We start from the raw sequence: 72,089 nt of genomic DNA, 5'->3' as shown, positions 1-72,089 counted from the left end.
ATGATAAGATGATTCGTAGGAAGATTTTTGTTGTGGGACAGAAAGTTCTTTTATTCCATTCTCGTCTTAAACTCTTTCCAGGTAAACTTCGTTCTCGTTGGATTGGACCTTTTGTTATTACTCATGTGTTTCCTCATGGAGCTGTGCAGATAAAGAGTGAACAAACAGGTAACGAGTTCAAAGTGAATGGCCATCGCCTCAAGCCATACTATGAGACGTTTGTGGAGGATGAAGTGGAGGATGTACCCCTCCAAAACGCTCCACAACATGAGGATTAATTGGAGGTACAAGTCTAGGCTGAAAGACTATAAACATTAAGCGCTGCTTGGGAGGCAACCCAATTCAGAAGTAGCTGTGAAGGAGTCTACACACGCAGATTTGATTTCTCCTTCCCTATTTCTCTTTCTTTTCATGTTTTCTTTTTGAACTTAGTAGAAATTTTCGTAAATCTCTATCCTTTATGTTTATTTGTTCATTGCATGCTTATGATTGATTACATTGAGGACAATGCAATATTTAAGTGTGGGGGAAGGGATTTACACTTTTGTCTTGAGTCATATATATTGAAAAATACAAAAAAATCGAAAAATGTCAAAAATCAACAAAAATCAACAAAATTTCGTTGCTTTATTGAGTCATTGAGTCATGTTTTGGGTGAAACAATTTCTTCATCGTAGGCGCATCTATTAAGGTGTGATGTCTAGGTTTGGTTTGGATACGAGAAGTGCTAGCAAAGGGTCTCGTCCCCTGCTAAACAAGTGAGCTGAGCTCCGCCAAAATCGTTCCCTTCCTTACCTGGTCACATCCCAAAGGAGTTACCGAAAGGAGAAAGGAAATAACCCTAGTCCTTAGTTAACGTCTATTGAGTCTTTATCTTGTGTTATTTTGTTTTGAGTCTTAGGATGCCCTTTCAACTGTCTAGGATGATTCTATATCTCTGAAATTACGACTAAAAGAAAATCACACAATTGAGATGACTTTAAACATGGTATTCTTTGGTTAATTGAGATATATGAAAAATATATGCCTTGTAGTGGATATGGATTTCGTGACTTTGGTAAAGAATATGAGCATGTTAAGATGAGTTTTGATTCATAAAAACCCATGTGAGATAGTGAGCCATGTCCCTTTTTCTTGGAGTGATAAATGAAATATATATTCTTATTTTCTTGGCGATGTTTTGATGATCTCATTATTCTTTCATTTGATTGATTGCTTGCCATAGATTAAGTTTGATGGACTAGAGAATGCTAGAATTCACTCTTGTGCTTGTTGAGACGTTATATCAATACATGGCCCTGATTCTGGAAAGGATAGAGGCAACCTAGGAACTACCACCATTGCCATATAAACCTGTGTCCCTAATTGTGCCCGTCGTGGGACTCCCCTAGATAAACCCCTTTGAGCCTACGTTAAGCCTTTTCTTTCATCACCCTTAAAATCTTTAACCTAAACCTTAGTATAGCTATAACCCTACCCTTTGTTCTAAGAACTTAGTGGAGCTAAATTGAGACTTTACTTGAAGATTTTTGGCGTCCATAATAAAGAATGAGAAGAGGTGAAAGCTCAAGTGTGGGGGTAGACTTGTCCATAAGAGAAAAATACATGAAAAAAGCCGAGAAAAGAAAGTGAAAAAGAAAAAGATACGGCTAGAAAACAAAAAGAAAGAAAAAGATGAAATATCTATGGATTTTAGTCCCCCATACTTGGTGAGTTTGGAGTTTACTTTGATTTGAAGGCCCATTACAGAAAAATTTGGCCTTTGTCCAACTCATTAGTAACCAAAGGAAGTTTAGAGTGAAGTTTGGGCCCAACATGAAGACATTAGGCCCCTTTATAACACCCCCATGGGAAAGTGACGTTTTTGCATACTTGGTGGATTTCTAGGAGTCTCTCTACATTTACATGAGCTCTACTAGGTTTTTAGGACACTTTGTTAAATTCCTTACCCTTCGTTTCTTTAAACCTTGAGCCATGGCCCCATTACAACCTTTGATAAGACCTTCTTGATCCTTAAGATGGGACAGTCCTTGATGTGGAGATGAGTTACAAGAGTTGAACCTATGGCTTGGGTCCATCTGTGCAAGTAGTTGATATCCTTCATGAGATCTTTAAAAGAAAATTATACATGTGCTTTCGTTTCTTGCATTATGTGATACACTTGCTATCTTTCACATATACTTGAGTGTATAAGCTTTTAAGCATTGCCATGATCTGAGAGAAGAAAGAGTGGATATACTTTGTGAGGATTTGAATCATACTTGTTTGAAGCATGCTTAACAGAAACCATCACCATTGTTCCAACCAAGTCCTACTTGTGTATATGTAAATTATGTGTTTTAATTAACTCTCGAATGCCTAAACATTGATTCTTGGTGAAGTGCTAATCTTGGTGTTGTGAAAGTAAGAGATTGCTGAGACAAATAGTTAAAGGGCAATAGAGTCTTTTATGTGTCGAGTCTTTAATTTTTGTTGAGTCGTAGTCGTGTCTGTGTTGTGATTTTGCTAAGGGACTAGCAAAAGCTAAGTGTGGGGGAATCTGATAGGAGCATTTTAATGCGACGTTTTAACTGCATTTCCCTACATTTTTCTGCGCCATTTCCTTGAAAAATCCCTGTTTGGGAAAGTTTCCATTCTTTGATTGGGGAAAGTTCCTTATTGTAGAAAGTTTCCATTTTTGTCTTCATTTCTCATTTCTCATTTCTCATTTCTCATTTCTCATTTCTCATTTCTGGAAAGTTTCTATTTTTCATTTTTAGTAAAGTTTCTATTTTTCATTTTTAGAAACTTTCCATTTCTCAATTTTAGAAAGTTTCTATTTTTTTTAAATTAGGTAAGTTTCCATTTTTCATATTAGTTTCTATTTTCAGGACCTCCGAGCTAAAAAGTGGAAATGAACGCACGAATGGAAAGAGGAGCTTGCGAACGTCAAGACGAACAAATATGAGAAGAATTGGGCCACACATTTGAGCAGAAATGAAGAAATAAGCTTTCCTAATCCAACTAGGAAACCCTGCGAAATGGAGGAAGGCTTCCCGAGCAAGTTTCCAACGCAACCATGAAAAAGAAATGGAAAAATAATGAGTTTTGCGTTGGAAGATGAGAAGACTTGAAGTTGAAGCAACGAGGCCCAAGAACTCTATGGATTTTCGGCAAAATGGATCAAGGCCCATCAAAAGCCCATGGAATTAGGGTTTGTGACGCATGGAGGAAACCCTAGGGTTGCATTGCCGTGAAAATCAAAAGGAGGAGGCAAAAGTGGCGTGAAAAATCAAGGGAAGAATCAAAGATTACGCAAGAGATTTTCTAGGGTGGAGTTTAAGGAAAGAAATCAAGGAAGAGACCAAATTGCGTCTAGGTTCATTCCTAGAAACCCTAAGCATGTTTTGGCCGAAATATCAAGAAGAAAATCAGAAAATATTCAAGGAATTTCGGCAAGAATATATTAGGGTATCTCCTTGGAGTTTTATGATTGGTTGGATGACACACTAGGGCTTACTTGGCAATTTCTCATTGGTGGAAGGCATGTGGAATTATTAATTTAATTCCTTGGTAAATAAATCAGAAAACTCACGGCTTGGAAGCCAAGACATGCCGTTCCCTATATATACACTCACCCTAGACGTCTCCAAACACCACTTGACAATTCAGAAAATTCTCTCTACGCGCGGAAGCTCTCTCCATTCTCTAGTGCAACTTTTGGCGTTTTCAAGCAAGGAAGGAAGAAGCAAGCTTAGGCCGTGAGCATCATCATCCATTCCACCTTGAAGCCGTGTACTTTGAAGCTTGCTTTCGAGTTTCATTAGTTCATCATTCGAGTTATTCATCCATCTCTCCATTCACGGTGTAATTCAACCTTCTTTCTTGTAATCACTTTTGATTCTCCTTGTTTGATTTCGTTGGATGTTGTTCTAGTTAACGTTTATGTTTGAACAAGGTTTATATTCTGAAAATTTATGATTGATTAAGGATTTTCGATTTCTATGTTGTGATTCCAAAGTTGCTTATGTGTGATTGTTCGATTGAGTTTGCTTTATAGATAACTTTTGTATTTTAATCTTATGTGGTTCGAAACACTTAGGGTTTTGATATGAATGGTGCTAGATTTAAGAACATGAAATCGACTTTTCGTTTTGTGTAAACTTGAATCAAAGTAGTAAAGGTTTTGGACAAAAATCGAATTCAATTGAAGAGGATTGCAATTAGGTGAACTTATTCATACTAAGTTGTGCACTTGAGTTGATAGCCTTTCCTTGAACTTCTTGCGTTGAACATGTATGATTGACTAGCTTTCTAGGGTTTGATTACATGCTTGATAGGATTAGTCTATGTGCTTTCACTTAGATTAATTAGCAATGAAAAGTAAAATATGGGAAATCGTTTGCTTTCGAATGTTTCACATGATCAACTCCTTTCACATGACTTGGAAGAACAATATAGGGATGAATTCGAATTTAATCATGAACTTGGTTTTAATCTTTGTTTCTTACATATCATTCTTGTATTTGTGTTTTTGTTTATACTTAGTTTTATTCTTTCTTTTAATTTTCGAAAACCAAAACCTAAAACCTCCCCTAAATCGTAAATTGTGTTTATATTATGTAAATATTATACTTTGTTTTATTTTAATTGTTTATATTGTCCTACATTGACAGGTGTACCCTCAATCCCCGGAATAGAACGATCCCTACTTGCTTATACTACTAATGATATTTCTAGGGTTAAATTATATGCTTGCTTTGAGCGTATCAGTGTTCAGGAACTTCCATGATCTTAAAGAACCTGTCCACCTGAAGCTGCCAATCTAGATAATCTTCTACACCCAAGTTGCCCGAAAAGAAAGGAATTTCGGCCTTGACTTTGTAATCTTGGTCAGCTTGTCCTTGTGGTTCATATTGCACCATCTCTTCTTCAGACTTATTAGATTCTGAAGTATGAACAACAACCTCTCTACGTGGAGCCCTAACTTGCTGGCCTCCTTCCCTGCCTCTATTCCGATCGTTGTTGTTGTGGTTGTTTCTCTCTCCCAACAACCCACGAATTTCTCCAATCTGCTGGTCCATCCGATTGTTCATGGTGTTGATGGCAGCAGTAAACGCTGCCGTGAGAGCTTCGATATCCGATTTTGTAACTTCACCCATTGCTACTAAGGTAAATAGGAGAGACAGAGAAGACCTGCTCTGATACCACCTGACGCAGACGGATTGATAACTAGGTTTACCAGCAATAAACCTAAGCAAAGGATTCTGGAGTCCACCAGGGATAAAAGAGAATAATCTCAATTTTATTGATAAAAGATGAAAGATGCGTTCTGCAGCGGCTTGCGGCTGCATAAATAAGAGAAAAGTACCCTAGGGCGACTAACAACAAAACCCTAAGGCCCATGGATAAAAACGAAAACAACCCAAAAATAACTAGGAAAACCAAAAATGGGTACAATAGAAAAATGCAGTTTTGAGGCCCTAAACGACCCCGAAAGCCCGAAAAATGCTACAGCTGATGGCAAAGCGATGTGTCTTGTTTCTGGCACGATTCCCTTTCTGGAAAGGTAAGGTGCGTCCCAATCAGACACCGAACTGCTGTTTCCTGTCTACTAGTCACTTTTCGTTTTCCTCCTTTAGCACAATCTAACTGTTCCTCAAATTGGGCTGCCATCCGCTCTGCATCAACTTGTCAACTGTGAAGCCATCCCACCACTTTTGTTTGAATCTTCTGACCAGTATCATTGAATTGTCTTGATTTGGTGGAGATACAATTATATCCCTCGAGAGGATCCATGCAATATTTTGAAAGGCATAAAAAGTAAAAATTGCATCAAAGGGTTTGATTATACAGAGTTCACAATTCTCTTGGAAAAATTTGAATAAACTTTTCATTTGTGAGGGCAAGATGATTTCGGTTGCGCCGAAAAACTGCCACCATGATTTGAACCATGAAGGGAATTTTGGACGAAACTTTTTGCAAAAAAAAAAAACAAACCAGAAATGTTGCCTGCTTTTATTTTGAAGATAAAAAACATTTGACCAGGCATCCACATAATCCCAGTAAGTATAGTGTTGAGGAATAAAATCTTTAGAAAACCGTTTGGGAGTCATTGGGTGTTGATTCCAATCATTGAATGTTAAAATTTGCTGAATTTGAATTTTGGAATGAGAAATTTGGCCACTTTCCTTGTCTTGGTTGTGGGTTATTGTAATTGAGTTTGTATCAACCAAGATAAATTCATAAAATCTTTGGCCTTTGTTTGGATCATTGGTAACAAAATAATGGGGGTAGGTTGTTTTCCTGAGAATTTGATAGGGCTCAGTATCATAAATTTCTGGATCAATAACAAGAATGGTTTTGTTTTCAGGTTTGATAAAATATGGGCTTTTAAAAGATTTTTGCAGGTTTGAAGATTTTGTCTGACTTGAAGATGGTAAAGCAGGAGATTTTGGCTGAGTAAATTTTTGAGCAAAAGTTTGAGATAGCTCAACTAAGGGAGTGAAAGAGTTCCTGATAGGAACTAATTGTCCTAGAACATTCATAGTATTTGGACTGGAAACCAGTCTGCTTTGCTGTGGCTTTGCGGGAGTCATTGCATAGGATTCTTTTGAAGTTGGATGGGTTTTTTTCACTCATCTTCCCTGTAAAAATTCTCTTGTAAGAAAATCTGGAAGGGAATTGCACTCTCCTTTGATGAATGCAATGTCAAAATCAAATAATGAAAGTATTGCTTGCCATCTTGCAAAAATCTTTTTAGAGGCAAGGTTTTGAACATCTTTATCTAAAACTGATTTTGCTGCTTTACAATCAATGCGAAGTAAAAACCTTTTGTTTAAAAGATCATCTTGAAAATTTGTGATACGTAGCACTATAGCTAAAATTTCTTTTTTGATAATGCTATAATTTTGCTGAGCTTGGTTCCATAAACCCGAGGTAAATCTAACCAATTATTCAGGTTGGTCGTCTGCTAATTTTTGTTTTAAGATTCCACCATACCCAATGTTGGACGCATCTGTCTCGACAATCTTAAAGGATTATGGGTCTGGTAGCCCTAGACATGGTAGGGTTTTGACATAAGCTTTGACTTCTCTAACTATTTGAGTATGAGCATCTGTCCATGCTGGAGGGGTTTTCTTTAGTCTTTGATAAAGGGGTTTGCACACAATTGTTAGTTTTTCATAGAAGTCAGAGATATAATTGAGACATCCTAAAAATCTTTGTAATTGAGTTTTATCCTTAATTTCATCAGGAAAGTTATTAGCAAACTCAATTGCTCTAGAAATTGGGACTATAGTACCTTGTTTGATATTGTGTCCTAAGAATCTAATTTCTGTTTGAAATAATTTGATTTTTGGTGCTGACAACACTAATCCTTTGGTTTTAATAATTTGAAAGAATTTGTGGAGATGTTCCCAATGTTGATCAATATTTTCTGAAAAGACTAAGACATCATCTATATAAACAATTGAAAATTTTGAATAAGGATTAAAAATATGATTCATCATATTTTGAAATTCTGAAGAGGCATTTTTGAGTCCAAAGGGCATAACATTCCATTCATAGTGTCCGAAAGGAACATTAAATGCTGTCTTGTACTTGTCTTTTTCTGCGATTTGGATTTGCCAAAAACCAGATTTCATATCAAATTTTGAGAAAACATTTGCTTGAACTAGTCTTTTGAGTAAATCTCTTTTGTTTGGAATTGGGTATCTTATCCACTGAAGTACTTTGTTTAAAGGTTTGTAATTAATTACAAGTCTTGGAGCTCCTCTTTCTAGTTCAGAAGCTTTCTGAACATAAAAAGCTGAACAACTCCATGGAGATTTGCTAGGTCTTATCAACCTTTTGTCTAAGAGGTCCTAAATTTCTTTTTTGCAATATTCTAATAATTCATTGTTCATTTGAATGGGTCTTGCCTTTGTAGGGATTTTTCTTTCGTCAAAGTCTTTTTCATATGGTAATTCAACCATGTGAGTTTTCCTATTCCAAAAAGCATTTGGGATGTTTGAGCTTATTTCCTTTTCTAATTTTTCCTTAAATTCTTTAATTCTATTATGCAAATAAGGCTGTTGAAGTTGATGTTCAATTCTTTTAATTTGTAGATCTTCTTTGAGATGGTTTATGTGGTTTTGTTTATTTTGAATTAAATTGACTTTTTTAGTAATTGCAGCATTTCGAATTAGGTTTAGATTTCTAGTTTTTGCCTTTTCAATAAAAGGAAAACGAATTGTTTGACCTAAAATTGTTGTTTCTAGACCTTCATCAGTTGTTAGGAATGGATGGATTAAACTGATAAAAGGAGTTCCTAGAATTAATTCAGTGTCTAGGTTATCGACAACTGTAAGAAATGTTTGTGTGCAGACATTATCCACACATACATGAACTTTTGGTACTTTGTAGCGTATTTTTAATTTTTATCCACCTGCTCAAGTTAGTTTTTCTTTTGATTTTTCGCAGTATTTGGTGAGGATTATGCCTTGTTGAATACAGTTCATATCTGCTCCTATATCAATCAAGGCAACTATTTGGATAGTATAAGAATATGAAATTGCAAGAGTTATTAATGTTTTCCGTTTTTGGTAGGTTACTCTAGTAATAAATCCAATAAATTGTTCATTAATCACATTTTCTTGAACATTTTGATCGTTTTGACTGTTTTCTCCTTTTTCTTCTAGTTTGGGTGGTTCTTCATTTGTAGGTTTACTCTTGAGTTATGTAATTTCTGTCTTTAAAAGAATTATATATTTCTTAACTTGGTTTATTTCTTGTTGTAAATCTGAAACTGTTACTTCAGATTTTTTTTTGTTATCGAATCTTTGAAAAATATCTTTTATGTTATACAGGTCATTTGACTGATTTTCTTTCCCTATATCTTCTTTAATTAAATCTTTGAAGATAGTAAGAAATTGAGCTTGTAGTTCTGTGTCTTCCATTTTTGCAGCTATTTCTAAAAACTCATTTTTTGTTTTTCGAGAAATCATTTGAATTTTTAATTTGTTTTTGCAATTACAAATTTTTATAACTTCTTTTGAGATTTTACATTCTGTTTCTTCTTCATCAGAACTTGAAGTTTCTGAGAAGTCAATTTCATCTATTTGTAAAGTTTCTTCTGAATCAGAATCATCATAGTCTGAGCTATCTGATTCGGAGTCTAGCATAATTTTAAGAAGTTTATTTTTTGTTTCTTCATCAAGATTTAAAGCATTAATTTTTTGTTTAACTCGACAATCTTTTTTTTAATGTCCTGCTTTGCTACATTTGTAGCAAATAGAAAGTTTTGAGTTTTGACCTTAGTCTTTCTCGACAAATTTTCTTTTGTATTTTTTATAAGGTTTAGAGCTTGTATAGGGTTTAGATGTGACTTTTCTTTCTGGGTTTGATTTATGTTTTTTATAATGTTTTGAATATTTCTTATGATGCTTTGGTTTTTTCCGAGAAGGGGATTTGAGATATTGGTATCCAAATTGTTCACAAAAAGATCCTAGTTCTTTCTTTGTTGTGATTTGATTCTTTTTCATTTGGGCTTTTAACCTAATATCATTACAGAGTTCTAAACCTGTGGTGTTAATCGTACTAATTAACTGCCCATAGGTTAAATCTCCATAAGGAATTTCATTACCATAAGTTTGTTTTAACTTTTGTCTAATTTTTTCAGCAAAAAGATTTGGTAAACCTGAAATGAATTTTTCTTTCCATACAGGTTGGTTTGAGTCAGTTCTAAGCATGACTTTTGAGAGGAAAACATCTTTGTACCTTCGAAAATCTTGAAGCTTTTTACATCTTAGATTTGTAAGGCTTTTGGCCAATCTATCTTTGATTGCCTTGTGATCACCTATAAAGTGAGTCATGATGCAGTAACAAAGTGTTGCTACTACATCAGTTACGGGCAAATTTTGCTGGTCAACAATCATTGCACCAGTTGTTTGTTCTATTTTGACACTGCTTAAAATTTGATTGCGTTGGTCAGATGTGAGATAATTATCCCACCATCCTTTCAATTGGCCAGTAAATCCTGCTATGAGGATATTACCGATTTCTCTATCTGTTTTTGTATTTTTGTAAACATTGCTAACCATCAACATTTCATTGATGTGTTGTATGATTCTATATTCACTCATACCATCTATATTCCACTCATACAAAGTACCAGCAGAATATCCAACATGTTTTTCAAGTTTTGCTTCTTCAAATTGTAAATCTATTGGAGTTGGTCTTGGATAATAATTTCTTGGAGAGGGAAATTTTAGTTTTTCTATTTTGAAGTTTTCTTCAATTTGATTAGTCAGAGTCACTATCCGAATCTTCTCTAAGGTCAGAAAGGGTATTGATTCTTAAGGATTGAAAGATTTGAACTGGTTGGTTCACTTAAGTTTAATCGTTTTAAATGTTGTTCATTGTTCTTCAAGCAGTTGACTATAATTTTTTAAAGAAAGGTTTTCATCTGGTTGAAAGGGTTTGAGTATAGGCTCATTGATTTCTTTATTTTTTCCTTTTGAGTTTGGTCTAGGTTCAGACCTACTAATGTTTCTATACGGTCTAATTGGGTTCCTACCGTATCTAAATACTGGTTTGTAAAATTGTCTTGTTCCATGAGTTTTTGAATATCTTCTTTTGATGCTTCTTTTTGTCTATCTAGCGCATTTTGCATTTTGTACAGAGAAGCAATAATTGTTTCTTTTTTTACTGGAATTTTTATTTCTTCCATTGGTGGTCTCTTAGCTTCTACTGTTTTCCTATCTGCTAGAGTCCAAGTTTTTGTGACTTTATTTGTTACATTAATTTTCTTGTCAGAATCATGTTCAGCTTTGGACAAGTCAAAGTACCAATCAAAGAAATAAATATTTAATATGTGTTTGTTCATAAAAGCATAGTATTCTTCTTGAATTTGATCTCTTTCTTGTTTGTCAAACATTATGAAGAAGAATAAAATTATGTCCTTAGGTATTCTTTGTCTATTTCAAAGGGTTTTAATATTGTAAAAATTTGAGGATCTCTAATTTCTTCTGCAACCATTGAGGATTGGGTTGGAGAAGCTTGTCTAGTTTCTCGTTCTTCTACTGTATAAAAAGGTCTTGGAATAGTAGAAGATTCATCTAAATTTCTTAGATTAAGGTTTCTAAGATTTCTTTCATTTTCATGTGAGATTGGGATTGATTGGGTAGATCTCCTTGAACTTGAAATTTGTCTGCAGAGCAGATTGTTTCCTGTACTACTTGTTGCAAAACGTATGTTTACGCTTCCATCAGAATTTTGGGAAATATAATCTACTTGATGGCGTTCTATGGGTTTTGGAGGAACTGCCTCATCAAGTTTCCACTCAGAGGGTAACTCGATATCAATCCACTTTATTATTTTGGGTATGACAATATTTGACTTTCTCATATCTGTTTCTAATAAAAGAGTTTGACCTTTGGGATCTGTAGACTTTGCTTTTGCACTTAACAGAGTATTCATTACTCTGTAGTGAATTCGGTAAATGACAGCCAAGGGTTGTTCACCTGGAGACATGTCATAACCATGTGTTTTGACATTTAAGGTTAAAGCTTTTAAAAGTCCTGGATCATTAAGTGACACAGGAAAGTTTGGAAAACATTCAAAGTGAATGGGTCCATTGCATAGACTTGATTCAACTAGTCCTAAAATTGAGTCTTCAAAGTTTCTGTGTCTACAATCACGTAGAGCAACAAAAACAGAGGCTTTGAGACCATTTTTGGTCAAGGGTTGAATTCCTACTTGTATTGCACCTATATGTAAATACTTGTAGTCTTTGTTTTTGTGTTCTGCTAAAGCTTTTTTAGTAAACATTTGAATAATTTGATGGTCAGAACCTACTTCAATGGTTTGTTCTTGTGTCTTAATTGAATATAAAGTTTTGAAGTCAAAGGTTCCTATTTTGTATATTTCATTGTAGCTTTTCTTGGGTAATTTCCAGTTTCCTACAATTTCAGTTAAGCTATGAGAAGACCAATCCTCACAGTTTAGCATAGTATCTTAAATACTACTTGATTCAGAAGTCATCGGGATTTAAGAGATTTTAGAGGGAGATGGACTTAATTCTTAGGTTGAGGTCTCTGATGGGGCACCCAAGCTTACCAACGGTTTCACTGCACCTCTCTGAGACTAACTACCGGGAACACAAGTTGCTACTTCCTCAAAGGGCAACTTCCTAAGGTTTGGGTCTCACTCTCACTAACTTCCCTCTCGGCCTTTTGGCTCTGATACCAGAGACGTATCCCAGGGTACAGGTGCTAAGCTGGATTTGGGGCTTAAGTTAAGCTAAACTGGAATTGAGGGGCTTAACTAGATGGAAAGCAATAAAATCAGGTACCAGGAATGTTGCCTGCTTTTATTTTGAAGATAAAAAACATTTAACCAGGCATCCACATAATCCCAGTAAGTATAGTGTTGAGGAATAAAATCTTAAGTAAACCGTTTGGGAGTCATTGGGTGTTGATTCCAATCATCGAATATTAAAATTTGGCGAATTTGAATTTTGGAATGAGAAATTTGGCCACTTTCCTTGTCTTGGTTGTGGGTTATTGTAATTGAGTTTGTTTCAACCAAGATAAAATTGATAAAATCTTTGGCCTTTGTTTGGATCATTGGTAACAAAATAATGGGGGTAGGTTGTTTTCCTAAGAATTTGATAGGGCTCAGTATCATAAATTTTTGGATCAATAACAAGAATGGTTTTGGTTTCAGGTTTGATAAAATATGGGCTTTTAAAAGGTTTTTGCAGGTTTGAAGATTTTGTCTGACTTGAAGATGGTAAAGCAGGAGATTTTGGCTGAGTAAATTTTTGAGCAAAAGTTTGAGATTGCTCCACTAAGGGAGTGAAAGAGTTCCTGATAGGAACTAATTGTCCTAGAACGTTCATAGTATTTGGACTGGAAACCAGTCTGCTTTGCTGTGGCTTTGCGGGAGTCAATGCATAGGATTCTTTTGAAGTTGGATGGGTTTTTTCACTCATCTTCCCTGTAAAAATTCTCTTGTAAGAAAATCTGGAAGGGAATTGCTCTCTCCTTTAATGAATGCAATGTCAAAATCAAATACTGAAAGTATTGCTTGCCATCTTGCAAAAATCTGTTTAGAGGCAAGGTTTTGAACATCTTTTTCTAAAACTGATTTTGCTGCTTTGCAATCAATGCGAAGTAAAACCCTTTTGTTTAAAAGATCATCTTGAAACTTTGTGATACATAGCACTATAGCTAAAATTTCTTTTTTGATAATGTTATAATTTTGCTGAGCTTGGTTCCATAAACCCGAGGTAAATCTAACCAATTGTTCAGGTTGGTCGTCTGCTAATTTTTGTTTTAAGATTCCACCATACCCAATGTCGGACGCATCTGTCTAGACAATCTTAAAGGATTCTGGGTCTGGTAGCCCTAGACATGGTAGGGTTGACATAAGCTTTGACTTCTCTAACTATTTGAGTATGAGCGTCCGTCCATGCTGGAGGGGTTTTCTTTAGTCTTTGATAAAGGGGTTTGCACACAACTGTTAGTTTTTCATAGAAATCAGAGATATAATTGAGACATCCTAAAAATCTTTGTAATTGAGTTTTATCCTTAATTTCATCAGGAAATTTATTAGCAAACTTAATTGCTCTAGAAATTGGGACTATAGTACCTTGTTTGATATTGTGTCCTAAGAATCTAGTTTCTGTTTGAAATAATTTGATTTTTGGTGCTGACAACACTAATCCATTGGTTTTAATAATTTGAAAGAATTTGTAGAGATGTTTCCAATGTTGATCAATATTTTCTGAAAAGACTAAGACATCATCTATATAACCAATTGAAAATTTTGAATAAGGATTAAAAATAGTTTTGAGACAATACCCAAATCAGGTCTGCAAACGGACAAGACCCAATTTTTACAGGTGTCCTAATCCTGATAATTAGGACATGTGTGAATAGTGCCACCTCCCTCAAAATTTCACCCTTTGATGACACGTTCCTTGCTAGGAACACTCAGAAGCAAAAGCAAAGATTTCAAACAAGAATTTCTTTTCAAAAGCAAGTGATGGTGACATGACCACGATTTTCAATGATGGTGACTTTACTCTACAGTATGAATAAATTCATGCATTGCAAGAAACACGTCAAAAATTGATGCACCAAAGTCTTCAAAGCCTGTCAAGTTCGGCAAAATCACAACAAAAGTCTTCAAAGCCTGACAAGTTCGGCAAGATCTTATCTTGACGAATCTCTTCAAATCCAAAAAAGATCAATTTACTTTCCCCCAATAGTATCAAAATACTACTTGATTAAGAAGTCATCGGGATTTAAGAGATTTTAGAGGGAGATGGACTTAATTCATAGGTTGAGGTCTCTGATGGGGCACCCAAGCTTACCAACGGTTTCATTGCACCTCTCTGCGACTTTCTACTGGGAACACAAGTTGCTACTTCCTCAAAGGACAACTTCCTAAGGTTTGGGTCTCACTCTCACTAACTTCCCTCTCGGCCTTTCAGCTTTGATACCAGAGACGTATCCCAGGGTACAGGTGCTAAGCTGTATTTGGGGCTTAAGCTAAGGTAAACTGGAATTGAAGGGCTTAACTAGATTTGGAATGGCTTCACAATATTTGAAAATAAGTTGACAGGATTTTGAATTCTTAGACTGCTAATAATTCAAGAACTTGTTTGCACCTATTTAGTCTTTTCTTAATCATTGAAATAATAATTTGAAAATTTTCAAAAGGAATATTATATAAGTTATAACAATCATAATCAAAAGATTCTGGATCTGCATGAAGAAGGACAACAAGATATTTTCCTTCAACAAATTTTTGTTGTAACCGTATCTTTCTAAGTTGAAATTGATATTCAGCAATATCTAATTTTAATTGTAATTATAAAGACAAGATTGTATAAAATAATGTCAGAATAAAATAAAGATACCTTGAAATAGTTGAAACTTGAAGAACTTTGATTGATGAAAGTATTTGAATACAAGATCTTGATGAGAGAAAGTATGCAGGTTACTATGCAACTCTCAGACTAACTCTCTTTTTGAAACTCTTCTAAACTCTTTTTTCACTCTGAGAAAAACTCACTTTTCAGGTCTCTAAAAGGCTCTACCTACATTGGCACATTTGATGGCCTTTTATAGCCGTTTACAATACTGTTACAATATTACAGCTGGAAAGTAAATTGATCTTTTTTGGATTTGAAGAGATTCGTCAAGATAAGATCTTGCCGAACTTATCAGGTTTTGAAGACTTTTGTCGTGATTCTGCCGAACTTGACAGGCTTTGAAGACTTTGGTGCATCAACTTTTGACGTGTTTCTTGCCATGCATGAATTTATTCATACTGGAGAGTAAAGTCACCATCATTGAAAATCTTGGTCATGTCACCATCACTTGCTTTTGAAAAGAAAGTCTTGTTTGAAATCTTTGCTTTTGCTTCTGAGTGTTCCTAGCAAGGAACGTGTCATCAAAGGGTGAAATTTTGAGGGAGGTGGCTCTATTCACACATGTCCCAATTATCAGGATTAGGACACCTGTAAAAATTGGGTCTTGTCCGTTTGTAGATCTGATTTGGGTTTTGTCTGATTTGAGATCTTTTGAGAGATTCTTACTATTTTGAGAGACAGCTGTGCGATTAAAACTCACCGAGCATAAAAGCGTCTGGATCATTATTTGCTAAATGAGATTGGACCTCATCCGTGATGTCATTGTCATCATCTCCATTGTCACTTTGTGATATTTAAGATAACACTTCTTTGAGCTTTAGGGCATACTCGTGAGGAGAAGAGATGCCTACTAGCTGACTTTGAATCTTGGACTTTTGTAACAAGAATTGGCTTTGCTCTTGACTTTGGACTATTAATCCTTGCTTCCAATATTGAGGATGGGTTTTGAACCATCAGAGGAGGGACTCTTCAGAGAACTTGTCAACTGTGAAGCCATCCCACCACTTTTTTTTGAATCTTCTGACCAGTGTCATTGAATTGTCTTGATTTGGTGGAGATACAATTATATCCCACGAGAGGATTCATGCAATATTTTGAAAGGCATAAAAAGTAAAAATTGCATCAAAGGGTTTGATGATAGAGTGTTCACAATTCTCTTGGAAAAATTTGAATAAACTTTTCATTTGTGGGGGCAAAATGATTTCGGTTGCGCCGAAAAACTGCCACCATGATTTGAACCATGAAGGGAATTTTGGACGAAAGTTTTTGCAAAAGAAAACAAACCAGGAATGTTGCCTGCTTTTATTTTGAAGATAAAAAACATTTGACCAGGCATCCACATATTCCCAGTAAGTATAGTGTTGAGGAATAAAATCTTGAGAAAACCATTTGGGAGTCATTGGGTGTTGATTCCAATCATCGAATGTTAAAATTTGGCGAATTTGAATTTTGGAATGAGAAATTTGGCCACTTTCCTTGTCTTGGTTGTGGGTTATTGTAATTGAGTTTGTATCAACTAAGATAAATTCATAAAATCTTTGGCCTTTGTTTGGATCATTGGTAACAAAATAATGGGGCCATCAAATGTACCAATGTAGTAGAGTTTTCCTAAGAGTGAAAAAAGAGTTTAAAAAAAGTTTTAAAAGAGAGTTAGTCTGAGAGTTGCATAGTAACCTGCATACTTCCTCTCATCAAGATCTTGTATTCAAATACTTTCATTAATCAAAGTTAATTGTTCTTCAAGTTTCAATTATTTCAAGGTATCTTTATTTTATTCTGACATTATTTTATACAATCTTGTCTTTATATTTTCTAAGGTTACTATGCAATATTTTGAAAGGCATAAAAAGTAAAAATTGCATCAAAGGGTTTGATGATAGAGAGTTCACAATTCTGTCACGCCCCTGATTTTTAACACAAACAAAAATCGATATACAATCCCATAATTATATATGCGTGAATGTTCAGCCATCAATACAAAATACCTAGAATTTTTTTTTTCTTTTAACTCAAGTACATATTGATGTCCTGAACCCACTATGTCAATATTGACCCGCTCCATGGAGTAATATATTACAAAAGCTTACGAATTAAATTGTCAACAACAAGATAAACCGTAAATACTCCTCAGAGTTTACTACAACTGAAGTCCTTATCAACGGTAAAGTCACAAAAATGGCTTCCTACCGTAAAGCTGCAAGGACGCTATCTTCGCTTCAACCCCGATTATCCTAACCTGCAGGATTAACCCCTACACCGTTTGAATAGTGTACCGGGTTGTCACACAACAAACCCGGTAAGCTTTTGCAAGTCCGTATGAGTAACTCAAAACAGTTAACACAACTTACACCAGAAATAAGGAAAACAACTCACGCTTTGATTCCTTAAAACACGAAATAAGGGAGAATAACTCACACTTTGTTTCCTTTTAAAACGAAACATAGAAAACAACTCACACCTTGATTTCTATCAATAAAACATAGAAAACAACTCACACCTTGAATTCTATCAAATGTACCATAATCGTACCATAGAAAGCAACTCACACCTTGATTTCTATCAATAAAACAAAGAAAACAACTCACACCTTGAATTCTATCAAATGTACCATAATCGTACCATAGAAAGCAACTCACACCTTGATTTCTATCAAATCGTTAATTAGGAAAACAACTTGCACCTTGTTACCTTAAAAACCAGGTAATGTCATGAGTTATCAATAACCAGTTCCTGTTATCCCATGAATTACCTATATGGCAGACAGATTAGAGCTCTAACTGAAAACGTAACCACTCGTCCGGCCAAAGACGTGATTACCTGATATTCTGCCCAAGGTCATAGACTTTCGATCCTCGGACCGCACAGTCCCTTGGAGCAAAACATTAAAGGAGTCACACTGGACCCAAAATGTTACACAAATCGCAACGCTTTTGAAAACAATCGAAATCAACATTTCCATAATCATTGTTTTCCGAAAAGCCATAACACAAAACAATAAAAAGTATCAATTCATGCATATTGTTTTCGTACACAAATCTCAACGCTTTTTCCCAAATCTCAACTCTTTTCAAAATAAATCGAAATCAATCATTTGTTTTCCAAAAGCCACAACCCAAACCAATAAAAAGCATCATTTCATGCATATTGTTTTCATAAATCCACAAACCACCAAAATATATATATTTCACATAAATATATATATATATATATATGTAGTCATTTGCTCAGGAATGCCTACTAATACCAACTATAATTTGCAGTCAAATCAATAACTCTCAAAACGATAAAGGTAAGCACGTTCGTGAATGAACTTCGTGAGATTACTCACCTCGAAACTCCCGTTGAGTCTTCAATACAGAACAAAGCAGCCAAACCACCCAAAATAGCTGTCCAAAGAATACCTCGTCACGTACCTAAGGAATTACAGCTCTGATTCAGTCAACGAATCACAAGGAATAACGTTTGAAACCCTAAATCGAACCAAAATTCCCAAGGTGATGCCAAATGAGGCGAAACCACATCCGAGACCACCCAATGTCTCCGGAATACTTATACGATCGATATGCCAAAATCACAAGTCGATCGGACGCTCAAATCCTCACGGATCGAATCATCAAACGGTCCGAAACCGTAAAAATCATAACTTAATCATACGATCTCCAAAAATTGCATATTATATATCAAAACGCTCGTATCGATGAGTAGAAGATATACAATACCAGAAACTATCCCTTACATGGCCGGAAGGCCGCCAAAACACCGCCACAGTCGGTGGTGCAACCACCATCGGCCAAAACTCAAAACTACAACAATCAAGCCATCCAGAAATGTTCATCATGAAGAGTAGAGCAACTTTCATACTTGGAGCTAAGTCTGGTTCGCCCTAGATCGTCCTAGATCAAGCTTACAAGATCGACTAATCGTTGTCGTCTAATCAAGCTCCAGATTCACTGTGCACCGGTGATCTTCAACCCTTGATCTTCCACTCCACACACAAAATCGTCCTTCAAGGTGGGTATGAGGATGATCAGGAGGAGGAGGAGATTCCGAAGCCGAGAAGGATCTGCCGAAACGTCTTCCAAAAAGTGAACTTCTGACCGGGTCCCGATCGCGTCGACTGTAGCTGCTCCGATCTCCACGTTCCGGTAAACCACTGTGCAAACCAACACCACGGGTTGAAGATCACCGGTTAATAATAATAATAATAATAATAATGATAATAATAATAATAATAATAATAATAATAATAATAATAATAATAATAATAATAATAATAATAATAATAATAATATTATTATTATTAATATTATTATATCACGGGTGGGTATAATAATAATAATAATAATAATAATAATAATAATAATATTATTATTATTATTATTATTATTATTATAATAATAATTATTATTATTATTCTTATTATTATTGTTATTATTGTTATTATTATTATTATTATTATTGTTATTATTATTATAATTGTTATTATTGTTATTATTGTTATTTACTCAGCCAAAATCTTCTGTTTTACCTTCTTCCAGTCAAACAAAATTTTCAAACCTGCAAAAACCTTTTAAGAGCCCGTATTTTATCAAACCTGAAACCAAAACCATTCTGTTTATTGATCCAGAAATTTATGATACTGAACCATATCAAATTCTCAGAAAAACAACTTATCCTCATTATTTTGTTACCAATGACCCAAACAAAAGCCAAAGGTTTTATGAATTTATCTTGGTTGATACCAATTCAATCACAATCACCCACAACCAAGACAAAGAAAGTGGTCAAATTTCTCATTCCAAAATTCAAATTCGCCAAATTTTAACTTTCGATGATTGGAATCAACACCCAATGACTCCCAAACGGTTTTCTCAAGATTTTATCCCTCAACACTATACTTACTGGGATTATGTTGATGCCTGGTCAAATGTTTTTTATCTTCAAAATAAAAACAGGCAACATTCCTGGTTGGTACAGGTGCTAAGCTGGATTTGGGGCTTAAGCTAAGCTAAACTGCAATTGAGGGGCTTAACTAGATTTGGAATGGCTTCACAGTATTTGAAAATAAGTTGACAGGATTTGGAATTCTTAGACTGCTAATAATTCAAAAACTTGTTTGCACCTATCTAGTCTTTTCTTAATCATTGAAATAATAATTTGAAACTTTTCAAAAGGAATATTATATAAGTTATAACAATCATAATCAAAAGATTCTGGATCTGCATAAAGAAGAACAACAGGATATTTTCCTTCAACAAATCTTTGTTGTAAACGCACTTTTCGAAGTTGAAATTGATATTCAACAATATCTAATTTTAATTGCAAATTAATTGCAAATATAAAGACATGATTGTATAAAATAATGTTAGAATAAAATAAAGAGAATAAAGATACCTTGAAATAGTTGAAACTTTGATTGATGAAAGTATTTGAATACAAGTTCTTGATGAGAGGAAGTATGCAGGTTACTATGCAACTCTCAGACTAACTCTCTTTTGAACTCTTTTCAGGTCTCTAAAAGACTCTTAAAACCAACTCTGAAATTCACTCTAAAACCAACTCTGCCTACATTGGTACATTGGATGGCCTTTTATAGCCGATTACAATACTGTTACAAGATTACAGCTGGAAAGTAAAATGATCTTCTTTGGATTTGTAGAGATTTGTCAAGATAAGATCTTGCCGAACTTGTCAGGCTTCGAAGACTTTTGTCGTGATTGTGTCAGGCTTTGAAGATTTTGGTTCATCAACTTTTGACGTGTTTCTTGCCATGCATGAATTTGGTCATGCTGGAGAGTAAAGGCACCATCATTGAAAATCTTGGTCATGTCACCATCACTTGCTTTTGGAAAGAAAGTCTTGCTTGAAATCTTTGCTTTTGCTTTTGAGTGTTCCTAGCATGGAACGTGTCATCAAAGGGTGAATTTTGAGGGAGGTGACACTATTCACATATGTCCCAATTATCAGGATTAGGACACCTGTAAACTTTGGGTCTTGTCCGTTTGCATATCTGATTGGGGTTTTGTCTGATTTGAGATCTTTTGAGGGACAGCTGTGCGATTAAAACTCGCCGAATATAAAAGCGTTTGGATCATGATTTGCGAAATGAGATTGAACCTCATCCGTGATGTCATTGTCATCATCTCCATTGTCATTTTGTGATATTTGAGATAACACTTCTTTGAGCTTTAGGGCATACTCGTGAGGAGAAGAGATGCCTGCTAGCTGACTTTGAATCTTGGACTTTTGTAACAAGAATTGGCTTTGCTCTTGACTTTGGACTATTGATCCTTGCTTCCAATATTGAGGATGGGTTTTGAACCATTGGAGGAGGGATTCTTCAGAGAACTTGTCAACTGTGAAGCCATCCCACCACTTTTGTTTGAACCGTCTGACCAGTGTCATTGAATTGTCTTGATTTGGTGGAGATACGACTATAACCCACGAGAGGATCCATGCAATATTTTGAAAGGCATAAAAAGTAAAAATTGCATCAATGTGTTTGATGATAGAGAGTTCACAATTCTCTTGGAAAAATTTGAATAAACTTTTCATTTGTGGGGGCAAGATGATTTCGGTTGCGCCGAAAAACTGCCACCATGATTTGAACCATGAAGGGAATTTTGGACGAAAGTTTTTGCAAAAGAAAACAAACTAGGAATGTTGCCTGTTTTTATTTTGAAGATAAAAAACATTTGACCAGGCATCAACATAATCCCAGTAAGTATAGTGTTGAGGGATAAAATCTTGAGAAAACCGTTTGGGAGTCATTGGGTGTTGATTCCAATCATCGAAAGTTAAAATTTGGCGAATTTGAATTTTGGAATGAGAAATTTGACCACTTTCTTTGTCTTGGTTGTGGGTGATTGTGATTGAATTGGTATCAACCAAGATAAATTCATAAAACCTTTGGCTTTTGTTTGGGTCATTGGTAACAAAATAATGAGGATAAGTTGTTTTTCTGAGAATTTGATATGGTTCAGTATCATAAATTTTTGGATCAATAACCAGAATGGTTTTGGTTTCAGGTTTGATAAAATACGGCTCTTAAAAGGTTTTTGCAGGTTTGATGATTTTGTTTGACTGGAAGAAGGTAAAACAGAAGATTTTGGCTAAGTAAATTTTTGAGCAAATGTTTGAGATTGCCCCACTAAGGGAGTGAAAGAGTTCCTGATAGGAACTAATTGTCCAGCAACATTTAAAGTATTTGGACTGGAAACCAGTCTGCTTTGCTGTGGTCTTGTGGGAGTCATTGCATAGGATTCTTTTGAAGTTGGATGAGTTTTTTCACTCATCTTCCCTGTAAAAATTCTCTTGTAAGAAAATCTGGAAGGGAATTGCTCTCTCCTTTGATGAATGCAATGTCAAAATCAAATACTGAAAGTATTGCTTGCCATCTTGCAAAAATTTGTTTAGAGGCAAGGTTTTGAACATCTTTTTCTGAAACTGATTTCGCTGCTTTGCAATCAATGCGAAGTAAAAATCTTTTGTTTAAAAGATCATCTTAAAACTTTGTGATACATAGCACTATAGCTAAAATTTCTTTTTTGATAATGCTATAATTTTGCTGAGCTTGGTTCCATAAACCTGAGGTAAATCTAACCAATTGTTCAGGTTGGTCGTCTGCTAATCTTTGTTTTAAGATTCCACCATATCCGATGTCGGACGCATCTGTTTCGACAATCTTAAAGGACTCTGGGTCTGGTAGCCCTAGACATGGTAGGGTTTTGACATAAGCTTTGACTTCTCTAACTATTTGAGTATCGGCATCTATCCATGCTGGAGGGGTTTTCTTTCATCTTTGATAAAGGGGTTTGCACACAACTGTTAGTTTTTCATAGAAGTCAGAGATATAATTGAGACATCCTAAAAATCTTTGTAGTTGAGTTTTATCCTTAATTTCATCAGGAAATTTATTAGCAAACTCAATTGCTCTAGAAATTGGGATTATAGTACCTTGTTTGATATTGTGTCCTAAGAATCTAATTTCTGTTTGAAAAAATTTGATTTTTGGTGCTGACAACACTAATCCATTGGTTTTAATAATTTGAAAGAATTTGTAGAGATGTTTCCAATGTTGCTCAATATTTTCTGAAAAGACTAAAACATCATCTATGTAAACAATTGAAAAATTTGAATAAGGATTTAAAATATCATTCATCATATTTTGAAATTCTGAAGGGGCATTTTTGAGTCCAAAGGGCATAACATTCCATTCGTAGTGCCCGAAGGGAACATTAAATGCTGTTTTGTACTTGTCTTTTTCTGCGATTTGGATTTGCCAAAAACCAGATTTCATATCAAATTTTGAGAAAACATTTGCTTGAACTAGACTTTTGACTAAATCTCTTTTGTTTGGAATTGGGTATCTTATCCACTGAAGGACTTTGTTTAAAGGTTTGTAATTAATTACAAGTCTTGGAGCTCCTCTTTCTAGTTCAGAAGCCTTCTGAACATAAAAAGCTGAACAACTCCATGGAGATTTGCTAGGTCTTACCAACCTTTTGTCTAAAAGATCTTGAATTTCTTTTTTGCAATATTCTAATAATTCATTGTTAATCTGAATTGGTCTTGCCTTTGTAGGGATTTTTCTTTCATCAAAGTCTTTTTCATATGGTAATTCAACCATGTGAGTTTTCCTATTCCAAAAAGCATTTGGGATATTTGAGCTTACTTCCTTTTCTAATTTTTCTTTAAATTCTTTAATTCTATTTTGTAAATAAGGCTGTTGAAGTTGATGTTCAATTCTTTTAATTTGTAGATCTTCTTTGAGGTAGTTTATGTGATTTTCTTTGTTTTGAATTAAATTGACCCTTTTGGTGATTGCAGCATTTCGAATTAGGTTTAAGTTTCTAGTTTTTGCCTTTTCAATAAAAGGAAAACGAATTGTTTGACCTAAAATTGTTGTTTCTAGACCTTCATCAGTTGTTAAAAATGGATGGATTAAACTGATAAAAGGGGTTCCTAGAATCAATTCAGTGTCTAAGTTGGTGACAACTGTGAGAAATGTTTGGATGCAGATATTATCTACACACACATGAACTTTTGGTAATTTGTATCGTATTTTCAATTTTGATCCTTCTGCTCCAGTAAGTTTCTCTTTTGATTTTTCGCAATATTTGGTAGGTATTATTCCTTGTTGAATACAGTTCATGTCTGCTCCTGTATGAACCAAGGCAACTATTTGGATAGTATAAGAATCTGAAATTGCTAGAGTTATTAATGTTTTCCATTTTTGGTAGGTTACTCTAGTAATAAGTCCAATAAATTGTTCATTAATCACATTTTCTTGAATATTTTGATCGTTTTAGCTGTTTTCTCCTTTTTCTTCAATTTTGGGTGGTTCCTCATTTGTAGGTTTGCTCTTGAGTTCTGCAATTTCTGTCTTTAGGAGAATTATATCTTTCTTAACTTGGTTTATTTCTTGTTGTAAATCTGCAATTGTTACTTCAGATTTTTGTCTTTTATCGAATCTTTGAAAAATATCTTTTATGTTATAAAGGTCATTTGACTGATTATCTTTTCCTATATCTTCTTTAATTAAATCTTTGAAGATAGTAAGAAATTGAGCTTGAAGTTCTGTGTCTTCCATTTTTGCAGCTACTTCTAAAAATTCATTTTTTGTTTTTCGGGAAATCATTTGAATCTTTAATTTGTTTTTGCAGTTACAAATTTTTATACCTTCTTTTGAGATTTTACATTCTGTTTCTTCTTCATCAGAACTTGAAGTTTCTGAGAAGTCAATTTCGTCTATTTGCAAAGCTTCTTCTGAATCAGAGTCGTCATAGTCTGAGCTATCTGATTCTGAATCAAGCATGATTTTGAGAAGTTTGTTTTTTGTTTCTTCATCAAGATTTAAAGCATTGATTTTTTGTTTGACTCGACAATCTTTTTTGTAATGTCCTGCTTTGCCACACTTGTAGCAAATAGGAAGTTTTGAGTTTTGACCTGAGTCTTTCTTGACAAATTTTCTTTTGTATTTTTGATAAGGTTTTGAGCTTGTATAGGGTTTAGAGGTGACTTTTCTTTCTGGGTTTGGTCTACGTTTTTTATAATATTCTGAATATTTTTTATGATGCTTTGGCTTTTTCCCAGAAGGAGATTTGAGAGATTGGTATCCAAATTGTTCACAAAAAGATCCTAGTTCTTTCTTTGTTGTGATTTGATTCTTTTTCATTTGGGCTTTTAACCTAATATCATTACAGAGTTCTAAACCTGTGGTGTTAATCGTACTAATTAACTGTCCATAGGTTAAATCTCCATAAGGAATTTCATTGCCATAAGTTTGTTTTAACTTTTGTCTTATTTTTTCAGCAAAAAGATTTGGTAATCCTGATATGAATTTTTCTTTCCATACAGGTTGGTTTGAGTCAGTTCTAAGCATGACTTTTGAGAGGAAAACATCTTTGTACCAACGAAAGTCTTGAAGCTTTTTACATCTTAGATTTGTAAGGGTTTCGGCCATTCTATCTTTGATTGCTTTGTGATCACCTATAAAGTGAGTCATGATGGAGTAACAAAGCGTTGCTACTACATCGGTTACAGGCAGATTTTGCTGGTCAACAATCATTGCACCAGTTGTTTGTTCTATTTTGACACTGCTTAAAATTTGATTGCGTTGATCAGATGTGAGATAATTATCCCACCATCCTTTCAACTAGCCAGTAAATCCTGCTACAAGGATGTTACCGATTTCTCTATCTGTTTTTGTATTTTTGTAAACATTGCTAACCATTAACATTTCATTGATGTGTTGTATGATTATGTATTCACTCATGCCATCTATGTTCCACTCGTACAAAGTACCAGCAGAATATCCAGCATGTTTTTCAAGTTTTGCTTCTTCAAATTGTAAATCTATTGGAGTTGGTCTTGGATAATAATTTCTTGAAGGGGGAAATTTTAGTTTTTCTATTTTGAAGTTTTCTTCAATTTGACTGACGTCAGAGTCACTATCCGAATCTTCTCTAAGGTCAGAAAGGGTATTAATTCTTAAAGAGTTTGAAGGATTTGAACTAGTGGGTTCACTTAAATTTAATCTTTTTAAGTGTTGTTCAATTTCTTCTAGTAGTTGACTATCATTTTTTAGAGAAAGGTTTTCATCTGGTTGAAAGGGTTTGAGTATAGGCTCATTGATTTCTTTATTTTTTCCATTTGAGTCTGGTCTAGGTTCAGAGCTAACTAATGTTTCTATACGATCCAATTGGGTTCCTACTGTATCTAAATATTGGTTTGTAAAATTGTTTTGTTCCATGAGTTTTTGAATATCTTCTTTTGATGCTTCTTTTTGTCTATCTAGCGCATTTTGCATTTTGTATGGAGAAGCAATAATTGTTTCTTTTCTTACTGGAATTTTTATTTCTTCCATTGGTGGTCTCTTAGCTTCTAGGGTTTTCCTATCTGCTAGAGTCCAAGTTTTTGTGACTTTGTTTGTTACATTAATTTTCTTGTTAGAATTATGTTCAGTTTTGGACAAGTCAAAGTACCAATCAAAGAAATAAATATTTAATTCGTGTTTGTTCATAAAAGCATAGTATTCTTCTTGAATTTGGTCTCTTTCTTGTTTGTCAAAGATTGCAAAAGGCCTCATGGAACAGAGTATTTTGGTCAGAATTTGGAACAGAGTATGCTTTTAAAAGAGTATTCATTTGGGATCTGTAGATTTTGCCTTTGCACTTAACAGAGTATTCATTACTCTGTAGTGAATTCGGTAAATGACAGCCAAGGGTTGTTCACCTGGAGACATGTCATAACCATGTGTTTTGACATTTAAGGTTAATGCTTTTAAAAGTCCTGGATCATTAAGTGACACAGGAAAGTTTGGAAAACATTCAAAGTGAATAGGTCCATCGTATAGACTTGATTCAACTAGTCCTAAAATTGAGTCTTCAAAGTTTCTGTGTCTACAATCACGTAGAGCAACAAAAACAAAGGCTTTGAGACCATTTCTGGTCAAGGGTTGAATTCCTACTTGTACTGCACCTATATGCAAATACTTGTAGTCTTTCTTTTTGTGTTCTGCTAAAGCTTTTTGAGTGAACATTTGAATAATTTGATGGTCAGAACCTACTTCAATGGTTTGTTCTTGTGTCTTAATTGAATATAATGTTTTGAAGTCAAAGGTTCCTATTTTGTATATTTCATTGTAGCTTTTCTTGGGTAATTTCCAGTTTCCTACAATTTCAGTTAAGCTATGAGAAGACCACTCCTCACAGTTCAGCATAGTATCTGAAATACTACTCGATTCAGAAGTCATCGGGATTTAAGAGATTTTAGAGGGAGATTGACTTAATTCTTAGGTTGAGGTCTCTGATGGGGCACCCAAGCTTACCAACGGTTTCACTGCGCCTCTCTGCGACTTACTACTGGGAACACAAGTTGCTACTTCCTCAAAGGACAACCTCCTAAGGTTTGGGTCTCTCTCTCACTAACTTCCCTCTCGGCCTTTTGGCTCTGATACCAGAGACGTATCCCAGGGTACAAGTGCTAAGCTGGATTTGGGGCTTAAGCTAAGCTAAACTATAATTGAGGGGCTTAACTAGATTTGGAATGGCTTCACAGTATTTGAAAATAAGTTGACAGGATTTGGAATTCTTAGGCTGCTAATAATTCAAGAACTTGTTTGCACCTATCTAGTCTTTTCTTAATCATTGAAATAATAATTTGAAAATTTTCAAAAGGATTATTATATAAGTTATAACAATCATAATCAAAAGATTCTGGATCTGCATGAAGAAGAACAACAGGATATTTTCCTTCAACAAATCTTTGTTGTAAACGCACTTTTCGAAGTTGAAATATTATTATTGTTATTATTATATTATTGTTATTATTATTATTATTGTTATTATTGTTATTATTGTATTCTTATTATTATATTATTGTTATTCTTATTATTATTATTGTTATTCTTATTATTATTGTTATTATTCTTATTATTATTGTTCTTATTCTTATTGTTATTGTTATTCTTATTATTATTGTTCTTATTCTTATTGTTATTGTTATTCTTATTATTATTGTTATTCTTATTATTATTGTTATTATTATTATTATTATTATTAGGAAGGGGAAGAACAAGAAGATGTGGTTCTAGCTGCAGCACCTCCGATATTCTGCGGCTGATGGATGGGCTCCTAGAGAGCGCAGCATTATAATAAGGAAAAGAGAGCTCATGCCTTTCGGAGGTAGAGTGGAGGAGGACTTGGCTGGTTCTTTGTTATCGGTTCTCTTCTACTTCTCTATATCCAGTTGGTTTCAGAGATGAGAGAAGAGAGCGGAGCGAGTTCGAATGCCTCACCCTTTTCCCTTATTTATAGCTAAATTACTCCACACCTATGTGCTCCAACCCTAAAGCCTCCTCCTCGTCGCCAACACCGGCGGTGTTTTCTATCCGCTGCTCGGGCAATTCTTCATAAGCCACAAACACTTTTCTTCATAAACCCACAAATCTATTCTCAGAAAATAACCAATTGTGATAAAAAGGAGAGAGAATCAGATTGGGAACGGAAGAGAGAGAGAGAGAGAGAGAGAGAGAGAGAGAGAGAGCCCGATTTGTTATTTATTTATTTATTTTATAAATTAATTAGTATAGAAAGACAATTTTAGCCTTGATAAAAATATCACATGGGACCCACGTGGTTGCCACGTCAACAAACTAACGGATCCGTTAAAGATTTTTGACGGAAATATCACATTGATGGCAAAATACGTCTTTGGATATCACATTGATATTTTTGAGAGTTCGGGTATCAAATTGGCCTTGGCAGCATAGTTTGGGGACGGTAGCTAAATTTTTCTCAAGTTTTCTATCCTTATGTTAGTATACATTCAAGCTGATGTCAGTAGGTTTTTAGTTTTAGTCAGTATCTCTCTATAGTTGCTATAGTAGCTTTTCAACATAGTTATAGTAACTTTCTATCCCTATATTAATATCTTTTCAATCTGATGTCAGTAATTTCTTTGTTTTCATTTTGATTGATTTCAAGTGGTTTTTTTCTTAATAGCTTATTAAATTGGAAAAACATGATTATGAATGAAATTCATTTTTCTTCTTGCTGTGATTTCATAACCATAGCATTTCTTGTTTGGGATTTGTGTCACACTATCAACATGTATAATGAGCTAGTTTTGTATAATCAGTATCTATGTTAGTAGGTTTTTATTACTGGTTCAGTAGCTTTGTACATGTGTTATAGTAGTTTTATGTACCTATGTTAGTAGCTTTTTGTTACTGGTCTAGTAGCTTTGTAACTGTTTTATAGTAGCTTTCTGTACAGCTGTACCTATGTCAGTAACTTTTTATTACTGGTCCAGTAGCTTTGTACGTGTGTTATAGTAGTTTTCTGTACCTATGTCAGTAGCTTTGTACGTGTCTGGTAGCATACGTGTGTTATAGTATTTTTATTTCAAATACTAATATTTTATTGTATCTTTGTTCTTGCAGATTTCTGCCTTTTGCATTTGTAGTAATAGATTTCGAAAATCATGTGAATTTGGATATTGAAGTCTCCATTGGCCAAGAGATTATTCGGCTAACCAAGAAGTGTTGAAATGAAGTCTTGTGCTGAAAGGTGGCAATATTATGCCTATGGGATTAGGACGTCACTATTGAAAAATGACAGTAGCATTACAACATTGACAGCAGCTTTATACAACTATTATAATTGATTTTCACAACTATATTAGTGACTTTTTACAACTATGGAATTAGCTTTTTACATAGTTATATAATTATTGAACCCTGGATACTTTTTGTATCATTGAATATGATTTTTTTTACTTGATTGTAGTAGCATGTTTATTTTTGTTGTATCCTTTACATTTCTATAGCTTTGTTAGTATCTGAGAATAACTTTCTCAGTTTCTAGGAGTAGCTTTTATTATGCTTGACAGTAGCTTTTGTTGGTGGGGATAATAGCTTTTGGTTTTGGGGAGTGTTAGTGACAGTAGCTTTTGTGATCATGTTGGAAATCTCACCAGCATAGCTTTTGTTTGTGACAGTAAATTTTGTTGCTGGCGATAGTAGCTTTTGTGAGCTCACCGAAGGTTACCAGAAATCTCATTATAGTAGCTTTTGTTGCTAGCAACAAACAAAAGCTTTTGGTGTTGATAATAGTAGCTTTTGTGGTCTTCGGAGTTCACCGAAAGTTGGCTGAAGACCCACCGAAAGTTGGGCGGAGGTAGGCCGGAGACCCACCAGAGTTGAATAGAGAGGAGAGAGAGAATAATTGTTGACTTTTTACTCTAGTGGCATTTATGTAAATATGTTGGTTTTTATATCCAAAATATAACACCCTTTTTAATCTAGTGGTCTTATGAGAGAGAAAAATTAGTTTGTGGCCTTATGACTAAAAAAATTCAATGATGCACTTATATGTAATTAACCCTTAAGAGTGTGTTTGGATGAGGGAAAAAATGATGGAATTTAATTGAAAGTGAGGATTTCATAATTCCTATGTGATACCCCGGAAATTCGTAATTATTTTCCAAGGAATTTCCGGAATCTAATTTATGGTTGTTGGACCGTTTCGTGGCTCGTGGACGGAGCGGAAGTGTTTCGGACGAATTAATTATTTGAAAAGTATGACTTTAGGGGGGGGTTCAAGGTTGACTTTTGATACGTTGGGATTCTCCAAAAACTTTCTCCATGAAAGTTGTAGAGCGCGTCAATACGAGTTCGTGGACTTGTGGAACACGAAAATCGGAGTTTGTATGAAGAAGTTATGGCCATTGGAAGAAGTTTCCATTTTGATATAAATAGGGAATTTCCGAAAATAATTTCATAATTTCATATTTCCTTTTTCGGAAACCCTTTTCTCTCCATTCTCTCTCCTCCGCGCAACCCAGACCCGACGGAAACCTGCTGACCCGACCCTACTAGTTGTCTCACCTCCAGCAATGGGACAAGGCGAAAACTACTTAGACTAGCGTTGTGCTTTGCTCTGTGGTGTTGGTTTGCACGGTGGTTCACTGGAAAGTGGAGATCGGAGTAGCTTCAGTCGACGCGATCGGGACCCAGTTGGAAGTTCACTTTTCAGGTGACGTCTTTGCCGATCCTTCTCGGTTTTGAAATTTCCTCCTTCTCGGTGGTGGTTGTGGTGGTTGCACCACCGACTGTGGCGGCGTTATGGTGGCCTTCCGGCCTTAGAATGGCTAGTTTCTGGTATTGAATATCATCTACTCGTTGATACCAGCATTTTGATATATAATACGCAATTTTTGGAGATCGTATGAATATATTGTGATTTTTACGGTTTCGGACCGTTTGATGCTTCGATCCGTGAGGATCCGAGCGTCCGATCGACTTGTGGTTTGGACATATCGATCGTAGAAGTATTCCGGAGATATTGGGTGGTCTTGGATGTGGTTTCGCCTCGATTGGCGTTACTTTGGTTATTTTAGTTCAAAACAGGGGTTTCGGACTTAAATTGTTTGTGAATTGTTACTAAGTGGAAACCGATTGTGATTAGGTACTTGACGAAGTATTCTTGGACTGTCGTTTTGTGGGTTGGGTGCTTTGTTCTGTATTGAAGATGCAGCGGGAGTTTCGAGGTGAGTAATCTCATGAAGTTCATTCACGAATGAGTTGACCTTATTGTCTTGAGAGTTATTTAGTTAACTGCAAACTATAGTTGGTATTAGTGGCCTTCCTGAGTGAATGGCCATATATATATATATATATATATATATATAGATATTTACGTGGAATATGTATATTCTTGTGGGTTGATGAGTGAATTGAAGCAATAGGTATTGATGGGTTTCATTTCTATTGTTTTGGGGCTTGACTTTTCGGGAAACATTGTGTGGGAATTGGGAATTTCTATTTTTTTGAAAAGTGTCAAGGTTTGGTGTGAGTTGCTTTGATGTGATTTGAATGTTTTGATCTAACGACCGGGGGTCGGAAGATCTGAGAGTCACAGGTTGTGATTTCTCATTTCGGTTTGATTTAACGTTTTGATCCGACGACCTGTGGTCTGAGGATGTGAGAGTCACAAGTTGTGATTTCTCCTTTTGGTTTGAGTTAAGGTTTTGATTTGACGACCGGGGAGGTCTGATGATTGGAGGTCACGGGGTGACATCTCCTTTTGTGTGAGTTGAGTAATTTTTGGGTCCTGAATGACCGTTTTGAAATGTGTTGATCTGATGACCGGGGAGGTCTGAGGATTCGGGGTTGCTGGGAGTGACCTCAGGCAAATATATCGGGACTTCACGCCTTTGGTCGGGTTTGTGGATACGATCAGTTAGAGCTCTAGTCTGTTGCCATGGTACATCATAGGGGTTAGCGGGGAGCTATCTGATACTCATGAGTACGTGTTTTTAAAAGGAAGTTTCGGGGATTCTTTCTTTTAAATGTCCTGGAAGGACTTGTGTATCATATTTAATTGTCAGAGTTTCAATTATTATGATTTTGTCACGGGGTGACTTATGTTGATTTGAGAATGTGTTTTAAAAGGGAGTTTCGGGGATTCTTTCTTTTAAATGTCCTGGGAGGACTTGTGTATCATATTTAATTGTCAGAGTTTCAATTTATATGATTTGGTCACTATGTGACCTTTGTCACGGGGTGACTTGTATTGTTTCTTTTGGGAAAAGAATGTGTTGTTTTGGGAAAACAGGGTGTGCGTCCCTTTTTACGAGTTGATGGGTTTCCTCGTTGGGCGAGTTGTGCATGTGTGGTTTTGAGTTACTCATACGGGCTTGCAAAAGCTTACTGGGTTTGTTGTGTGGCAACCCGGTACACCATTCAAATGGTGTAGGGGTTAATCTTGCAGGTCAAGGTAATCATGGCTAAAGCTGAGGTAGCGTGCTTACAGCTTTACAGTAGGAAGCCAATTTTGTGACTTTACCGTTATTAAGACTTCCGCTTGTAGTGAGCTCTGAGGAGCATTTACGTTTTATCTTGTTGTTGGCAATTTAATTCGTAAGCTTGTGTAATATATAACACTGTGGAGAGCGAGTGTATATTAATTTTGAGGGTTCAGGGCATCAGTCTGTACTTGGTTTTAAGGGAAAAAGTTTTCAGGTATTTGTTATTGATGACTGAACGTTCACGCATGTATAATTATGGGATTATATATCGATTTTTATTTATGTTAAAAATCAGGGGCGTGACATCCTAAAAGCCAATTCTCTCGTTTGGCATTATCATATTGGAAATTTTAAATTTCTCTGTGGAACAAAACGAAAGAATTCGTTATTTAAATTCCTCACTTCAATTTCCACCAAAATAGGTGTCATTAACGAATTCCTTTGCAGTATTCAATTTTTATTTCCAAAATAAGACTTTTTTCTATTTTATCTTTTTATTTGTTTTAAACTTTCTTAATTTATTAGAAATTTCAAATCCTAAATAGATGCAACCAAACAATAGAAATTGCAATTACTGGAATTTTAGATTGATGGAGTTAAAGATTCCATCATTTATAAATTCATATGGATTTTATAATTTTCTCATCCAAACGCATTAGAAATTGCCCCCTCATCCAAACGCATTAGAAATTGCCCCTTGCAGCTATCTAGGTCCCTTGGCGCCACGCAGTGCTGTCGTGTCTTTCGTTCTTAACTCCACATAAACAGACGGAGAGAGAAGATGAAAGAGTATTGAGATAGAGAGAGCGAGAGGGAGAGAGAGAGATTGTTATCAGCTGTGTTCCTCTGATTAGCCACTGTTTTTCCTGTTGAGATTTGCTAAACCGCTGTTGTAACCGAGAATCTTTGTTTGGATTGGATTGGGTTGGGCTTGCGGTGCTTGATGGTTGTGAGTATCAGTCTCATCAGATTTCATTATGGTTTGTTGATTGTCCGATTGTTTTCTTAATGATTTGCATGTTCTTCTTTGGCTAGTATTTCGGCTGGATACCTGCATCTAAGGATTCTAGGCAACAGCAGCTCTGCAGGTTCGTTTTGTTGTTATGGGCAACATCAAAGACGGAGACTTTGCTTTCAGCTGGAAAGCAACCATTCTCATCAAGATTTTTCTATCCTCACCATTTGGATTATTACTTCAATTCTTTTCGGTGACACATTTTATTTTGTTTTGCATGGTTACTGAGAGAAATCAATGCTTTATTGCTTCCTGTGTTGTGGTACGGCTGAAATAGCCTCACAATTTAACCCTGCAAAATGTAGTTGTCAGTATAGGAGAAGCAGGGATCATTCAGTCCGGAGATTGTAAGGTACACCTACACAAAAATGTTAATCAACAAATAAAAATATAAAATGGGGGTTTTGAAATTTGGTTCCTATTCTACTTAAAATAAAAACAAAACAAATAAAATTATATACAATGATTGACTTCCCTAACCTAGACCAATACCACTCGGAAATTACTAAGTGTAAAAACAGAAAATTCATTTCAACATGCTACAAAAACGTGCCCATCTTAAATGCCTAGATAAGAGCTCAAATGAAAAGCCTCAGCGGATCAATCCATTTATCTGATTCGTTCTAATGTAGGCTTGGATCGGAAAAGTCCTTACCAAGCCTAATACTACTAATTTTCGAAAACACTCAGCGTAATTCTCTTAACTAGTAGTATTATCTAACCCTCGAATCAACTCACACGTGCAAATTAACCATTACACATAGAATTTAACACCTAATTTCTAGAATCGTTTAATCATTAAAGCATGATTTTTACGACTCATTAGGACTAATTACTACTTGTTTAACTCAGCATCTTAACAAATAACAATTACTGTTGGCAAATTAAGCAAACACACAAGAACACTCAGCGTGATTCTAGCATGCAAACTTATTAACCTAACTCTAAAAATTACCTAAACACTTAAAAGGGCACAAGATTGTAACATGCATCATAAAAGAATTCTCGAAATTAACTTAATAATAAACTGAAAATCTCAAAAATATCAATAAAAATATTCTGAAAATTTCATCTCTCCAATTACACAACTCGCAAATCCAAACACACAAAACCGAAACAAAAATTATAAGTAGAGTCATAGTTACACTTTGAAGCTTTCCTCAGCGGCTTGGCAACAAGGTGATGAACTCGTCTCTACTATGGTGGTGGAGCGTCCTTGACTCAGCGCCTTAGAGCTTTGTAGATTGATGGATGGATGGTGTCACGGTCTTGTAGGTGATGGAAGTTTAAGAAGTGAATTGGGCAGAGTCTCGGAAAATTTTTTGGCCAGGAAGTGATGCAAATTCTGTTCTGGACGTTGCCTATTTATAGGAGAGCATTGGTTGGCTTTTGTCGATCATACCCTTCATCATTGGACGGATGAGATTGCATCATAATTCCTTTAATTTTCCAACTGAAACATCTCCTTTAAGGCCTTAACTCCTCTCATAATGGGGCAATTCCTTTAATTTCCAAGCTGAAACATCTTTCTCCTTTATTCTCCAACTGAAAACGTCTTTCTCTTTATTTCCCTTCTTCATTGCTTGGTCAACCTGATTTAATAAAGGGCACAAAATTAAATTCTTTTAGAGAAAATAAAAGAAATTAAAACAATTTAATTTCAGAAAAATACTCCCATAAATTCTCTCTTAAGGCCCACACGGTGAGGAATCCTGATCCAGCTAGGCTTCTTCATGAATTTTGAGTTTTCTGCCTATTTCATGCCAAACACTTTACAAGACTCTTAAAATGAATCGATGACTCAAAACACGAAACTTAAGGGAAAAACAAGGCTAAAATGGGGCATATACTCATTAATATCGTCGCACATTATGCTCCTATCATGTTGATCTTCACAGTACTTCTAATATGGGAATCAACCCTGAAATCGACAATTTTTGTAGCCATGTTGTAAGAATCATCTACCTCATAACTTTTATGAATAGTCGATGAAACTACTTAATTTTGGGATTCCATAGAGAAAAATGACTATTTTCCTGTACAAGGTTCGTTAGATGTTTCCAAGCAGGTATTAGCATGGCTCATATTATTCACTTTCCGTTATAACCCTACAGCTAAGGTTTTGTTTGTAATCCGTGTTGAGGGGTAAGTGATTTTAGGATCGAATTAATGATTGAACTTAGGGAGGAGTGAGAAAGGATAGAGCTTTATATAGAATGGTAGAACATAATCAAGGAAGAAGTATAGCCTCTAAGCTTGGCAATAGAGTTATTATGATTATTGAAGGCATTTTGTGGACTCTTACCTTAGGGTTATTATTATTAATATTTCTATGACAATTGGACCGACTATCCAATTTAAAAATGAGTCTTTCTGGTCAGTTCATTGATTTTAAAATCTATCACACTTTTACATTCTCTCAAAACAATTTCAGCAGAATGTAATGTTATGATAAATAGAATTACATTTCCCATGTTCTTATATGCAGTCACTTTATGGGGGAAGACCTCCAATCCCTTAAGTATGAAAGAGCTTCTGATTTGGAGCAGCAACTTAACTCTGAAGCACATAAGATCTAGAAAGGTACAAAAGTATGTTTAGATTGATTTTGTTATGCAGTTTTTGAATTCTTCCACATTGTTGTATGAAATGTCGATGTTTGCTGATTTCTTTCTGACAAATTCTTATGTGTAAATGTAGGGGACTAGAATAATGGGATTGGATTTATGCTTTCAGCCAGGGTGAGAGCATTTTATCATGGATTGGAGATGATTATGTTGTTATAGATTATAAGACTGCTGCACATCTTGAGGTAATGCATTATTGATGTCATTATTATTAATATGAAGTTAAGCTAATGGGAGAGAAAGTATTAGAGGCAGAGTATCTGCTATGCGTCTTGGTAATTTATATCTGATAGTAAAGACTGAGAAGCAAATTCGTATTGAAAGATGTATTAGACAATCAATATTTGTCGGTGAATGCACACACACAAATAAGACTAATATCATGCTCATTAGTCAAAGCTCAGTCAATATATACCAACTTTTACATCAAAATCGGATAGTCGGTGTATGCACACACACACAAATAAGGGGAGCTGAGGTTTGATGTCAGGCTGATAGAATGGTGCAGCTTGGAAAAAATGGTTCACTCGCTGCAGCAAGGAGTTATGTAGAAAATAGGAAGAAAATCTTGGTTTCATTTAAATATGTATCTGCATTTTTGTTTGTGCTATTGTTTAATGTTTGTCATAAAAGGTTTGATCTTCTTCTTCCATATTGTAATTTTACATCAAAGATATTCCTCAAGCATGTTTGAATGGAAAATAATGAGTCCATAACTTCTTTTTCTTTTTGGTTACAAAATTTTCAGAATCATTTGATCAATTTGGATGAAAAGAAGTTTGGTATCAACCCCTAACAAAAATCGAAAGAGGTAACTTTCTATACTTACTGCTTTTACATACAAGTTGTATATTTCCTACTTGGTATTGTGGATTACATTCCAAATCAACTCTTTTGTTTTGATTATGTATGTGTGTCAATGAAAAAGACTGATTTACATGTTTTAGTTCGAAAACAAAAAATGCAATGACATGGTCTCTACGTTTCCCTTCTTTGCATAGTGAGCTTTTGTTTTTCCAGCTAATTTCCCTTCATAGCTGATTGAACTTTTGTTTCGGTGATTTGTCTTTCCTGTTGATTTTTTAAAAACTAATAACCATGTATTGAGAGACTGCAAGAAATAGTAACAGTAAGATTAGAATCTAGAAAGGACAACATAGAATGACATAAACGGCAAAAACAATACAGAGAGGGAAGTAAAAAGTAAACACTAACCTCAATTTGATTAACAATTAAGTTGAGAGATGTCAGCGCATCAAAAAAATTTTTTGTTGACCATTTTCTATCATGAATTATAATCAAGTCTATTGACAGTATGTTCATGGTAGTATCACAAATTATTTTTACCATGAAATCATGATTAGCTTGCTATTCTACGTATTTAAGAGTGAATGCAACATACAAACCATCTCAGAGAACATGACTGAGGTAGTGGAAGACCATTTTATAAGCTACGTACTACCTGATAATGTTGTGTGACTACCTCCACACAAGCTGCAGGAGAGTGCTCAAACTTCTTCCCCAATCCATTCAAAAAGTCTGTCCCAAATTTGTTTCTCCAAAACTTCTAACTCACTCCGGATTCCTTGCAATGTGTTTATGCGACAAACCAACTGTGGTATTCCAACAGAATTATCCCCATTGACTCTTGCAACCTGAGATTTCCTCTTCTCAGAAGTTGGCGATTTTCTTTGTTTTTGCCATAAGCCTTGGAACTTTGATTCCACAGTGCATCTGGTTAATGCAGGCATAGTGGGAACAAAAAGACCCGCAGCAAAGCGCGGGTTGCCTCACTAGTTATAACTATACTAACACGCAAACCAGATAGGACAAACGAAATGAATAGTGGCCTGACTTTTTTGCCCTTCTATGTTTAGAGGAATTGCATAGTCCACCTGTTGATCTGCTGAGACACCACCTGATTCTCGATTACACGCGTGTCTTCATTTCTTTGCTGAGAGAGAGATAGAGAGGTGTTTGTTTTCAGTTGTTTGCTCGATCTGTGCAGAAAAGGGGGGGGCGACCATTGTTTGCTCGATCGTATAAGAAGATTGTTTGTTGGTCTTCTCATTCTCTGGTGGAAACAAATTTGGTTTTTTGACAATTTGTGACTTCTTTAATGTTTTGTTGGCATGCTTTTCTGATTTCATTTTTTGGGCTATTTGGGATTTGTAGGATTGCGCTTGGTAATGGCTGCGATTGTTTTGATTCAACTCTGAGTTATTGGCTTTAGTTGCATGCGCTAAAAGGGAAGGGAAACGGGTTCTGGTTCCGCGCCTAAGCCAGGAATTGGTTCTGGTTATGATGATCTCTGCATATGGTAATTACGCACTGCCCCTCCTCTCTTCTTCGCCTCCTCTTCAGCTCGGAATTCAATTTCTTTGCCTCACTAGTTCTAATTCTAAATATAAGAAAGCTAAACTACGCTTTTACTGTACATTTCAGAACAGATAGACAAAATGAATGAATAGTGGAATGGCGATTGTGCCCTCTGTGCTGTTGGTTATTGCACGCAATGAATAGTTCCCTAACTATTCTGCCCTTGCTTTCCCCCCACAATCTCAGGCTGCCCGTACTAGATGCTTCCATCGGTTTCTTCTTTCTTCTACAGCCGTATAACCAAGATTGACTTCCGTAAGTGGTGAGAAGAGAGAGTGTGATGCGAGTTTGCTGCCGATAAGAAAGAAAGGGACTGTGATAGAGGTCGAAAGAGACTCTGAGAGCGAAGAGGCTCTTTTGCTTTAACCACAACACTCCAATAGCTCAAGTGAAACTCGCCTGCAGTCTATTTGTTCTCTTGATTTGAAGATGAAGTTCTCTAATCTGACGATCCGTACTATACCATTTAAAAGGTAATCCCGATGTTAAAGTTTTCATCTTTGTAAGTTTTTGGCTTCTGGGTTTTAAAAGGTAATCCCCATCTTAAAGTTTCCTCGCCGATCTGCTTGATTAGAAACTTGAAAAACAAACATATTCATCAGAAGCTTGGTTGAGACGGAGGGACGAGAAGATCGAGGAGGACGAAGATGGAACTGGGTAATCGATTTTGAAGTCGTGTTTTTTTTCCAGTTTGTTCTAAGGGGCCGTGACCACTTACCCAATTTTAACCTAAAAATTGCCCACTTGCTCCACTAAGAGTTTTTTGACCCCATTTACCCAATTTAAACGCAAGTGACATTTTTACCCCCAATCAAATTATTAAACTACAAAATTCTCTCTCTCCTCCTATCAGACTCTACAAAATTCATTTTGGTTCACTTGAGGGCAATAATATGATTATTAGGAGGCAATAATATGCGTATTGGGGGGCAATAATATGATTACTGGAGGGCAATAATATGATCAATTGTGTCTGTAGTGTATTCATTTTGGTTTTGGGAGTTTATACAATTCACTGGACGGAAATAATATGATTATTAGGAGGCAATAATATGCGTATTTGGGGCAATAATATGATTACTGGGGGCAATAATATGATCAATTGTGTCTGTAGTGTATTCATTTTGGTTTTGGGAGTTTATACAATTCACTTGACGGAAATAATATGATTATTGGAGGCAACAATATGATTTTTGGGAGGCAATAATATGAGTATTGGGGGGCAATAATAACATTACTGGGGGGCAATAAATTCAGATACCGGAATCCCGACACCAGTCCGGTAGCCGGATTCAGGATTCCGGTCACCGGTCAAGGGATTCCGGTCACCGGCCGCCTTATTCCGGTCACCGGAGTCGGCAGTCGGCCACTGGTCACCGAAGTCAGGCAAGGTGGAGGATCACTTCTCCCTCTAAGTGAGAAAGAAGGAGAGGGCAAAAAAGTCCCAAAAATAAATAAAAAGAATTAAAAAAGAATTAATTGGGTAAAGGGGAAATAATCTCTTAGAGTGTTTTGGGTAAATGGGGTTAAAAAACTGTTAGTGGAGCAAGTGGGCAAATTTTAAGCTAAAATTGGGTAAATGAGCATTTCCCCTTGTTCTAATCAATTAAAGGCTTTAGATTGTTTGTTTTTGTGGTTTAATTCAGAATTTCTTTCAGGTCTTAAGATACTCTAAATGGTCCAAGTGAGGGATAGAAGAGAGGGGAAGATCTCGGCGATAATAGACCGGGTTGAAGGTAATTGTGGGAATTGGATTTGTGGTTTTGTTCTTGATTGTTTTGAATCGTTTTGTGTTTTTTTTTTCTTCTTTTGTTAAATGTTTTGTGGCTTTGATTCCGATCCTGGACTTTGAGGTATGAATTGTGAAGACTGAAGACAATACATATGGTTTGATGGCTGAAATATAGAATTGTGATTCGATTCGAATGCTTTCATCCCATGATCAGTTTATATATGTGACATTTGGTTAGGCCATGCTTTGCTCTTCATACTCTGTTAATGTGAGAAAGTGTATATTGTAAAGTTTAGGTCTTTAGGGTTTTTGATTCGAGTTTGTGATTGGTGGTTTTTGTAGGTATTTTTGCTCTTTTGGTGGCTTTGATGTTCAATTGTGTGAAGAGAGATGACATTGATTGCTCTCCTTACGAAGAGGGCGAGTGGAGGTGAGTAATTTGATCCCCAGCTCAAGATATAGGATCGAGATTTCAGTTTCAATTTTGATTCAGTATTGAAATGATTGAGTTCTAGATTTTGGTTTGTGAATGCCATTGGTGTTGTTAACGTTAGGACTCAGTACACTCCTTATGAACATTTAGATGATTCTATGCTTCAACAATTGAATGTTAGTGTAAACTGAACATTCTGTGATTCCTATTTGTGAGATTGAATTAGGTTTATCTATCTGAGGATCGGAGGGTGCATTAAATGTAGGCTTAAAAGATCATTTGACAATACAATACATTCTATTGTATTGTGTGCCAGATATTGAAGGGTTGAGTAGTTTTGATGGGGAGGTTCTTTAGTCGACCAGATTCAAATCCGGGGTTGACTTCAAGAACAACAATGTTTTGGTGGTTGGCTCTGGGAATTCTGGCATGTAAATTGCTTTGGATCTGGCAAACAATGTTGCAAAGACTTCAATCATTGTTCAAAGCCCGGTAACAAGTCAAAATCTGACTTACCTTTACATAGAAGATTTAGAGAGAACATGTTTTTTTTTTTTCCCCTACAAAAACTTATTTACAACTTCTTTTTTAGTACTGTTGGAGTTGCAGTAGCCAAATTATTTGATGCAAGATTTGCTTAAATTTTCAGGAAAGTTTCAGAAACTCAGAAATTTGAGGAGATTAGGAGAGAATTTGTATCAGCAGGTAATAATTTAACAAAGTCTGTTGATTCTAAATTATCATATCAATCTCATGTTACCAGAATAAAGACTTGAAGTGAGCATTATTCTATTCTGATTGTCAGAGTCAAGGTTGTTCACTCTTGGGAATACATGATACACCAACATTACAGGCAAAGGAAAGACTTTTTCTTGATTGAAAATTGCGGGTACATATTTAACAGTGTCTTTTGGACCATGAAGTACATAATGACACACCAGTAACTTTTTATTTTCTGTAGTAGATACGCAATTTACAACAGTGAATTATGGAGCAGTAATGTAGCTGGAAAAGAAGAAACTAGATCTACACAAATAAAAATGCAACATTTTTTTTTTCGGTGTAGCTTACTGAAATCATTCAAGTAAAACTTTTGTTTCTTATCTAATGTTCAAATTACGGCATATATTAAAGAGTGCCCCTTATATATTTAAAGTTCAAGATATCTTTTGTTTCTTCATGACCAGCTATAGACTTATAGCCTCATAGGAAAGTGAAAAACTTTAGAATAGAAGGATTGCTGCATTCGTTTGTTTACAGCATTTCATTCCTTATTCTTCCTGCTGATATATTAGGTTTCTCGGTTTGATTTGGAGTAACGTAGGACATTTGTATCTGCTTTTGGATATTATTACTTATTTCCTCTCTTTCCCTACCACATTGTATTCAGATTTTAAACATGTCAAAGGTTATATCACAGTGGAAGTTTACAAGGATGGTTCTCCAGAGGTTGTGGATAGATTTCTCGATTTATGGTAGGTATTCAATAGTAAGATGCTTATTGATAGTTATTTCTTTGTTGTACTTATGTATTCTTTGGTTTTCTGCTGAGTTTCTGAACCAGTCAAGTTCTTAAGTAAGCATCTTACTATTTTGCGGACTAGCATTTCAAACTTATTTCTTTTACTCCTTTTCTGACGACTTAGGTTTCCCTGAAACACTTTCATTCTATTTTATTTGTTGCAGGTTTTATTCAGAATCTTATCAAGAGGAAGCAACTAATTGATGCTGTTAGATGCATTTGCATCTTGCAGTTAATTGACAAGTTCTGCCAAAAAAAAAAAAAAAGAATTTATCCAACCTCTGTAAGATTAAAAGCACAGAACTCAGGATATTAACCAAAGAACAAAAAACTAAACTTTCAATCTAAACTATTCTGTTTCTATGACTAACTATTGTTACCAATTCTTGAAATGTTTTACAGGACTGCATACATGGCTCCATACACTCTAAACAAAAAAGGTCAGTTAAATGCTCTTCATCTTTGTTTACACTGTATCCCAACTGCCTCATTATACTTCGTTCATAACTTTTCATTAAATGGTTTTATCACTCTAATCTCTAGCAGATTGCATATAGATATCCATCATACTTGCCAAATAAATTTTTGATATAGATCAGTGACATGTAGAAAAAGAGAGGTTGTTCTAATGAAAGTTGGCTACCTCTGCCTTTAGAGACTATGAGTAAATGTAAATTTTCAGAAATTCATGGTTTCCATTATAATCCGAATACTTTAACGTTAAAAAAAAAAAAAATAGATGGTGGATACTAATTTTGTATGCAACACTACTGCAAAAGAACTCAGAAAGATTTCTTCCAAACTTCAAGAAAAAAGAGTAACAAGTTGATGGTTGGATCCTGAAGAACCAAAAACAAACCAGCTCAACGAATTGTATGTTCCTTTCATGAAGGGTGTGCTTTCTGCTCCATTAAATTTGTTTTAATATTTATTTTCTTTTGTTTTTTTTTTCTCAGTAATTACACTATTGGTTCATCACAACCTCAACCAACCATTACAAAGTTCATTCAGCACAAACTGGAAGAAAAAGAGGAGGAAAGAAGTGAAAACATAGGACAAAATGATCTTCTTGCACGATACAGAATAATCTGCTACCTCCAATACAAAAACAGCATCACAGGCTACATTCATAGCAACTTTGAATCTAGCTGCCACATTCATTGGCAAGAGTCACCACAACATTCATATCGGTAAGTCTGATTCTATGTTAAGAAAACAAGAGTGGTATTTTCTTCAGTAAACCTTTTCAATTTTTATTACCTAATTAAAATGATCTGACCTATAATTCAGGTCAGGTTGAAGAGATACTTGGAGATGAGGCATGTTGATGGAAAGCTGGCCTTCGAGAAGCTTATCTGCTTTACTTGCATTTGGGTAATAAGCTAAGCTAACTGATTCATTTCTTATCAATTACACTTGCTTTCAACATTTCTTTCTAATACAAATACAAACATGAAACAAATATTCGTATCATTTTGAATCAAAACTACTCAACATGAGTGGCAAATGATTAACTATCAATAACTCTGATTCATGCAAAATTCAATAGCATGTTGTTACTGTTTTTGCATTTTCATTGTGTTCAAGTGCAACTTCCGATGAATCAGCCTCTGTAATTCCACATCATAGACTGAAACTTTAGTCAACCTGTTTTCAGCTCTCTGCATTTGTTTTATTTTACTCAGATATTATCAAATTTTATCTATCCATTCATTAATATTGTTGTTACCATTTCTTTTTTCTTTATCTCACTTCAGCCACTGAAAATCTAATCCATTGTTTTCTGCGTATTTAGCCCTTGAAAAATGGATATATTCAAGAAATTCAGAAGACCAGATTTTTAAAACTCCTAGAGACATAGATTTCAAAACTTAAAGAAGTTGTGCCCCAAGGTTAGCATAATCATTCACTATACAAATCAATCACCATCATGCCTCACTTCATAAATTGCAGTCAAATCATAGATAGCCCTTCATGCGTAATAAAATTTGTCAAATGTACATTGCAGGGACTGAACCATAATCTGGATCAATTTTCAGTGAGATTAGTGGAACAACAAGCCACAAAACCTCAAATTTTCAAGCCAACATTTATCAAACACTTCTCATTATTGTGTTCTATTTATAGCATCATTAAACTATACATACCAAGTTTGATTTGAAGTTATTAATTCCAGTGAGAACTTCATGTAACGTGTTCTAATCATGCAGCTAAAAATTCAAAAGCTGTACCAACCTCAAAGGCTATGTACATCTTCTGAATTCTTTAACTGCATGATTAAAACAGGTTACACGAATTTCTCCACCGGAATCAATAAATTCAAACCAAACCAAATCTGTAAATTTCAACAAAACATTTAAACTTCAGTTATTCCAATAACATATAACAATAATTCCCGCAGCAAAGCGCGGGCACTCTTTCTCGTATATTGCAATTTTGATACATTCTCTATATACTAAACGTGAGTTGCACTGTTTTACTGTTCATAAGAGCTACAGTGCCTTGGGGTCAAAAAAGATTGTTCTGCCCTCCTTTGAGATATTTTTGTTGTTGTAGTGTGTATCGATGGATCTTCTTCTCTCTTCTAGAGCCCTCTACTGTAATCCCTCCCTCACACCCTAAAGTCAAAATCCACCTCAAAACCCAAAAATCACAACAAAAAAGAGCAACAGAGAGAGAGTTGTGAGCAGCAAGAACAGGACCATAGCTTCCAAAACAGAGCCGACCAGAAGCTTCAAAACCAGAGCCGACCCAGACGAGCACAAAGCCACCATCTTTGCTGCACAGTAGTGAAGGTTGACCTGGGATTGACGACGAAGAGACTCTTTGGTTGATCATGAACTTGACTTGGTTTGCTTAAATCTCGGACTCCTCCTCTGCAAATCAGCTCAGGTTTCTATTCTCAATTTTTTGTCTTTCTTGTGTGTTTTTACTGATCACCAAACACTGTGGTGAGAGGACATTGATGTTTGTATTTTGACCATACTAGGACATTGGATGAAAATTTGTAATTCATTGCTGGCACATTGTTTTGATAGTAGGTTGGAATTGTTCAAACTTCATTGACGTTGGGCAATTTGTGCAACGTCATCATTTCCATTCGGCTGTAGACGAATTTGCTTTGTCTATGTTGCTTTGTAGTCCTCTGTCTAAGTTGCTTACTGTTCGCTTTATCTGTGTTTCACATTATGGAATTGTTATTTGATAGTGGGTTGGAAGAGGTTGTTGATTGTTTGTTTTGATACTATGATCATTGTTTTGGAGTCGTTAGTTTTGTTTGATGACCATGTTTACGATGATTGGTATAGTAAACTACTGGGTGTCATTGATTGCAGTTTTTGTTTCTATTTTTCTGAATTTTTGCTCTTTTTAATTTTTGGGCAGTGAAATATGTGTTCTTCAGTCCAGAGAAAGAGGCGAGATGAAAGAAAGGGAGAAGAGAACCCGGGAAGAAGGAAGAGAAAGAGAAGAGACAGACCGGAAGCTCTTGACTAAAACAACACAAAGTGGAAGGTATTTGTGGTTTTGTGAGAATTTGATTTGAATTTTTTTCTGGGTTGTATATTTGATTGGTCAATGATTAGATGCTTGAAAATTGAATACTTGGATATTGGGTTCTTATTGATTTTGTTTGCAGGTTTCGCTTGCTATTTTTGTTATTGCGTTTCACTTTATGAGTATTGTTGTTTTCAGTTTTCCATTATTGAAATGATTGAGGCTGAATTAGTGTGGTGTTTCCAGTCAAAAACATAATTGTATCCTGCAAGTAGTTTCACAGTTGTTTACAATCGTTATCTACTCATCGGATTATGGCTCTTTCATGGAATTGTTTAGTTGGTTTTCTAGATTTGTGGATTCTGCAGACGATTCTTAATATCTGTAAAACAGTAAGCTTAGAAGTAATGTGGGGAAATTCCTCTTAGAGATCTGTAAAACAATAAGCTTAGAATTTTCGCTTGATCTCATCAATATTAGACAACTTTGATTGGGACCTTTGAGGAATGTGCAGTTGAAATGGCACATCTCAAAGGTAAATTTTTTTTTTTTTTGGGATGAAATTGCACTTTCATTTCCCCAAGGAGATGAGAGACAAAGCTAGGTTTTTTGACAGCTCCTGCAGTTTATGTTGCTGTTTTTAAAGAAAATCTGACACTGCCCAATCGCCATTTCCGTGTATCATCTTAGCCAAAGCTAGCTTTCTCTTAAAATATGCAAAAGGAAAGTTTTTATCTGCAAATATGAAAGTTTAGAACATTGATTTTTGAAAAATGAAATCTTTAAGCAAAGGCCTCCCATCTGGTTTCTTTTGATAGCTCTCTGGCTCTTACCCGAGAGCGCCTACTAACTCCAATATGTAATCTAATCAAAAACGTCTTTTAGCTCATTTGTTTTGTGCGCGAGTCTTCAAGGTCTTTACTCTGCAAAGTTTAAGTTCTTTACCTTTCCATAGCAGTTTAAGTTTGATTACATTTGGCGGTTTGCTTTGGCTCTTGCTTTTGTCTAAAATGTCGTTATTAACGATTGTAACTAAAGGTTCTCATAATTAATATAATATCGGATATGATGGAAGAAGTTCAAAGTGAAACAATTTGAATTGTTTTGGATTACAAATATACTTCATTTCAAATTCATTGATATCACGTAGAGCCTGTGAGATGGCTCGATAGTTAGTTTATTGTTTGAATGCCTTTCTGCCTCAAAATGGAATATTTTCTCAAACTAAGGGGCAGAAAAAAGAGTTGTATTCTTGCCATAAATGCATTTTGGATTGCAGGACTCTTTGCTTTATGGTTAGTTAGGATATTTCTGCTCAGGTTTGTGATCACCTTTGAATTATGTTATCAATTGTTTTGAACCAAAGAACATGCATAGATATAGTTTGCATAAAATCTGACACTAGACATCTATTAAACAGCACCAACAATCTGTATTAGTTGCTAGATAAGACTGAACCATATTTCAAACTAAGAATCTATTAAAGGGATGCAAGTCTGGTTTTTTTTTTTTCCTTCTTTTCAGAGTTATTTACTTTCAATTTGTGAAATTTGATGCTTCTCTTTTTTAATTTCTCCTTCTTATGGAATTCAAAATTCAATATATCTGTATGAACTTGAGTCAGAATAGGAAGATCATATTACTCTACCAAAACTTACAAACTCTGCCTACATTTTGTACCTTCTGGTAATGATTATTACTGGGATTTTAGTTTGCTTCTTAATGTCATTCTAAAAGGTCAACTATAGTACTCAGCTCTTAAAATCTGATTTGAGTATCTCCTACACTACAGTTCACAAATCAAAATGAGAAAAAAAAAAAAAGCTAATATGTATCTTATACTCTGTAATTATTATTTTGTCTCAGGGAGCGTAAACTTCACCATGAGTGCTGCAATATAGAACACCAAATTTGAGGTAATCCCTTTTTCTCCATTATCCAATTCATTATTCCAACTAAAGTACTACTCTTTTTACTCTATGTTTTATGAGAAGTTGCTAGAGATTAAAGAGGTGGCTTATTAATTGGTGTAAAATTTGCAATAGTTGGTTCACCAAGAGTATTCTGACCTTCTGCATTTCTTTCTTTTTTCTTTTTCCCTTTTTTGTTCTTGCTATATAAACTTTACATAAACTTTGTGTTCAGATTAAAATCTGATTTGAGTATGGATGCTGTGCTTCTTTTTATAACTGTTACAGGTTCTGATCTGATCTCTGACCAATCCTGTGGCAAATCTTTTAAGAAAGGAACAGGAATTTGCTGCTGAGTAATATGACTCACAAGTCAGAAACTCAAACCCCTTTATGACTAAAAGGGATTCTTAACTAATGTAATCTGATGTGAATCAGCTTTAATGAATGATAATTAATCGAACCAAAGCTCTAGAGTAACGGCCAAGCTGGTTATCTTTGGATGCTGCATTTTTATGAGATTGGATATTTCAATGAGATATTTATACTCTTTAATTATTATTTTGTCTCAGGAAGCGTAAATTTCACTACAGTTCACCATGCATACTTCTTTTTTCTTTTCTTTATTCCCTTTTTATTCTCGCTATATAAACTTTGTGTTCAGATTAATTTTATTAGTTTATTTGTTTCTGTTTTGTAGGTTCTATGCAAAAAAGTGTTGCTGTCATAAAATGTTATAAGATCAACCATATTATCATGTACAAAAGCAATTCCTCTTTTAAACAACTGTGTTCCCGCAACAAAGCGCGGGTATACTGTCTAGTTTTGTACTATATTTCAATGGATCTCCAGTTCTCATGTCTTTTGTTCTCACCTCTTCTTTGTCTATTGTGGTTATAAATTTTTAAACTGTTTCCATAATATAAAAGCTACTCCATTGGATCGGAGATGCACCTGTATGAACCTATTAAGGACCAAATTGCGAGTTAAAACCTTCTGTCATTCATTTAAATCTCATTGCAGCTAGTTGTGTGGCAGAGAGTCCTGTAAAGTGGAGTTTTCTTTATATTTGCTGTTTGACAGAACAAGAACATGAAACTCTGATGTGTGACAGAAATAGGAATTAAGTAACCAAGTTAACAAATTTGATATTGAAAAACAATTGCACAGCTAAAGAGAGAAGAACCAATGTGATGTTGATTTCATTCGATAGAAATTGATTTACAAAGTAGTGTGTATAACCCATTAACTGGTTTAAGAATGAAAAAATGTACATTAGATACATGGAGGAGTAAAAAATTAAAATAAACTATCTAAGAAGTGGTACTCCTAGCTCCTGTAACCAGATTATCAAAGAAGTGGTACTCCTGTAACCAAATTGAAGTTGTTGCCCTCCTGCCAAGTTGGAGTTGGGGTTTGTCCAAGTAATTCATCCATAGTAAATAAATCACGCTCATCATCAACAAACAGCTCTGGATAAATCTCAGGATAATAACAATCTTGATCGTCAACAAATGGATAGGGCAACACTAGTTGCAGCAGTCCATGATCTTGATCCAACTCGTAATTGGTCTCTTCCACTTTATTCTGATCAACAGTACTGCTGCCTTCTTGTTCCTCCTGATGACAACTCTCTTCCTTTTTCTGCTTTTTCGATTTAGGCTTTCTGGGTTGATCCACAATGCTCTTTCTCTTTTTGTCATTAACTCTTGTATTTTCAACAACATTGCTCCCCTGAGCAGTTGGGGTTGGTGGTGCCTTTCTAGGGTTCTTTCTCAAAGTGCACAGTACAAAATCAGAATCATCATCAATGAGCTGAAACTCTTGCATCAACCAAGCCTCGTTGTGACGAGAATCACAACCGCCCTCGTATCGGAACTCCCTCTTTAGCCCAATAACAACACCATCATCCTCAACTTCTCTCGAATATTGACCGCTCCAAGTGCCGGAACCCACTTTCCGATCAAATCGCTTGGCGGTGGGACTCAGCCTTCTCCGATGGGTGAAGAAATAGAGAGTCTTTTCATCCTCCACTTTCTTGAACTCACCGCCGCCGTAGATTTGCCAGACAACCCAGGGCTCATTGTCTCCGTAAAAATGAGGACAATCGGCGACGAAATCGGAGTGAAAGTGGTCACCCATGGCAATCCTGCTGTGGAGATAGTAATCGAGGAGTTCGTGGTCTGTGGGATGGAACCTGACCCCGACTGGGAGGCTGATGAGCGAATTGCCATGTTGCAGAAATGGAAAGAATTTCAGAGAGAAAAAAGAACTAGGGTTTCGGGAAGGAAAGAATTTCAGAGAGAAAAAAGAACTAGGGTTTCGGGAATTGGAGAATTGGAGAATTGAGAGAGAGAAGAGTGAAGAGTCTTCGTGGGGGTTTTATAAAGAGGCTAATCCTAATCCTAAACGGAGTTGGAACACTTTCAAACGCGGTTCTTTTTTACAACTCATTCACACGCGGTATTGTTTGCAACGGTCACAAATAAAAGAATTAGGGTCTCGGGAAAGCAAGAGAACTGGAGAATTGAGAGAGAGCAGAGAGGAGTGAGGAGAGGAGAGGGACGAGCGGGGGTTTTATTTATTTATTATAAACAGAGGGAGGTTAATCCTAATCCTAATTGGTCATGGAAACAAGTCAAAAAGTCAACACTTCACTGGATTATTTTCCTGATACAGTCACTGTAGCCACATGATCGAAATGAATGTTGAATTCCAAGAAGTCACAATTACCATTTACCAAGATAGGAAAAGCCATTTCATTTTGTGTACCATTACCGTAAAAGAAGATTTTTTTTTGAAAAGCTTGCGACTTAATGAGGACACAAAATCAAACTTAAGAGCCTAAAAAATACTGAACTAAACCAAAGAATTTTCTGAGCAGCGAAGCATTCATTTGGGTAAGGCTGGTGACCTTGTGCAATAGAGGCCTAGTTTGGCCTCGAGTTCAACTTGGATTAAGCAACTTATTTCTCAATTTAAGTCGCTGAAGCTGTTTGGTAAAATAACAACCATCGATTATAATCAGAATCTCCCACTTCTCTGGGTATAATCTACAAGCTGCTATATTGGTGCTTCTAGAAGCAGGGATTTCAAAAGTTGAGATCACTTCTTGACTTTACCTAGATTACCCTCATCTAATATGTTATATTGTCTGATCTCATTTTACCATTCGAGACTGAACCAAAAGATATCGACGCCAATACAAAAAGAAACTCTCCTGCTCTAAGTTCTCTCCATCTACATATCTGCAGATGATCACTCCTTTACAAACTTATTTGGTAAGGCTATGTTGTTTTTGGATTTCATATGAGTCTAAAAAGTCAGTCGCTTGAATTAAGCAACTCTGTTTCTCTTGGATTTCATATGAGTCTAAAAAGTCATTTGCTTGGATTTAGGGTTGTATGTGTGATTCTTGGTTATCTTCTGTAATATTTTCATATTTCTCTCATCTATAAGGAGGAATGATGCTTTGAAGTTTCCTAAACCTCTCAATGATAATGACTCAAATTATGCAACTTCAAAATTAAAATTGAAATTATATTTTGACATGGAAATATTATATTGTAGATGCTGGTTACCACAAATGAGGTATCATCTTCCACAATTTCAATTCGGCAACGAACCTACAGGTATTTAACCACATGAACTTAGCTTTTAGGAGAGTCGTTGAGCATATTTTTGGAGCATGGAAAAAAAATTAAGATTTTAAAAGACATGCCTAGCGGAAACTATTTCATTAGTACTTTTTTGATCAAAATATTTTGGTTTTGGTACATAAAAAACTTGGCAAAAGTTATGTAGTACCCAAAATTCACTACCTCAATCAGTACAAGCATCCAAAACACGATATTATACCATCCTTGATTTATATTATTGAGTAGCCAACTTGTGGTCTGGTATACCAAATCAGTGACTGCGGTGTAAAGATAATACCCTATTGCAAGCAACACTGAAATCAAAGCAGTGGAAGTACTTTTCAATGATTTTGAGAACTCTTCATAGCATAATGAAACTTACCATAGGGTGAACAGGAGCGCCAATAAATCCGGTTGGATTGTGAGAGTAAGTTCTCTGACCGTTCCACGTACATCATCTCCTTTCTATTAGGGAAGACACAATTAATTAGGGCAATAATAGTTATGATGTGTCCAATCCTTATCTCTTGAGGGGTGCTAGACGTCATCCTATGAGTTTCTTCCACATAGGTGGAATAAGGCGGTCAAACACGAGAATAGAGATGGATGTGGAAAAAAGGTTGAACACTAGGAATGAAGCAACATGGACTTGATGTGTAGACTAAGGTGTCTATCCACGGTTAGGGTTTGGAGTATAATAAGGTGGTGTTTGTTACATGGGATTTGACGGGATTGGACGAGGATATCTAGTTTAATCCTAGTTATTCCATGTTTGGCAGCAAGGAGGACTCTTTTTAATGAGACTCCACAGTCCCAAAGACACCCCCAACACCTTCTACCACAAACCCATCAAAAACCATGAGATTGTGGAAACCACTCTCACTCGATCTACTCTTCCTTTCTGTTCGTCGTTCTCTCATCATTCTCAACCTGCAATTCAACCCCGTCCCATCTATCACTTCATTCCCACACCCCTATGGAGGCGCCGTTACTCGCCACCCAACCAAACACAGCTCCCACGCAGACTGGGTGATGGAAAACCTCATAAAAGATCCCGAAATTGAGCCATCAGCAGTGCGAGGTTCTCAGTCACAGATTGACTTCTTCAAGTACCGCCATCGTCAACCCGAAACCACCGTACCCGACGGTGGCTGAAAACCTAGAAACCAATTCTTCCAAAACATAATCAAATTTGAAAATCAGTGATTAATGCTCTTTGGGCCACCCAAAGATTGAAGCTTTTGCATCGATATGTCATTCAACAGTGATTAATATGCTCTTGAGGGATGAAATTTTCTAGAGGACTTTGGAGGAGTACAGAGATTGCGAGATTCAAATTGGGATGCATTTTCTGTGCTGATAAATGAGTATTATATGCTGGCATTGCCATGTAATGTGTTTGGGGTTGCTGAGTGAACTTTGAAAACAGAGAAAAGTTTTCCTCTTCAGTTTCAAGATGTTGTTCTTAAATAAATAGAACTTGACCCAATTTGAAACATTTGGTTATAATGGCATTACTGAGCATTGGAATCTCAATTGACAGTGTCAAAAATTCAAACTTTACAAGCTATGTTCTGTGTGCTGTAACTTTCAGCAATTTAGTGTGGAATGAATGTTACTAGTTCTTGGGATTTTTCATTTTAAGAAGAGTTTATAGATGGATTTGTGATTGCATTATTTGATTGTTACATTTCCACAGGTCTAGTAGGTAATATGGAGCCATTTTCTCTACACTTAGAATTGAAGGTTGGAGCTTTGATGAGTTTCTCTGATAAAACAAGGCAATACAGCAGCCTTTGTGTCCCACGTAGCAACAAATATGAATCATGGCTTAGTATAGCATAGCCCAGGTTGTAGGAGTCCAGGACTATTATAAAAAAGAAGGAGGGGTATGACAGTCCTGCGAAACAAATAGCACCTAAGGGTGTTGAAAATGTCTATTGGAGTACTTAAGAAGATGCCAATAGACCACAGTGGCATGATCTTGATTAGGGTCTTGAGGCCTTCCATTTCTTTTACGGTGCATAACCTCCAAGAATTTCCATATGTGTTCAGATTGCCTTTTTTTTTTTTTTTTTTTTTTAAGTTTTTAAAGCTACACGGTTCAAGAATCTACTCTTACAATGTGCATACATCAAAATCTTCATAATTAGTAGAATTGAATAATGAGTATTTTCTTTATTTCCTAGGCCTTACCTATCATATACCACGGATGCGTGGTTACTCCTATGCATGTAGACACTATCAATGTACAGCTAGTAGAAATTCAATATGAATTAAATTCCTATTTAGTTGGAATACTAGGCAAAAAGCCCGCGCGGTGCTGCAGGTGTGCTATAGATATCGTTGAATTTACATCGAAGCTATAGTATACCAGATTCCAAATCTGGTATCTTAGCCATATGTCAAAGACTATACATGCTAACCAAAAATCTGGTGCCTTTTCCAGATACTAAATCTGGTATTTTAGCTAGATTTTCAAAAACACATGCTAACCAAGTAGTTGTTTATGTACATTGTGCAAAAAATGGTTAGGCTTGGCCAAAACATGTGAAGGCTGGTAACTATTTACATTAAGTCTTCAGCTGAGTCTTCAACTGTTCATTAAAAAAGGATTAATGACCTTGAATACTTTTTTGACATGAGGCTTGGCCAATTTTACTTGTCCCAGCTTGTAACTTACATCCAAGTAAATTATTCATGCACCCATTATCAACTGCACCTTGTAACATTAACTGCTTCCTCTTGTCTGATTTTAGCTGTGATGCTCCTACTACATACGGCAAACAATTTCACAATAAGAATTTGATATGAATGAGAAATTCAAAACATATTTGGACCAGCACTATTAAAACACAAAACAAAAAGCAATCACCTTGAATACTGCTATGAACAGAACCTTCTAACATTAATCGCCTTCTCTTGTCAGATTTTGATCCTGATGCTTGTTTGTCAAGTGGATTAGTAGCAACATCATAAAATGAATGGATGCTGCCACTATTAGCACAGAAGATCCATCTCTGCAGGCCCGGCAACTACACACGCCATCGATTGGGATCCATGGCCACCGTCGATCCCAGAAGCCAGCAGCATGAATCGATGACCGAACCAGTGAAGCACGCTCACCCATCTCACTATCCCAGCCGAACCAACTGACGGAACCCGAGCCAAAACCTTCCGACAATCCCATGGGCATTAGATCTCCCGTCCGGCAGCAAAACCATGATGACGGTGTGGCCGGAGGCCATCCCCTACGTCCGGGTGCCGCCGGACGAGAACGAGATTGCAAACTGAGGGTCTTAGGGTTTTTTTTTATCACAACTTAAGCTTATGTTCGTATATGAATGCTTTAATGAGTATGTAGTGAAATTGAAAAATGAAAATAGATAAGGAAAATAATAAGAAATACAATCTTGTTTAAGGATATCTCTATTTGTGTTTGGCCCAAACTCTGGGTTACTTGACCAAGTGGTAATAGGGTTTAATTAGAAGAATCTAGAGATTATCTTTCCTTGTATGATTCAGACTCTATACATTGTAATCCTCTATATAAAGAGGCCCCTATTATCAATGAGAATACACAGCAAATTTCTCTCAGTTTCTTATTCCCTAAAACAAATCTAATATTATTGAATTGGAAAGTCTATATAAAATAAATATAATATTTTTTGGTATAATTATTGTCCTTAATAGTCATTTTATAGTAGGTTATATATGTAATTTAATAATTCATAATAGAGTGAGGTCAAGTGAGCAGATTTGGAGGTCCCAATAGAAACTCTCAAATAAAATACTCTGACCATCTCCCACATTCCATCTAATGCCCTAGGAAATTAAGACTCTAGCGTCTAGAATACCTTTTCAAGCTAAAGAGTTCAAGGCCTTTTTCTGAACAGTTAAAAAGTGATTATGCTTCAAATACTTTCTACTAACTAACTGAACCCACCAATTATGAGGTTGAGTTAAGATTTTGTAGCCTAATTTGGCTAAAGCACCTTTAGATTTGGGAAGACAAACTTGATTGCAATCATCATGACCTTGTAACTTACCCCAGAAGAACTTCCTGAACTCTTTATTAATTCTGCCAGAAAGACTACGAGGACATTTAAAACAAAAAAGAATATGATTAGGCATTCCAGAAAGATTAGATTTAAGCAAGGTCAACTTACCTCCTCTAGAGAGAGTATGAGCTTTCCAACCTGCTAACTTTTTCTGAATTTTAACTATAAGGACGTTAAAGTTAAGAGGATCTTTCCAACAAACTATATTCTGAACTCCAAGGTATCGACCAATAGAAGGTTTATGTTGGATTCCGAGATAGCAAGCAATATCTCTTTTAAAAGATGCAGAAATGTTATTAGCAAAGTAAATTGTGGACTTATGATAATTTATTTGTTTTCCTGATGCTTTAGAAAATAGAGTTAAAGTATTTTTGGCAGCAGAATGAGAAGCTTTTGTGAAAATAAGACAATCATCCGCAAACATAAGATTAGAAATTTTGAAACCATGAGTAGAAGTGAAAATGCCAACAAGAGTTATTGACTTAGTAGTAAGATCATTGAGTTTCCTAATGAAGGGTTCAATAGCAAGAATAAATAAATAAGGTGAAAGAGGGTCTCCTTATCTAATTCCTCTATTAGGCCGAAAAAATCCCTGAGGACAACCATTAAGGAGAATGGAAAAAGAAACAGTACGTAAGCAGTTTGTAATAAGACTAATCTGTTTTAGGGAAACAGAATTGAGAGAAATTTGATGTGTCATCTCATTGATAATAGGGGCATCTTTATAATAGAGGATTACAATGCATAGAATCCAAATCATACAAGGAAAGTAATCATACATTGAATAGGAATCTAGATCCTTCTAATGTAACCCTATTACTACTAGGTCAAGTAACCTAGAGTTTGGGCCAAACACAGAATAGAGATTTCCTTGAACACTCCCCCTTGTGTTGCCCAAACGCGGTGCTTTTCTCGTTGCCTCTTTAAAAACCTTGCCGAGTAACAAAAACCCAGTGGGATAAAAATAACCTCGGTCAAAGGGGAAAAAGAGCACAACACACCCTTCACATTTCGAGACCATACATGTAGACATCTCCCCCTAGTGTCTGCATCTCCCCCTGATGACTACGGTCATGGGAGTTCAGATAACTTCCGCAAATGATGCTACCAACATGTTTCTCAAAAGTGGAATTTAGGCAATGACTTGGTGAATAAGTCTTCCACACTGTCCTCAGATTGAACCTAGTTCACTTTGATCTGGAGGAGAGACTGCTGTTGCTGATTATGCTTGGTGTTGTCGCTTTTGATGTAGCCTTGCTTCATTTGTTCAAAACAAGCAGCATTATCCTCATAAATGCTTGTAGGCTCATCTGTGGTAGACTTCAAACCACAATTGTTCGAACATGCGTAATCATGGATCCAAACCATAAACATTCACGAACCATTTCGTGAAGAGCAATAATCTCTGCATGGTTCGAAGATATAGCGACTAAGGTCTGTTATGTAGACCTCTAGGATATCACGGTCTTTTCCCATGGTGAACACTTAACTAGTTTGGGAATGACCTTTGTATGGGTCAGAGAGATACCTAATATTAGCAAAACCTTCCAAAACACATGTTGCTTTGGGATGGGGATAGCAGACGCATGCCAGTGTTGGCTGCGTTCTTGGTGTGTGATGGGTTCGAATCTATCGTCTCTCTGTAGGGATAGAACAAGCCCATATCAATCGTACATCTCAAGTATCGAAAGATATCTTTTACACAAATCCAATGGCGTCGCGTTGGCGCAGAGCTATATCTAGCTAACAAGTTCACAACGTATGAGATGTCCGGTCTTGTGTATGGAGCTAAGTACAATAATGCGCCTATTGTACTTATGTAGGGCACTTCTGCCTCTAGCACATCTTCATCATCATCCTTCGGACGAAGAGGTTCCTTTTCAGGATTAAAACTACGGACGATTATGGGGGTGCTTGAAGGCTTGACCTTGTCAAAATGCATAAGCATCTATCAACACGATGCTCAAGTTCCAAACTGAGACATGATCGTGTTCTCCCAAAACCTTTCATCTCGAAATCGGATTTCAAGTGTTCAGCGGTTTCCCTTAACTCTTGAAGGGCTTCCAATGAAGATCATGTCCAACATGAACGGCAATATAATCCGAAACTAGTTATGGAAACGCGCGGGCATATCCCTTCCCAATCAAGTAGTCACTTTAGTAAGCGTTTCAACCTCTTTGTAAAACGCGCTCCGTGGTCTAGAGCCACTTGACTTGGGTAAATGAAGTTCACTGTGAACCTTCTTGTATATTCCGTATCTAGATCCCCATAGAGATACGTAGTGACCACATTTGTAAGCTGCATGTTCAGTTATTTGGAAACTACCAAACTGACAAGGTAGTGGAGTGCAATGACATCCATTACGAGAGAATATGTCTCATCGTAGTCGATTCCAGGGTGTTTTGTGAGAAGCCTTGCGCCATAAGGCGAGATTACTATCTCTTTTTCTCATCACGCTTTCTAACGAAGACCCATTAGTCAACATATTTTATGATAGGAGGTGTTGGCAACATCGGCTCGAAAACCTTCCTCTTCGTTAGAGAATCCATCTTAACTTGGATCGCATCTTTCCATTTAGGCCAAATTTCTCTACGTTGGCATTCATTCATCAACGGAGCGTGGTTCGATATCATCTGATTCAACAAACTCATGCGCAACAAAATGCGCAACTACATCATCAATTATGTTGGAGTTTCTATCCCAAGTCTCACGTACACTAGTGTAAGTTTCATAGAGCTCTATATTCTCAGGAATAAGTTCTGACGTTGAGGCATCCCCCAACGATAACCATAACTCGGAAGATTCTCATGAGACGGATTTTGAGTCACTACACCAAAAACATTAACACACAACACTTTTTGCACAACGAAAAAAAAAGAAAGTGTTGTGTGATGAAGAAAAGTGAATCACACAACACGTTTACAAAACTTACGTTGTATAAGGTGGTTAAAATTCTGAACTTTTTAGCTAGTAGATCATTGCACAACAGTTATAAGAATAGTTCGTTGTGTGAATGAAAAAAAAAATAGCTGTAGATTTCCCTCCTAGATCGACCCCAAATTTGGCTCCAAATTGGTACTTCATTGTACAACAGAATAGTTAAATCTGTTGTATGAGTGTAGTTTGCAAATTGTCACACAACAGTTTTTGTTTTTGGTGTTGTATGATCAAGGAAAATATATTAGAGGTTTTGATGCATCTCCATACGCCACTCATTCCTTTGCTCCCAAATTGAACTTTACTTACACATAGCGGGAACTTTCCCTCCTTGCTGCCACAACTCAAATTTAATTTGTGCGGAATCAGACAACACATAGCAAAGTTATGTTGTCTGATACATGAATACAAAATAAAAATAGCCAACAACCGGTGCGTTTGACAACTTAATTGGCTAGGGCTAGTGACTTTTGTCTCTCACTTTGTTTATTTCCAACACCCAGACAGATAACCTCAAAGCACTATTTCTTCATCACTCTTCTTCTCTCCCCGAAAGACAAGTACCTTCATCTCCATCCACAACAAACCTCCGTGTCCGACTCAAATGAAAATCGGGCTTCCAATCGAAGCGCCGAGTGGATTTCACCATCTCTCCACTGAAACCTGCATCCTCGATCCCTAATCATCAACCCCTCAGCTCTTGACCCCAAAATTTCGTCAACCATCAAAACCCTAACTCGCTCTCTCTAACTTATTACCCATGCGGGGTCCCCATCGCTCTGAGCGCAAGGTCAGTGAAGCAGCAAAAACAAAATCGAAACTCTACAGGCGGAGAAGGACTCCCTCATCAAATCGAACAAGGCCACCTAGCAGACCATGTGGGAGTGTGGGACTGGAAGCAACAACTCTACGCTGAAGCCAACACCGACTCTGCTCTCATCCCTCTCGCCAGACTCAAAGCCATCTACAGCGAAGCCCTACTTCCCCAATTGGTACGCTGTCACTGCTTTGGTCTCTTTTACATTTGGGTTCAGGGATTTAGGGAATCGAGGTCCGATTGGTTTTTGTTATTTGATTTGTTTCAATGGATTTTTGGAGCAGTTAAAGAGGATTCCAAATCTACCGAAGCTAAATTTGTGGCCTCCATTCTCTCGAAGAAGCAAAAGCAGAAGCAGAAAACCACCAAGCTCGGAAGCTCCAGAACCCACATCAACAGCTTCCTCAAGCTCCTCTCCTACATCACCCTAACCTCACCGCCTTAGTACATCGTCGAATCTCTCCTCTCCATCCAAGCCTTCTTCACTCCCGTCTTGCCTGACCTCCCTTCCTTTTCTTCCAAGCCCAATCACTCCCGGGACGACGACCCCGAGTTCATATACAACACTTGGGAGCTCGTCGAGTCCCTCATCCAGCTCCTTCTTTTGCCGGAATCCGATGAAACTCTCAAGGTTTTTTTTTTTTAATTTACAGCCATTCAGATAATTATAGATATCTTTACTGCTTCTAATTTGAAATTTGATAATTTTGTTAGGAGGTGGTGTTGGTACACTGATCGAGTTTTTGAAGTTGGGAAACGGAAGAAGGTTATGGTTTTCCCCAAGACTTGACCAAGCTTTGATTTTCCTTAAGTTGGGAAACGGAAGTTTGAAGCTGCCTCTGCTATATTCCTTAGGTTTCTTCGTAACATTGTAAGTTATGGTTTTCTCTATAGACTTGACCAAGCTTTGATTTTCCTCTATTGCTATTTGAAGAGATCTTTATGATAATTTTGTTGTTATCACTAGGTGTACCCTACAACATTGCCGAATTTCTTGGTAGACTTGCTTGCATCAAAGTATTTCAAGTATATTGATGTCCGATAAGGTCACATTGTTGTTAGGACTGATAATTGATAAATCTGAAATCAGATTACTTCATTTAGTTCTTTTACAGGTATTGAAAATGTAATTCATAGATTGTTTTGGGTATGGGGGTTTTTGGGTGGCCAACCGCCGCTGGGGCATCATCCTTTAGGTGGACCGGGGCTGTCATATGTGGGAAATCAGGGACCGGGGAATGGTGCTTAAAATTACGGTGGGTCGGGCTTTACCAGCCAATTTTCTTTGTTTTGTCACCTCAACATTCAAAATATTTGGTATTCGTTCCAATTCCTATTTTCCAAGGAAAAACATATTGCATGCTTCTTGTTGATTATTTACTTCATTTTGGGTGAACTCTAATTTGCATGGTTGTTGTGTTGAGCAGTTTGCGTGGTTTATGGTTGAATTGAATGATGAATTGAGTTGATGAATATTTGATTCAGGTGTATGATTGCTTGTTGGGAGTTGATGCTTTATGTGATTCTGGCGATTTGCATGATTGCAGAGAATATGCTCTCGTTTGATGATTGTATTAGCTATGCTTTTACCGCCACTTCCTCTGTTCATCTGCACCTTTTAAGATGTAGGTCAGTACTCTCTCACCCCTCGCCAGACTCAAAGCCAGATACAGCGAAGCCCCACTTCCCCTATTGGTACTCTCTCACTGCTTTGCTATCTTTCACATTTGGGTTTTGGGATTTAGAGAATCAGGGTCTGATTGGTTTTTGTTATTTGATTTGTTTCAATCCATTTTTGCAGCAGTGAAAGAGGATTCCAAATCTGCTTAAGCTAAATTTATGGTTTGAGGGTGTAAGGCCCCGTAGCTTAAAATCTTTATGAGTTACGTTTTTACCGGTTTTGACCAAGGAGTTGACTTTCTAATTGTTTGTTACGTTGGAATATTCCTTGAGTACATCGTAGGTTACGAAAAATTGAGTTCGTTGACACGCAGTTTGTATAGATCGGAGTTTTTACAGGAAAGTTGTTATTTAATGTTTGAAGTCCTTTATTGTAATTATTGGTTTCTAAGGGGAAAATAGATAAATAAGAGGAGAGTCGGAGAGAGAGAGTGAAAATCGGGACAGAGCCCAACCTCCAAACCCTCCCCCTTTCTTTTATTTTTTCTTCTTCTCCACGAACCGGACCCAATTTCCTGCGAATCATCGCAGCCGGACCTTGTTGGACTCGTCCCCGGCCATCGAAGCTTCCTCTCTTCATTCTCTTTCATCTAAGGTACGTGATTTACGTTGGGTAGCCTTGTTTTGGAACTAATTTGGGGAGGATTGCCGATCGGGTTTGGGAATCTTTGGTTGGGTTTTCGATTTTCAGCTGTCTCCGACCGGAAATCCTTGTGATTTTGGTTCTCTGTGAAGTGTTAAACACATTTCCAACCTTATTGTAGCTTGTTTTGGCCGGAGGAAGTGGTGGTGATGATGAATAGTGGTGATGAACAGTAGCCATCGGGTTTTTCCGATTTTGGAGTGAAATTCCGACCACCTCTGCTTAGTTTTAGTTGTTATTGCAGGTTTAAAGATTGTTGGGTTTGCTGTGGTGATGCGTTTGGGCTAGATAAGTTGGCCGGAGATGGGGTTTGGTGTGATGGCGGGTGAAACCACGCGCCGCCACTGGTGGTGGCGTGTTGAGACTTTGTCAGACTAGTTAACTGCGTTGTGTTGTGTTGTTAAATCTTACTTGTTGTTGGGAACCTTCGATTAGCATTGTTTTAGACTTGAGATTAATTGTTTGGTTGGATGTTTTGATTTTATGGTTTACAAATCTTCTGGGTTAATCCCTTGATAAATTGCTATTAAGGCTAGTGCAGAATTGATCTACTTGGTTGAGAATTTGGAGTTGATATGGAGATTTTAGAAGAGAAAATTATATTATTTTGGTGGATAATTGTGATTAAGGATTTGAAATTGAATTAAATGAGTTATCGAGACGATCCTTGTGAAGGTGAAGATTAGAGAGTTAGCGAGGATGTTGATTAGTTGATGATTTCTGAATTTGAGAATCTGAATTATAAATTGAAGAGGGGGAAGTCTAGAGGAATTTTGTGGATAACAAGCATTATTTTTTTCAAGGGAATGAGTTTTCATTCTTTAATTATTTCCTTTGTGAGGTTAATTATATCATGCCCAATTATTACAGGACGTACTGAGCTCTCGAGCGAGGAGGACACGGGCAGGTAGCAGGATTAGCTGCGAGACTCACTAGTGAGTGGACTTTATTTTATTTAAATAAAGCATGCAGCATGGTATTAAGTTTTTAGTGGAATACTATTTGAGTATATGTGATTTTGTGGAAAGAAAAGGATTTAAGGAAAGCAGTTGACAAGGAGGCTATCTTGGCGCATGCGTATCTTACCTAGTTGCCAGCCCCTTCTACGTAATAGTCTGGTTGGCAGTCCCTTCCAGACTACAGCCCGGTTGGCAGTCCTAACCGATGCGTCATCTGGTTGGCAGTCCCTTCCAGATGACGTGAGGTAGTTAGTTGGTAGTCCCTTCTACTACCTGTGGCTAGTTGGCAGTCTCATCTACCCACCGCCTCCTATTCCGGTTGGCAGTCCCTTCCGATGCGTCATCTGGGTGGCAGTCCCTCCCAGATGGCATGAGATGATTAGGAAGCAGTCCTTCCTAATCATCAAATTAGTTTTCTTGAAAGGGATTGAGTTGGAAATAGTGTGGAATCTCGCTGTATGTTGGTTTTGTTGAAAAGAGAAATGGGGAAGCATTCCATTAATTGTTTCAGATTTTATTTCAGTTTTGTCCACTCACTCTAATGAATTTTATATGTTTTCCCCTGGGCCCTTAGTTTTCAAATGCCCAGATTTCAGATTAGCCGAGATCGCGTCCAGGAACTAGAGACTTTGGAATCAGCGCTTCCGTTTTGTCCGTAGGTTATTACTTAACCTACCTTGTATGATATCGGCTTAGCTATTAGTGTTGCTCTGATAACCCTTTTAAAATTGGAGAATGCTTTTGTTTGAGTTGATGTTTATCATAAGGAGGTTGTGATGGAATTCGTACTTTCGGAATGTAATATATGCTCTTGGAATGTAAATATTGGGATGTATCTTTGTGTGTGAGTTTAGTTTTAAACATGTCCAGGTTTTGTGAAATTTTTGGGTAGCTCATATTAGGGGAGGTTCTGCCGATTTTTTGTCAGAATTTCCTTTAAATGGGTCCCGCAGGCTCGTATCAGGGTTTCGGGGTGAAACTTGGGTCGGGTTCTGTCAGAGGGTTGCTTGCATTTTTGTTTTGCCCACCAGGTGTTTGTGAAAATGCCTCAGATCTTCTTCTCTGTGTTTCTGCTTTGTGCGTCCTCTCCGTTGCTGTATTTCTTTTTCTTCCTCCTCCATTGGGAGATGGGCTGATGGGCACATAGGATTATATTTCTTTGCACCAAAACCAACTTGCAAAAACAATTAATATTGCTGGACATTGCTTTTGTTGTTGTCTTCCACTTCAAAAGATCAATTAATTATCATGCCATATTTATATTGCTTTGATTGCCACCACCGAAGAAAGCACACATCCACCACTGAGTGCTTTGTGTTAACAAATTTTTCCACCATTCTTTGTGTTTGCATACTTGAATAATTAAACATGTTCCTTTGTCTTCTTGTTCACTCCATCACTTTTGACTACTGTTTCAAGCTGTGATTCAATTGCTTTTTTTGTCTCTTTTCAGAATAAAGGTGTGGCATGAAGGCTTTGATTCATTCTTTGAATCATGCCTTAATTACAAAGATTCTTGATTCTTTATTTTTCGCATATGAAGGAAATTTATAGCAGCCATATATGCAGCACCAATTTTTTTTTTATCTCAATAGCTGCCCCCTCATCGAATTGGATTTGTGAATTTTTTTTGGTTTCAACATGTACCCGCACTTGTTGCTGGTACATTTTAGATAAGGAAAGCATTTTTTTTGTGCTTCTCTGCTGGTACATTGTCATGCACCATGTGTGGCATGTTTTGGAACAATATATATGTGTATCAGCTTTTTGATGTCCCAAGTAGATGGGCATGCACTAGAATGCTTTTCTTGTGTAAAATGTTGGTTTCAATGATTCGGAAATGCACCCCTTTTGCTTTTGAAGTTTAAAGTATTGGTTATATGAATCATTTGATGGTTTGCAATGGTTGTATTTGATAGAGTACTGTTCATTTGGTAAATGGACCAAATGAATGCACAATCTAATTCAGGAATGGAATGTTCAAATGATCACACAACATATTAGATATAATGATCACTGCCTGTTGTCTGAATGGCCAAAAATGGGACAAAAACACATTGTAATCAATCATATCACACATCGGTTTTTAACGAATCAATGTCTTCTGATTTATACTCAGACAACAGAATTAATTGAACTCTGTTGTCCTAAAAGTTAATCACACATCAGAATTAATTGAACTCTGTTGTCCTAAAAGTTAATCACACAACAGAACCAATTGAACTCTGTTGTCCTAAAGTTAATCACACAACAGATATAGTCCAACAACTGAAGTGTGAAGATCAATCAGACAACAGACAAAATAAAAAAATGTTGTCTGATGCGCTTAACATACAACAGCTTAAAACTGGCACTGTTGTCTGAAGACAGCGCCTCAACTGCTGCACAGCTGCGCTTGGCATCTACCGAGCTATCACACAACAGTTATAACACATACATGTTGTCTTTGTGTTTATCACACAACTATGTTCCACCGTTGTCTGATTTTTCATCAAACAACGACTCACTCTACAACTGTGGGACTCCAAATCCCACATCGGTTTTCTGCCGTTGTCTGATAAGATTTTTGGTGTAGTGAGTCTTGATGATCAAAGGATTAGGTTGTGCCAAAGTATCCTTCGAACCCACGGGCCTCTCACGCATCCTAGCTGGGGCCATGGCCTATAACGCCATAGTGCCACTCTCTTTGGCGTTGGTGTTATGCCTACCTCCATGTAGGGTGGTGCTACGTCCTCTCGTAGGGACGTCCTTCCTTGCAGGCATATTTGCAGCTTATTTGTGTGATCTCGTCACTTTAACAGGGATCAAGATGAGACATAGTGGGGACAGACCACCACAATTCCTGTCGTTCCTGTTGAACATCTGTGTTCTTATCTCCCACTAACGACGGGAAGACTGTCTCATCAAAGTGACATTCGCAAATCTAGCGGTAAGGAGATCGCCTAGCAAGGGCATTAAGTGGCGGACGATTGTTGGAATCTCAAATCCAACGTAGTTGCCCATTCGTCTGTAAGGACCCATCATAGGGCGCTGTGGCGGCGTAATTGGCACATAAATGACTCACTTAAATATGCGTAAGTACGATACTTATGCCCAGTCACTAGCTGTAACGCAGAGGTAAATTGAGTGGCGGTGGGTCATAGACGAACTAGCATAGCTGCATGCGATATTGCATTACCCCAAGCGGATATAAGGAGATTGGTGCGCATTACCAATGACCGGACTACCATCATAGTCGTTTTCGCAAGACCATTTGGGTGTGTTCATGGGAATATGATGTCCAACATCAGTCCTAATGCAATAACTATCGAAAGTCTTCGATGTAAACTCTCTAGCATCGTCAAGTCCAATTAACGGAATAGGATGATCCAGGGAGTGAGCCCGTTGTTGTATGATATGTGCTAGGAGTGTAGCATAAGCAGCATTACAAGTGGACAATGGCACAACACATGACCAGTGTGTTTGCGTGTCAACCAACATCATGAGATATATAAATGTCCGCAAGTCGGTTGGATCAGTCCACAGAATTCCCACAGATTCTATGTAAGAACATAATGAGTATTTTTATATCCTTTGCATAGGACGGTCTCAGTCCTAATTTCCCTAAGGAACGGGCATTGCAAAATGAGCGAGGTGCCTTAGAAGAAACAAATGAGGAGTTTGGTTAGACATGAGCGTCTGTAGCGCTATGAGAAGCAAAATATGTGACTACATCACCCATCATGGCGGTGGAACCATGGAAAGTGGCATCCATGGCAGTATGGCCATGGGAAGGAACATTCACGGCGGAATGGCCATGGTTGGCGCCGTTTATGGCGTTGTCACAAAGGACTTTCGCTGCCCTAAGGCGGCTAAGGACAGCGGCAGCGCCGGATGTGGCGGTAGCGGCAGTCACGCTAAGTCCGGGAATCAATTTTCGATTCTTGCTTCTTCTCACTCTGAAAAATGGATGTCCGTGTGAAGTCTTTAGTAGACGGATCATCATATCATGACTAGGATGATCTATCCTGTCGTTATAAAGCCAATATGTGTCTAAATCTAAGAGATCTTCTCTCATAACTTCATTGGATTTAATAGCTCGAATAGTGACATAGAGTCCACTAGAGAGACACATAAACTTCTCTAAGATGCGCCTTTGTTCGCAATCATTAGAGGTATTGCAAAGGAACTCATTTCCGTTCTCTACATGCGGTTTCGCACGGAATCCGTTGGCTATTCATAGGTGCAATTTTCCCTAGGAGAGTAGAGAGTTTCTATGACAGTAATCAAGGTGCCATTTGGCAAGGGGAACTTGGGCTATTCCATGTCCTTGAATTAATACTAATGGCCAAGCCATTGTAGTCACAAATAATTATGCTCAGAATCAAAATGGAGTCATAATGAAAGGAACTCGAAATTGTATTCATAAGCCAACGGAGTACACCATTGTCTCTTAACCATTAGGGGAATCTAATCCAAATGCTAGCTAATGCAAAATGGCAATTGCCCATTACATCTCTTGGAAAAATAAAGACTTAAACAGAATTGGCGATCTATCGATCCCAGCCAGATTTGTAGTCTTCAACCCTGCACTCTAGATCATCTTGTTGATCTTCTTGTTCCACATAGTGAGCTTCTCTTGCTTCACAATATGCTTTGTAGGCGGTGACAATTTCTTCACGAGCTCTACAAATGTGTGCCCAATGATCGGATACTCCACATCGAGAACATACATCTCTGCGCTCAGACTCCATTGATTGAGGCGCTTCAAAAGCGTCATTTAGATGGCTCTTAGTGTTGGTGGCGCCACCAACATGACCAGAGGACTTTCCTCCCTCTCTCTTTCCACGTTGACCTCTTCGGCTCTGTGTTCGCCTATTTTGGCTGTTACCTTCCCAAGTAGAGCGACTATATGGACCAGAACGTCCATAAGTATCCCTAAGATTAGGGTTTCACTCTTGGCGCCCTCTCTTAGGGGCGCGACTATAATTGGATTTCGGAATATGCTCTATTTCCACGAATTTCGAATTATAGTTCTTCACAAGGATATTGTCATGCTTTTCAGCGATATTCATAGCTCCAATAAGCTCATGAAACCTTGTGATCCGTCCTACAGTAACATCGATTCGATAGTTCTTAGCAACCATCAGTGCAGAGACGGGGAAGGTAGAGAGAGTTTTCTCAATCAACATCGCATCTGTGATCTCTTTACCACAAAATTCCATTAAGGATTTAACGCGAAGTGCTTCTGAGTTGTAATCAAGAACTGACTTGAAATCACAGAAGCGGAGGCTATGCCATCTCACTTCTAGGTCAAGAAGCAGGGAGTCACGGACGTTGCCAAATCTTTCTTTGAGTGAGACCCACAGCCTTCTAGGGTCTTCTTCATTCATACACTCGTACTGGAGCGAATCCTCCATATGACGAGTCATTAGGATGATGGTTTTCGCCTTATTTGCCTCTAATGCTGCTCTATTTGCTTCCAAAGCTTGAGCTTGCTCAACAGTTAGCACGTCCTGGCTAGGCTCGAGAATCATATCCAAGATTCCATCTGCCTTGAGATGCTGGCGGACATCACGAACCCACCTATGATATCTAGAGCCAGTTGTTCCCAATGGAGCAAAGTCCAATTTGTTCAGGTTACTCATCCTGAAAGAGAACAAGAAATTAGGGTTATTTTCGGAGCGAAAAGGCTACCACGAAAACAATAGAAATTTCTGAGCGTAGTCGCTTCTAAGAAATTTAGGGATTTCTGAGCGTAGTCGCTTCCAAGAAATCCTATTCCAAGAGGAATTGGATTAGATCGAAACAATGATGTATTTGTGGTCGATCATAACATCTCAACAAACTCTAAGTTTGGAGGATTCTACAGGCTCCAATCTTGGAGTGAGCACGAACCCCCACAGTTTGGCTATTGGTCTCCCCTATGAAGAAGAAGAGGGGGGGGGGGGGGGAGGGAGTTTGCAAGTCCCAGAGAAAAAGGAGAAAAACTCAAAAACGAGAACTTTAATCTCAAAGACTTACTTGTTGATTCAGGGTTTGAGAACACGCGCATGTTGGAAAACAGGCTGCGGGGATAGGCTACTGGTGCTGCATGGCCGGGGGGGTAGTAGATGCAGTGCGCGCAGGCGGGAACAGCAAGCGCAGGGGCTTGTAGAAGCTGCTGGGGCAGCGGGTGAGCGTAGGGCTGCGGGGGCAGCAAATGTAAGGAGCGCTCAAGGGGACAACAAGCACAGGGGCGCGTAGGAGCTGCTGTGGTCGCGGGAGAGTCACGGGAATGCGGAGTCGCAGGGATCGCTGCAGGTATGCTGCGGGAATGCCGAGAGACTGCTGCGGAAATGTCTCGGGGCCGCGAGGAAGCTGCGGGGATGCCGCAGGGCCGCAAGGACGGTGCGAAGATGCCGCGGGGTCGCTGGTGAGTCGCGATCGCGATGGAAGGTAAGCGCGCGCGAAGGTAGAAGGCAAGCAGGGCTTGCGGGCGCTACAAGGGCAGCGAGGCTAACTTGGTAGGGTTAGCGTTGAGTTGTGACGCAGGGGCTGCGGGGGCAGTAGTAGCGCAGGCAAGGCTAATCCGGTGGAGCTTGATCAATTTCTGGGGTTTTGGTTTCTAAAGCTAGGGTTAGGGCTCGTGCTGATAACGTGTTTTAGGGAAACGGAATTGAGAGAAATTTGATGTGTCGTCTCATTGATAATAGGAGCCTCTTTATATAAAGGATTACAATGCATAGAATCCAAATCATACAAGGAAAGTAATCATACATTGAATAGGAATCTAGATCCTTCTAATGTAATCCTATTACCACTAGGTCAAGTAACCTAGAGTTTGGGTCAAACACAGAATAAAGATTTCCTTGAACATAATCCAATTATTGCAAAACCCAAAAGCTTTTAAACAGGCGACTACATAATCCCAATTAAGAAAGTCATAAGCCTTTTCTAAATCAAGTTTGATTGCCATGGATCCCATCTTACCTCTTTTCTTGTTAAAAGAAGAAAATAACTCATGTGCTATAAGAATGTTATCATCAATAGACTTGCCAGGAGCAAAAGAACCTTGATTTTTAACGATTAAATTAGATTAGTGGGAATCAAAATTTATTAATGAGGTAACGGGGTAAGTGGGTTTATATTGGGCCAATTTTGTGCACTCCAGACCCCAATTATTTATAAACTCATAATACCAGAGGGAAGATGCTGACGTTTTTTGTATTTTATTTTAAAGGGGATATAAAGCAAGGTGCTGACGTTTATAAACCCATGTCATAATTTTTGTGTTTCTCATTTGTGGACAAGAATGCGCCACGTTAGCACTCCAGACACATCTTTAATTATTAGCACGTGCACTACAATAATTCTAATCCAATTATTGAGCACAATTGAGCTGGATGCATGTAAGTCTATAAATTGAATCTGAACAAAGCAGTTTCTACTTCACCCTAGGCTACTAGTAATTTAAAGTTTTGATCTCAAATATTGATATATGCTATTTTTTGCTTTACAAATCTCGCCCTCCTCTTCCAGATTGCTTGGTAAACAACACTACAGAAGTACGCAAGTTTTCTCTGTCCAGCTGTTTCTCTATCCCGGCTCGTACAGTTGTACCCTTAATTAGTTCTTCTTCTTTTTTTGGTCAAGGTGATTGTGCTTCACCTAGTTACATCATTGATTTTTTTTTTTTTAATTTTAATTTTTCGTCTTTCTGATTTCTACTTGCTCTATTGCATGTCAAATGAAGAAACTATACTCAGAATATTGTTGACGTTATTTGTAATCATTTTTAGTTTCTATAATATTGATATTTCAGGACCACGTTCCAAATAACTGTGACTCGAAGAATTGGCAGAGAAAAAAAAAAAAAAAAAAACTAAAGCACCCTTACATCGTACCTATAGAGCCATAAATGATGAGTAATTTGGAGAAAACCCGGAAGAGCCCATACATAACTTGAGGTTAGTTTTATTGATACAAATTTCCAGTCATATTCTTATTTGTAATGAAAAGGAAGAATTCCTCTATGGTATATGTATATATAAAAGTGGGAGTGTTCTTCACATTAGGTAATGAGTAGCTTTTTTTTATTACTATTTTGATTTTTTTGTTTTTGTTATCTTAAAGGGGCAATATGGGAAGGTTGACCACCAATGTTAGGAAACAATTCTCTTAATAGTAGTAGAATTTGGAGTTTTTATTATCACTATTTAGGATAAAACTATAGTATGTTAACATTTTTCATACACATCTTATTTTATGTAATATTTATTACTTTGAGGACTCATGTTAATTAAGAAAAAGTCATCATTAAGGTATAATAAAGTAAGTTCTCATTTGAGTAATTCTAAAAGTTGTAATTGTAGTAGGTTCTCATTTGAGTAATTAAGTTCTAAAATTAAGTGATGATTTTATGTATGTCATATGTTAACATATTCTAGAATTTTTCTATTATTAACCTAAAGAATACCTAACAAATATGTTTTGTTCTTTTTTGGCCAATAAACCAAATATACTTCGATTTGCTCTTTCAGAAATAAAATCTTATGATTCAAAGCTCCGTATATGATGTCATTGCGAAAGCTGCACTATCACACCCGAGAGAAATGGAATGGATAGCGACTAAAGGACTTCTTGCAATTTTGAAATCACACCGGACTCTCATACTTACAATTTCATGTGTGATTGCAGTCTTAGTGGATCCATTGTTCTTTTACCTTCCAATAATTGATGGGAAAAGAAAGTGCATTGGAATGGACACAATATTGAGGAATGTGACACTTATTTTCCGATCACTCACCGATATCGGTTTCATAGTGAATATAATACATAAAATTTGTGAAGCTGTGAATAAAACAAGAGCAGATTGTCTTAAAAACATTGAAAAAATGACTGCTGAAGAACGAAATCGAGGTGAGAGCGGAAATAAGTTTGCTAAGTCATTAGAAATTTGTGAAGCTGTGAATAAAACAAGAGCAGATTATCTTAAAAACATTGAAAAAATGACTGCTGAAGAACGAAATCGAGGTGAGAGCGGAAATAAGTTTGCTAAGTCATTAGCTCGTAACTTGTCGTGGCACACCATCTTAATCGACTTTTTGGCTGTTCTTCCCATCCCCCAAGTAAGAACTATTTTATAGATGCAAATGTTCTTTCTAACCCCAGCTTATTTATTTTGTTAGATGCATATGTTCTTCTAACGCCAGCTTATTTATTTTGTTAGATGCATATGTTCTTCTAACCCCAGCTTATTTGTCCAGGTGATAATAGTAGCTGTTAGAAGCTCTAGATGTTTGGATAAAAGAAAGATGCTAAACTTTCTTCTTCTCGCCCAGTATCTGCCGAGGGTTTATCGAATGCGTTATTCATCTATACAACTTAGACCAAGGACTGGAATATGGGTTAAATGTTCATTCTATTTTTTCTTGTACATCCTTGCCAGCCATGTAAGTCTTATCTTTGTTCTCTCTAGATTTTGACTTTTACCATGGTATTTAATTAATAGTTGATCAAATATCGTAGCAATTCTCTTAAAATAAAAAAAATAAAAAATTG

The 72,089-nt window shown here is 36.7% G+C and overlaps 2 protein-coding genes and 2 long non-coding RNA genes across 18 annotated transcripts in view; 3 read left to right on the top strand and 1 right to left on the bottom strand.

The window, feature by feature from the left end:
- Positions 1-35,990: 35,990 nt before the first annotated feature.
- LOC112168077 lies at positions 35,991-37,246 on the top strand. Its single transcript, XR_005800698.1, has 3 exons — positions 35,991-36,317; positions 36,471-36,546; positions 37,110-37,246. It is a non-coding gene; the product is annotated as an uncharacterized LOC112168077 (long non-coding RNA).
- Positions 37,247-38,910: 1,664 nt separating this feature from the next.
- Positions 38,911-48,838, top strand: LOC112165490. Of its 15 annotated transcripts, none has more exons than XR_005799887.1 (17): positions 38,911-39,213; positions 39,315-39,397; positions 40,399-40,476; positions 40,815-40,902; positions 41,222-41,397; positions 41,555-41,610; positions 41,711-41,794; positions 42,296-42,380; positions 42,592-42,710; positions 42,830-42,867; positions 43,384-43,617; positions 43,723-43,801; positions 44,223-44,319; positions 44,436-45,319; positions 45,812-45,940; positions 47,789-47,838; positions 48,533-48,838. It is a non-coding gene; the product is annotated as an uncharacterized LOC112165490 (long non-coding RNA). The 15 variants fall into 15 exon arrangements; XR_005799883.1 differs by having other exon boundaries at positions 43,718-43,801; XR_005799884.1 differs by lacking the exon at positions 44,223-44,319 and adding an exon at positions 41,870-41,989 and having other exon boundaries at positions 43,718-43,801.
- A 344-nt stretch (positions 48,839-49,182) lies between these two features.
- LOC112203934 (NAC domain-containing protein 101-like) lies at positions 49,183-59,117 on the bottom strand. Its single transcript, XM_040505881.1, has 2 exons — positions 59,033-59,117; positions 49,183-50,201 (listed from the first exon to the last, which is right to left on the bottom strand). Exons 1-2 carry the CDS (start codon positions 59,115-59,117, stop codon positions 49,183-49,185), a joined length of 1,104 nt encoding a protein of 367 aa, XP_040361815.1.
- Positions 59,118-69,986: 10,869 nt separating this feature from the next.
- Positions 69,987-72,089, top strand: part of LOC112168404 (cyclic nucleotide-gated ion channel 1) — a 5,939-nt gene continuing 3,836 nt past the window's right edge. The window contains exons 1-4 of the mRNA XM_024305522.2: positions 69,987-70,181; positions 70,351-70,495; positions 71,069-71,656; positions 71,795-71,980. Coding sequence (XP_024161290.1) covers positions 71,081-71,656; positions 71,795-71,980 — 762 coding nt within the window. The 5' untranslated portion in view covers positions 69,987-70,181; positions 70,351-70,495; positions 71,069-71,080. The remainder of the gene's footprint in view (positions 70,182-70,350; positions 70,496-71,068; positions 71,657-71,794; positions 71,981-72,089) is intronic.

Source organism: Rosa chinensis, chromosome 5 (genome assembly GCF_002994745.2).
Source record: "Rosa chinensis cultivar Old Blush chromosome 5, RchiOBHm-V2, whole genome shotgun sequence".
Classification (NCBI taxonomy): Eukaryota; Viridiplantae; Streptophyta; class Magnoliopsida; order Rosales; family Rosaceae; genus Rosa; species Rosa chinensis.
This window is presented reverse-complemented; position numbering and strand designations above follow the sequence as displayed.

Excerpts from the sequence above, each read along its gene's own strand:
- LOC112203934 (XM_040505881.1), bottom strand. The coding sequence starts at position 59,117 with ATGGTGAAATCCACTCGGCGCTTCGATTGGAAGCCCGATTTTCATTTG. Across the intron at positions 50,202-59,032 it reads TGTTGTGGATGGAGATGAAG|ACTCTTCACTCTTCTCTCTC; the intron begins GTACTTGTCTTT and ends ACCCCCACGAAG.